Source organism: Corvus cornix, chromosome 11 (assembly GCF_000738735.6).
Source record: "Corvus cornix cornix isolate S_Up_H32 chromosome 11, ASM73873v5, whole genome shotgun sequence".
Lineage (NCBI taxonomy): Eukaryota > Metazoa > Chordata > Aves > Passeriformes > Corvidae > Corvus > Corvus cornix.
This window is the reverse complement of record NC_046341.1, coordinates 10,642,023-10,701,132: the sequence shown is the minus strand read 5'-3', so window position 1 is coordinate 10,701,132 and position 59,110 is coordinate 10,642,023. Positions and strand designations below refer to the sequence as shown.

At 44.1% G+C, this 59,110-nt stretch overlaps 1 protein-coding gene across 1 annotated transcript; it reads right to left on the bottom strand.

Moving 5' to 3' along the window:
• Nucleotides 1-46,639: 46,639 nt before the first annotated feature.
• Nucleotides 46,640-50,570, bottom strand: IRX3 (iroquois homeobox 3). Its single transcript, XM_039558571.1, is given in 9 exon segments — nucleotides 46,640-47,002; nucleotides 47,713-47,779; nucleotides 48,315-48,438; nucleotides 48,440-48,582; nucleotides 48,585-49,351; nucleotides 49,353-49,405; nucleotides 49,913-50,026; nucleotides 50,029-50,097; nucleotides 50,100-50,570. Coding segments are annotated over 9 exon segments (1,431 nt in total). The 5' UTR covers nucleotides 50,139-50,570; the 3' UTR covers nucleotides 46,640-46,947.
• Between the last annotated feature and the right edge of the window lie 8,540 nt (nucleotides 50,571-59,110).

Here is a 59,110-nt window from a genome sequence, read left to right as displayed (position 1 = left end):
GCTGTTACAGGGGGCAGATGTGCCGTGAAGTTTCAAAGGCTTGGAGAGGCATGTGGAAGCTGCCTCAGATAATGCACAGCTGACAAAATTAACAGTTTCTGGTATGAGGCTCTTTTTAAAGGCTTTTTTTTTATTAACACATGTGGAGAAAGTATAGCTAAAGAGCTGATAATTTGGGTTGTTGCAATAACAGTTCCCGTACCAGAGGCGAAAGGCCACCTCCCCTTTAAATGGCTTGAAATGCAATACATTTCATAAATACAGTGGAAAAGAAACAGCTCTCCTCACCCCTTCCTTTGCCTAGGTGAAATATTCCTTAGGGAAATTTGTCCAGTGAGACTATTTCCAGGCTGGTGCTACACAGCAGGTATGCCTGGTATATTCGCTTCTTTTCCGTTGTCTTTTCTACATTGATCATAAACCAAATGTGAGTCCCTTTGTATCCATCCCTCTTACAGACAGCTGCAGCTTTGGTGTGGTGTCTTGTTTAGGAAGAGCAGCAGCTGCCCAAGTCACAATTTGCCTATTCCTTCAAATCATACACACTCTACTTAGAAACCATTCCTTTTGTTGTTGTTGTTGTTGGTTTTTTTTCTTTTTTTTTTTTGACAGAGGATTTATTAAATAAAAATGAGGAGGGTAGTATTGTTATCTGAGAAGATCAGATGTGTCATGTAAGCTGTAGAGTCAGGCACCTGCATCCATCAAATATTTAAGAAAACATCTTAGGATAACATGTAGCACAATTCTTTAATTTTAAAATCTCTTCCCACAGTACAAAACCTATTCTCATAGATACTTAGTTTCTAAAGGAAATAAGACTTAAAACGATATTTGATAATCAAATCTCTCCACCTCTATCCTTGCTCTTTAAATCTATATTTTAAAATAAGTAAGAATACTTTTCCCCAAACTTCAGTCAGTTTTTTACCTTTATAAGATGTTTCTTTCAACACAACTCAACCGCTCTCTCTATTGCTTGAATTTTTTACAGCCAACAATTTTGTATGTGGATAAAGTACTAAACACTAAAGTGCTGTTCTAGTGTTACATATAGTTCTCCATGGAAACATAAATCCAGAATTAACATCACACTGAAGAGTAGCTGAAGACATTTTAAGAAATGTCCCAAATTACTTCAGTGTCTAGTAGCCAGACAGAAAAAAAAGCACACACATTGCAAGATGTTATGAACCTTTCTATCAAAAATAATAAATGAAGATGTTTGCTAAAGTTGTTGGGTTACAGTTTGACTCAAAACACTGCAAAAGAGATTAGACTGGGGGGAATATTTTCAATAGTCCTGTTCAATAACATCTATCTACTAATTGCAGCCAGTTAGGAAAAAGCAAAAGATCCAGCTTTGTTTCATCTGATTTTGTAAATGAACCAAAAGTGGTGGTGCATGATTTTGATATAGAAGGACATCTGTAAATGACGAGAGCTTTACTGAAGTATTTCATTTCAGTAGCAGTAAAAAGAGCCTACTGCTCAAATCATTAAGTGGCTAAAAATCTAGCATTCTTTTGGAAGACTTTGCAAGTTTGCATTAAGCATGCTTTCAGTTGTCAGGCTCCTGTTGTGACATATTGTTTGAGTCAGGCTTCATCAATCTACAAAGCATTACTTGAGGTCTGATGGCATGTGCTTACACCCAATATACTATGTACAAATGGAAGTGATACAGGATTCTGTAATTACTACATTTCTTTTTAGCCCATAAATATTTGGTGCACTAAATTTCTGCCCTGAATTTTTCAGAAAACAATTAGTTGGTTGCCTTATCTGCACAAAGTAGATAAAATATTGTGGTATTGATGATTTTTCGTGTGCAGATGTTTTGATTTTAGCACATCTGTATGCAATAAATCTATTTTCTGTGTAGAAATCGTATTTTATTATATGATTTAGTATGGAATGTTGAATAAATAATTTAAATTGAAATTCTTTCTTTGGGGCCACACCACAATTATTTGCAATAGCTGATCATACCACATATATCCTTTTTTGCACATAAATATATTAGCCAATTGCTTTTAAAAAAGCACCAGTTTTGCTAATATTATTTTACACACAGATGGATAAATGTCAAAAATTATCTTATGTGTATTCTGCCTGGATTTTTGGTTGTTTCTTATGTTTCTCTCATTATAGATGTTCTAGCCTAGCAGATTGAGTTTGCAGCTAGATTGTGGTGTTGGCTGTAAAGAATAAAAATAAGTGCATGGAGGGAAGAGTGGAAATGTTGGCTTCCTTCTGTCTGTCTTCTGTTAGTCATCTGTGAGCCAGGGCAGAGCTTTGCAAATGCAAAGTAAAGTCTCCTGTACTATAAACCCTATGTAAATTAGCCTCTGAGGACAAATTTTATACATGGGGAGTGGAGTGAGCCGTGTGTGCTCCCAGCCCTGGCAGAACACTTGGCTGTAACCCACAACCTGAGAGTTCAGCCATGAGTAACCAAGAGTGGGTTTTGATTAGTTTTTCACTGTAATCATAAGTACCAATACAGTGAGACTAAATCATTAGGCCAATGCAGGGGCTGCAGGATGTGGGAGCAGCACAGGAAGACACTGTGTCCCATTCCTCTGTAGGGTCTCACAGGGCAGAAGGTTTTGGAGAACAGATCTGCAACCTTTATACTTCTGCTCCCAGAGCCATTACCCAAAGGTGTTAAAGCAGCTGCATGAGGGGCCTCCCTCAGCTGTAAAATCACAGGGTCTGTTACCTACTTTTCCTCATTGAAAGGATAACTATCCTTTCTGGTGAGGAATTCGTTGTAACAACGGATCCATGTGAAAGAAGACACTTCTCATCTGACGGTTCTCGCAGTTGTGTCCATAGGAAAGCAGGGTAGGCAAACAGCAAGTATTTTTCTTTCTTCAGTGATTGGGTTTCCATGTTAAATAGCAAAATGGACAATATAGGGGTTTTTCTACATATATATATATATGGTCTGTGGACAATAAATTGCTTCCTGACCATATAACTGTCCTGCAGGTAATTACATTACTCTTGCACAGGAGTTATTTTGGTTTTGTTGTTTTTTCTGTCATCAGCTCCTAAATCTCAGCAGCCAGTAGTCTATTTTATTACCAAGCAGAACACTTTTAAATGACTATGGATAGTTCAGAGACTTTGTCACTTGTTTCTCCTACTAGTCCATCCAAACTTGAGGATTGTTGGGCAATAGTGCAAAGGTTTTCTATCTTTTGTTTTTCTGTGAGACGTCCTTGTTGGTTGTCTACATCTATAAATATATGCATGTATGTATGCATACATTCAGAGCTGAAGCAAATCTATTCAGAGTTGTTTGCTGGGAGTTTATTTCTGCTGATACCAGGGGTCAGGTGTTTTTAAAAATATTTTATACATAGTGCCTCTGTCCTGGTGCAGCCATGTTGAGCACATATATTGCAAATATCTATTTCTAGACAGCATTCCAATTTTTAAGTAATGCCCTAAATCCTTGTAAACTGATGTCTGATAACATATTCAGTAGTAACCCTAGGCATCAAATTATTTTCTTTAAATATCTCTGGTTTAAAGTAAAAACATGTGCTGCTTTCCAAGTGTATGGTGTTACCTAGTGCTCCCGATGCAACCACTCTGACTTTTATTCTGTATGCCATGAATCTGTGTATCTGTGTGTATATCCTGCCTAGCCTGAAATGTGCTCTCTGTGACCCTGACTACTTCCTCAGCTGAGCTACAGTGAAAAGCAAGTGGTATCTGTGGTCATGGCTGAGTGATGCTATGGCCAGTGCAGCAAGTTCCAGGGCCAGAGCACAGAAAGCTTTAGTACCAGTCATGCTTCCAGCACTGAAAGAGGGGGTTTTGTGGCATTTGGTTGTTTTGGAGTTGGGTTTTTTGTTTTTTGTTTAGGTTTTTTTTGTTCAGTTTTTGTTTCGTTCTATCTCCAGACTTTGACCCTATGACCAGTCTGGGACTGAGCAATAGAAACTGGGAACACGAGTTTAGGAACCTTCACATGCTACTCAGCAGGAGTGGCCTGGTACCAGGGAGGTCTTGGGATCCTAGACATAGAAGGAAACTTCACTGGGTTTGCAGAAGATTGCATTTGCCAATATCAAGCACAAGAGAAACTTTAAACTGTTTTAGGAGCGATATAATGGCGTAATAGGTAAGGAGCAAGGTAAGTCAGCATCCTTGGTTTCTATCCCTGGCTCTGCCAGCTGCTTGCTGTGTGACCTTGGGTGAAAGACTTATTCTCTCAGTGTCTCAATTTACACATTAGTGAAATGAGAGTAATGATACTTACCTATCTCATTGGGGCTTTTTGAGGCTTAATTAATTGATGTTTGTAAATCACTTTGTGATCCTCTAGTGAAAGTTGTTAGAGATCTGCCAAGTATTTATCCTCTCAGGTTTTTTTTCCTCCTGCTAGTCTGCACTCATCCATCTAATATCTAAAAGCATGCTCACAGCTAGCAACAGATAGTAGCCAAATTACTCTTAACAGGAGATGTATGGAAGCTTTCACAAAATTACTTTTGCAAAGTACCATGCTTTTTGAAGTACCATGAGCAGGGATGTAATGAAACAGTCTGTGACAAGTGTCTGTGCTACTTGATGAACTGACTGTGGTTGTGATTTCTCTTGTAATATCTTTCAATGGTCCCAAACATAGTTTTGAATTTCAGATGTGCCTTTCTTTTAACTAATTTGACTTTGGAAATTTCTTTGGCACTCCTAAAATTTTTTCCTATGTTTTTGATTTCATGTACACTTGTCAGTAATAGGGCTGTATGTCTTTTCCTCTGGGATGGCAAAAGAAACACAGGTTCATTGTTATTACCTATTTTGCAGTTTCTTCTCAACCTGAGAGAAGGTTACAGACTGTGTCCTGCCAGAGGTTTAAGGTGGGCAGACTCTTCAAGTGTTAGAAAGCCTTTTGGAAGTACAAGGCTACATCCTTAGCTGTACAATAGTGCCATAAATTCAAATCCTCATTTGCTTTGGAACTGTAAAGGAACTACATTCTGTCCTGGGGGGCACAGCTGAAAATGCAAAAGTGAGGAAGCACAACCCCTCCCCACTCAAAATTTCCTTTTCAGAAGGAGGAGAGTTTCTTCACTGCTGCTCTGAATGGGCTGTGCTGTGCCTGGAGACCTGGCAGAGTGCAGGTCTGAGCACATGGGCAGAAGGTTAACCCTGGATATGAGAAACTGCTGCTCAGAGTGGTGAAACTGGGCTTCAGAAAGTACACCTGAGGAGTGTTCGAGGAATTTGAATATGAGATGTTGCAATAAGATGGGAAGGGACCCAATTTAAACATAAACTAAACTTCTCAGACATCATATTTCTTGCAGACATCAGTGTCAGTGTTAAGGGAGGATATAATTCTAGAAATACTGTGCCTGTTTTACAAAAGAAATTGTGCGTGTCGCTGCATTATGTGGATGACTTACATTCCTGTATGGAAGTATAAGGACAGGCTCTGACAGGTCCCTCCATGTCAGTGAAGAACTCCCAACTCATTGGTTAGTCATTTCCTGAGAAGAATTTAAGGGATTGTCTCACCTCAGGAGATGCTCGTTTCCAGCACTGGACCTGGTCCTTTGTGAATCCAAGACAAATTTCAATCCTTCGTAAAGAGAAAAGCTTTGTGTGTCCATATGTGTTTGCACAAAAAGTCCTACTAAATACTCTGTAAAACTGCCCACAAAGATCTCAAAAAGGGTATCCCAAGGTATCCAGTGTTATGGCAATGTTCTGCATCAGATTTGATAGTCAGGAAAAGCCTGTGAAGGAAGAGCAAGGATAAGAGTATACAATGAATTAGGCTTAGATATAAATAGACCATGAACTATTACATAAATAAGAGACCCCTTCTCTTGAGACTTTTCTTCTCCCTGAGTATTTCTGCGTCTTGATACTCTGCTCACAGAAAAGTCATGGGGGCATCTGAGCTCAAGGACCTGACTGCAGGACTGACACCCAGCCTTGGCCAGGGCCAGTGAGGTACTCAGCAAAAACCTCTTGTAACCATATCCGGTCCAGTATCTGGTTAGAACATATTAAAAATAAACACTCTCTGAGAAATGAAACAGGATTTTTATCTGTTGAAATTTATGAAGCAAACAGCGAATGTGTGAGTGTGCCTCCTTCACCAAAGAGTGCTGCTTAAATGACTGCAAAGTTGGATAGCTATCGGGAATTCATTTGGAAGTAGGCTTAAAATAAAATTACCTTGCTGTGTAAAAGCCATCATAATACTTTTGACGCTTCCTTATTGACATAGATTGCAGGGGAAGCAGTGAAATTATAAAATAAATCTACAGGCCAACTTTGAGTGTTCATTTAAAAGAGGACATTCAGCTACAGTTCCAAAATCAGTTGCAGTATACACCACTGAAGTGCTTGAGCTATAATTAGTGAGGTCCTAAATGAGATAAGCATGGCAATTTAATTATCAGATAACTTTAAGATATGCTTAAAAGGATTCCAACTTGATAAGAATTGTGATAATGTTTTCTACTCAGGGAAAATATCAACATCTAAATATTTAATACAGTTGCAGGAAATTTAAATGAAGTAAATTTTCAGAGAAAAACGAGGCAAAATGCTTCCTACAGCAATATGGTTCAGACAGGGTTTCCTTTTAATTTTTGATGAGTATTTGTTCTTCTGAGGGTTACATAAGTGATATCACAAATTCTAAGCCCTCTTTTTCCCTTCCTCCTGTGGTACAACTAAAGGCACATTTAGCTTGCATGTTAATTCAGAAATGTGCCTGATAGGTCTCCTTAACAAAACTGTGCTTCAACTTTGTGATGGGAACTAATCTGTGAGCTGAGCATCCTCTCTTCGTTTTGCTCATGAAATCCAGCCATACTTTATATAAGAATGCAGAGAAGAAAGACAAATAGTTTATCCTCTAAGCCATCCAGCATCCTGTTCTTGATATTTCAGGAACATATGCTAACATATGCTTTCCTCAAGAACTTCAAAAACATGCTTTTAGCAGCAATGAAAATAGTATCATACATCGAATTCAACTTTAAACCTCATAGTTTACCTCTAATACCATTACCTCATGTATAGAAGAAAATGTAAATCTAAAATATGCTGGTGATTATAACCTTTCTTCCTGACAGACACTGCAATATAAATGCACATAAATTGAATTTCTTCTTTAAAGAAATTTGAATACCTTTGGAGCATTTTAGCAAATCATCTCCAGCCCTTATGGCACAACTTCAATGGAGTGTGGAAAAGTGCTCTCCCTATGGCATGACTCCTGCAATAGAAGGACACAGCAAGGCAGAGAAATGCCAAGAAAAATAGAATGTATTCCATTGATATTCAAAATTTATTTTATTAAACTTGCACAAAAGACCAAAAAAATGGAAGCTGGTTTTATGAGAAAAGGCATTCAAATATTAACTCTGTGAGTGCCATTTGCATTGCTTGTCTGGAAAAAGTAGGAATTGAAGATACATAGTTTGACTTTGCTCCCTAGAAGAGCTTTTTGATTCTGCATGTTAACCATTAAATCAGAAACTGTGAGAATGAGTAAGTCATGAGTAGGAGATTCTGATGCATCAGATGAGAGTTCTTCAGAGGGATTCTCCCTTGGGGGAGAAATTAGTGTATTTGAGCAATTTTGTACTAATTAGTAAATATGCCAATTGGTGGATAACAGCCATATTTCAGAATTCTATTTCTAGGGGAACATATGGCAATGTTCCTGAATACCGTCAGCTGTCAGTGTTTATCTTAGAATACGGATGGGATATGAAGATGCCAAAAAAAGTATTTTTCAGAGCAGCAAATACTAATATTTCCATAATATGTTGGAAGGATAAACTAACTGAAGGTTCGTAAGTGTTTGGTTGAGTGGAGAATGGCCAAGTTTGCTCTAAATTGGTTGGAGCACTTTCCTGTTAATCCAAACAAGGCAAGTGTTTACTTTAGCAAGGTGAGATGCTTCAGCAGATTACAGATTTTTACCTCTGCATAGTGCAGTGTGAATAATTTACGGTAATCTTGGGGATTGAAAGAACTGCTCATTGATGTAGCCTCACCACATGGTATATCTTAAGATGATCTACTGCCAGGTAAATTCATGGGTTATTTCACCTCAGTGGTGAAATATTGCCCTTAGCCTTTGGCTCCACATGTGGTACAGACTTTCCAACTTCAGAAAATTAGAAATTGGTAAACACTGTAACTTGTCAATAAATATGAAATGTGTGTGTATGTGTCAACATTGTCCCAGTCTGCCATTACAGGTAATGGTCTGGATTGTTTTCATTCCTTCTATAACCACTTATTTTCAGAACTTTATAATTTATGCATAAACACTTCCTTGTGACAAAGATCTAGGATGTAACATAAGCCAAAAATTTGAGGTTTTTTTTAAACCAAACCTGTTTTTACACAAGGTTTATTAGTAGAAAGATATTCTTTGAATTCTGAAGAAATAACTTTTTATAGAAAAATTATGAATAAGGGTTTTGTTTAGTCATTTTTCTGGGTGAGAGTGTGTAGGCATCTGAGATCTATGTGAAGTGAACTGTGGTGCTGGACAACCCTAGTGTTCCTTTACAACCTTTTTGCATTTAAGCAGAATCTAATTTTTCTTTATAAAATATGTCACCTCTTCATTTTTCCATTCTAGTTAGAAAACAGGGCGGGTAAAAATTTCAAAGCTCCTCCATGGCTTAGGGCCAGATGAGAGTTAAGACTCTAAATGTCATTTAAAACCTGGCCATTAGTATCTTCTCAATAAAGCAACAAAGGCGCTGAAGAGCCTGAGTCTCTCAGAGAGTCACTGGGATTTAGAACACTATAGACTAGAATTAAAGATTAAAATAGTCAATTAAACTGCTTTTTGAATGCATGTAGACATTCTCCTGCTCTTCCAGACACCTGGCTGCTTTTGGGAATCTGGCCCTGAGTCATGTCTGCATGTCCTGTGCTCAAAATTTGAGCTGCCAAGTCATCTGGAGCAAGGCATTGTCTATGCTAGCAATTTAAAGTAAAGCTTGCCGGAATTTTTGATGTGGCTATTTAAAATTTACATTAAATCCCCATCAGAGCTATAGCAAGGATGGGAGGAGGTCTAATGCAAACACTTCAAGCCAATGCTCTGCTTCAGTTGCTGCAAGGAAATTGCTGGTGGAGACTCAGCGGTAGAGCTGCTCTAACAGTGGGCCTTCAATGCAGGCAGGGAAATGCACTGCAGGGGATGCAGTCATGGAGTCATTGTGCTATCCTGCAGTGGCCAGGGGAGCAGGGATCAGGGATGCTCAGGGCTCTGAGTCGCCTGTGATGCCAGGACCATGGAAGAGACTAGCACAGAACCTGGCTGGGCAAAATCTGCCTGGAAGGTTTTCTTGGTTTCCTTGCCCTTCTGCATCAGTCTGTGGTAGAAACTAAATGCATCCAACTGATGAAATTCTGTAGTCTAGGACCCAGTGATGGTTTTATTCTGATAAAGTGCACCAGCTGTTGCAGGGCCAGGGGGACAAGAAGCTTTCAGAGCTCCAAGGCTGCACTGCTGCCTCACAAGTCATACTGGCCCAAAAGAAAGCCTAGCCCAGCCAACCAGGAGTGCTTCTGGAAAGAAATTCATAATGTTTGGAAATACAGACTAGAACATGTTCAAAATGGCTACTCTTTTTCTTCTGACAGGTATAAAAAAAACATAGAATAGAAAACTAGAATGTAGTGTAATACAGGGCTGGAAAATTTCTTGCCTTTATCATGACTCTTACGTAGGTCTGTCTCCTGAATTCAAAGGATGGAGAATTCTTTAGCTAGGAAATGTATAGCCTATACAGTGCCAAGAAAAGCTAGATAATGTTGAAGTTGATAGCTTCAAAAAATGCAAGGAATATAAAATGATCTCTAAGTTTGTAATTTTTAGGTTCTGTAATTTTTAAGGAAAGCTTCTAATTTTGGGACCCAGGTTATCATATGTGAATGTTTGGGGTTGATGGTAATGTACAGAATAATAAAGTCATTTGAGCATCTGTCAGTTCTCACGTTTGAAAGATCTGTTCCTCTTGGAAGAATACTTGTTCCCTGCCAGTACTGATATATTGATTAGACTGCTGTATCTTTGGCAGCTTGTTGTTTCTTTTGGAAATCTGAAATATGTTTTAAAAATAAATACAAAATCTCCCCTCTCCCTGACCCATGTAAAGACGGTCATCTGGACATAATCTCTAATCACAACTACAGGCTGTGAAACTGGGGGTTGCAATAGAAATGCCAACAAAATTTTAACTGTGCCATAACACAGTAGTTACGTAAATAAAGTATATAATGCACTTAATATGCTAATCTCTGAATATCAGGAAGCAAAATCTCTCTGGACCAGAACTCAGCTATGACACTGCAGCCTTTTGCTTACAGAAAAAAAGAGAATCAATTGCAGAGCCTGTAAGGGCGAGCTGGTTCTTCTGGTTAGCCCTAGCATTTCTGGGAGAATGAACAGCACTTCTTAATTTTCACTTCAACCACTAGCTGCTTTTTTTAATGGTATGTCTTGCCAGTTAGGCTTGAATCTGCCATGTTTTTGATGATTTATTTTTGTTTGACAATAATGTAAAATACAAACCATCTGATGCTAGGTTTTAGCTCCATTAGCTAGGAACCACAAACCTATGCCATGTCACTTTTTCTTTTTATAGTGCTGTTTCAAACTTACTGGCATAATTGGTCGATCTTTTTCTTTGTCTGGATTAAATGATGGTTTTGGCTAGAGTTTCAAACCATGATGCCAAATTTTCTTACTCTTATGACTCCCATCTCCATGTTGCACAGGACTAACTATATAATATTCAAATGGCTCATTTGTAAACACACAATTATGTACACAAAGAGTGCTTCTTAATGTTTCCCCAATTTGGCTCTGCTGTTACACTAGTGATGGCTGCTGGCATGCAGACCAGCTAATTTGTGCCATGCCAGCACTCCGAAAGCTGAATTAAATTCAGCCTGGATAATGTACAAATACTGCAACCTAATGCTTTTTAAAAGTCAGTCCCTGAAGATCATACATACAGATGGGTTTCTGTTCAATACGTGTATCTGTGCGTGCACCTCTCATGCCAATATAAGGATTTTAGTGAGGATCCAGTTAACAGACGTATGTTGGCACATTATTCCTGAAGCAGTTCTTCCATTACGTAATGGGGCTGCCTAGACATAACCAAAACAGCCCTCCTCAGACTTGTTGGACAAAGGGATCACAGCCAGCCCTTACCCTCTGCTGGAGGTGCTGCAGAGAGACAAAAGAACAGCCTGATGTGTGCAGCGGATCCATGTACCACCCACAGAGCCACAGCAAGATGGAGCCATGGAAAGATGCTTTGCTGGAGCCCAGGAGTCAGGGCGGGCCGGGGGAGCCAGGGGATGTGCACAGGACTGGAACTGCTCTACAAACACAGGTTTGCAAACATGCACCTTTTGGCTGCAGTAGTCAATTTGCTTATCCTTTAAGGTAGAGAGACAATTTCAATTTGTGAAAATTTCTTACAAAGGTATTTCTTACCTTGACATAGGAAGCACTCCTGGTTGGCTGGGCTGGGCTTTCTTTTGGGCCAGTATGACTTGTGAGGCAGCAGTGCAGCCTTGGAGCTCTGAAAGCTTCTTGTCCCCCTGGTCCTGCAACAGCTGGTGCACTTTATCAGAATAAAACCATCACTGGGTCCTAGACTATGGAATTTCATCAGTGGGATGCATAAGTGATAGGAACTTTTTGGAAGGACAGTAACAGATTTTACCCTATGTGAACCTCAATATACAAGTCTCATCAGCCACAAGCCAGTTCACACCCCAGAGTGTGAAGCACTAATGAGTCACAGTGGCTCAGCAAGGTGTGTAATCAAAGTGTCCTGAGCCCACCAGAGTATGTTATGCAACAGAAACACTTTCAGCCTTTTTGGAAGTAATGTTGTCAGTAAGTTTGTGATGTTTAATGCTCCCAGGTGTTTCAGTCTGTCTCTCTTCAAAATACAGGAGATACCAGAGGTGTGGCTCTGTCCAAATGTCTTAGTCCAGGTAGTGTTTATTCACATTTTTTGAATCTATGCACTGGAATACCTTCTGTAGCAGTGAAAGAAAGTAGGAAATAAAAGATATGAGTGTGCAGCAGAAACAGAATGAAATTGCACTGTGGAAAACCTTTTTCATGTTTTAAACCTTTTCTGCACATCTGTAGGCTGTTGGGATGTGCTAATCACCAACTAATAGCTGCTGCTTTGGAAAATAATAGGATGAATATAAGATATGGAGGGGATGCAGAATGAAGATTTGATTATTTTAGACTTGACAGGTTTCTGAAGAGAGTTTTTAGTGGAGGAGGTATTGGAGGTGGTTGTTGTCACCATGTATTTGGGGGAGGAAGGCCACTGCTGGTGCTTTGTGAAGAACCTGGAGAGCTGGTTCAGTTTGTGCAGGGCTGCAGATTTTGGCTAATTCACAAAGCAAAAAGTAAAATCAAAAGGAAAAATCATTTCCTCAACTACAAGGTATTAATATCCTGTTCAATTTAATTTCTACCTTTTGTTATTGTGAAGCCTTTAATATGTAGTGTCAGCTTGGCAAGGATTTTCCAGCAGTATCAAAAGAGAATTTACCCCTGATATATTGTCACAGGAATTGCTGCAGCTCTCAATAACAGAATGTCTCAAGAAGCAGCCATGGAGTTGACTGCTGCAAGGAGAATAAATCCCCCCTGAGCAAAGTACTGCCCAAAGTCCCCAGGAGTCTAATAATAATTTCTGAGACAAATTAATATAATCAGGATGCTGCAAGTTCCTCACTGTGTGGATATAGCTCAAGTGTAAGGCTGACCAACAGGCTTACAGTGAGGGGGAAGAGCTGGGCTGGGCACTGGTGGTTTCGGGCTGCAAAACCCTCCTGCACCACGTGTGCTGAGATAACTTGGCCTGGGACAAGGAGGCACAACTGCTGTGCAAGGAGGCTGCTCATGCAATGCATAAATACATTCCTTTGTGCTGGGAGGTGAGGCAGCTCTGTGCTAGAGAGCCAGAAGTGCTCTGTACAAATCTCTCATGCTATTATCTCAAAGATAAATATTCTCCTTGTTCCACATATATTGATTTTTCTGATTAAAGAAAAAGGGCATTTTCACAAATATACTTCCTGCCTTTAAAATATCATAGAACTCAAGTTAAATTGCCCAGCACTTTTTTCATGATATATTACTGTTACTGTGTGTTTGCTCCTACTCAGATGAACCACAGATGGAATTTGCCTACTTTCAGTCTTACATTAGTCATAAAACCACCAAAAAGATTTATTAAACTGAGACTTGAAAACAGAGCTGAATTCTCCTTTTCTGTAGTTTTCATATTCTGAGTTTTGGATCATTGCTGGTTTATTTGCAGGTCTAGAAAGCCTGCAGGAATTGCTGCCTTCTCAGCAATTACCCATCAAGACAAATGATAAAGCAAAGCATCTCAGTGCTTACTAATATTAATTTAATGAACACTTTCTAAATTGTTCTCCCAGTGTTGAAAAAATAGGACAAAAATAGAAGTAATTTAGAATAGATGATGTTGATAATTCTTATCTAGTTCACACATCCATTTAATTTGGGTATGAAATGTATCTTTCCATTTAAATCCTGGAAAATTAACTAAATCAGTGTTCCATGAAAGCCTCTCTTCCTCCTGCTTTATTAAGATATTGGCCCACAGTGGACCTTTTTCCTTATATCATTAAAATGCTTCCTTTGGAATTATCTCAATTCCATATATGACCTGTGGCCTCAAGTCACCAATTAAATGACTTCAGCAATACCCTATTTCCACTGAACAGCAGCTGAAATATGATGTACCTTTATTCTTTACCGAGATGCACAACTTGGGTATTTAGGGTTGACTGAACAGCAGGACTGATTTCCCGTCCATTCACCCTTCACCCCTTTATTGGAAGAAAAAAAAAAAATTATCTGGGCTCTATCATCACAGTGGCCAAACCATTTTAGTATCTGTTATTGTTTCCCTGCAATGAGTTTACAGGATGTTGCAAAATATGAAGATGTGGTTTACAGCGCTCCAGTTTCATGCTGTATGTGAATAGTGTTATACAAGTCATGTGGCAGCTCAAACATGTGTTTTGAGGTTTTTGGTGTGTCACTCAAGGCCCTTGGCCCCGTGTCCTTTGTATGGCTGGATGATGAATTTTATACTGGCAGAATATGATGTTTGTGGAAAATAGATTTTTGTGTGGAGGAGCTGCCAACATATTTCCTTAGACTGACATCAAAGTACAACAAACGCTGTCAGGGAAGCCTTGTTCTAAAATGCATGGATTTGTGCATTAGTGTCTGTGGGAATCTGTGTATGTATTCAGGGCTTTTCTCATATTTAATAATAATAAACTACCAGACATATGTATCTGTAACTTGGCACACTCTCTCTGCCCCATCTACAGCCATCACCTTAAGATCTTTTATCTCAAGCTAAGGACAGTTCTGCCTTCAATAGTCAACAGTCCCTGACAAAATCCTGGAGTTGGCCAAGAAGACACAAACCAGAATTCCTAGAAATATCTAATATTCTTCTTACTTTTGGCATTATCACAGAAATTGTTCGTTTTAAATTCTGTTTGGCATATCTGAGACCTTAAGATCATCTGACAGGATCAGGTTCAGTGTGAGTGTTCTCTTAATTCCAAAACCATCCAGCTTTCAGTCAGTTTCACACTTTAAACCTCAAAACAAATATATAACCTTATTGATTCTCACTTGTCATATGACTGTGCAGAAGCTTGTTTAATTGCTTTGTGCAACTAGATATAGTTACATATAAACACCGTAGATAAAAAAGAGTGAAATTTGCGTAAGAGGCACTCCGTGCTGAAAAATCTCAACTACATTGCTTCAATATTTTATCATTTGAAAATATAAATTGTAGGGGTCTTCTTACACTAATGACTTTGGAAAATATAAAATCAATGCCTTCTCTATTTCTGAATTTTATTAGCCTAAGAGTGAGAAAGTAAAACATTTAAAAATACGTACAACCTATTTTTGTCTTTGGGCTGTTTGCTTTGCTTTTGCCCAGAGACATGGGAAACAGTGATGGATAGTCAGAGTGGGCAACCCATCTCTTTTATTCCCACTGTGCTCTATAATTTTTAATCTTTATTGTGTCTAAAGCTAAATCTGAGGCATTCCAGAGCCTCGATGCTGTGTTCAGCAAGGTCCAGTCAACAGCACTCTGAGCTGGAAGGCAAAAGTCCTGGTGCCAGAGGTCAGGGACTGAATGGGGAGCCGGAGCCCAGAGATCAGTCCTCTGCGGTCTGGAGCTTGTGCAGAGCTCTGCACCAAAAGAAATGGAGTATAAAATGCTGCCAAGGCAAACAAAAGCCTCTTACTTTCCTTTTGCACTGGTAAGAAGTGCTGCACAGGCAGCAGTCAAACTCTTCTCACTGAGACCATGCAGTCATTCCACTGCACTGTTTTCCCAGCAGCCAGGTATTTATAATGATGCTTTTCTATACTTGAGATCTGTGGCTGAAAATTTAAGTGACTTGTTAGTGATGTTTCTCAGCTTTTGGATCCTGCATAAATAATATATTGATAATGGTTTGTTATTTTGCTTTGGTTTCCTTTCAAGCATTGTCAAACTGTAGTTCTAAAACACATTAAAAAGGAGAAGGATTATTTTGCAGTCAGGTACGGCTCTGTTAGAGAGAGGTAATAGGGAGAAACAAGCTTCAACAGATAGGCAGGCAGTTGTCTTGATCGTACATATGTTTTAACTTGTGAAAAGACAAAAAATAGTCTTCGTGGCAGAGATGTCTAAAGTCTCACTGAGTTGTCATCTCAATAAACTATCAGTCAGGACCTTTGTCATTTTGTTACTGTCTGTTGTGTGGCTTTATTCACCTCTCCCTGCACTTTATTGCAGGGAAAGTCAAAAAAGTCCTCGGTGTCTTTTTTTTTTTATTATTTTATTTTATTTCCACAGAGCCTTAATCTCTTTTACATCTGTATGTGACTGCAGAAAGGCAAGAAAGGGTGAAAATTGATCAATCCACAGTAAAGCAGTGGGAGAGCTACTTAGTACTGTTGAAATAACTCCTGTCCTATCCTGACAGATCTCAGCGCTGCAGCTTCAAAACCGCTAGCAATCCTACGGAGTGTTTTTTAAGTGAAGTGCTAGTATTCCCTTTCGGTACATTTCTGAAACTATACATATTTAGGTTTGCTAGAAATATTTAGGAGAAACAGCTGGACGTTACAAGAAAGCTGTCTTTTATACTTAATCTTTTTTATACGACCAAGTTCATATTTATAGCATATTTTCCTTCAGCTTTCCTGCTTCTAGCCCCTGTCTCCTTAATCTTCTGTGTCTTACATTTGTGTCTGAGCATACTTTCAAATGAGAGGTCAGAGAAGATTGAGCACAGTTTTGTCAGTGCTAAGGGCCTGATTCTGCACTCCTGATTGATGTCAGGAGTGTAATAATCAAAACGATCAGGAGGCCCCCGCTGTTGCCTGGATGAAGAATCAGTCTGGCATCACTGCTCTGGGAGAAACCCCCTGTTCTCCTGCCCTGCCATTTTATACTTGCTTTTACAGAGATAAGATATGAAAACCTGTGGCTCCCTCATTTGTATCCACAAATGTGTTTGCAACCATCTTCAAATTACCACTTCTGCAGCATTCCTGAATGCCTGCTATGAATAGCCTCCTTCAGGATAAAGTTACAAGCACAACATGGTCCAACAGAACATCAGTGAAATGCCACGTTACCTCTGAGTCACTTAATTGGGCTCAGAGCAGATAAAAAAATATCCCCAAAGTCACTGCTGTTATTAGATCATTGTCTGGCCAATGCGTGGAGAACATGGAGAGCCCTAGGAGGGCTTTTTTCCCTTATTCTGTATTTAAATCTATGGGGCTGAACAGTTGATTCTAGACTTGGACTGAACTGAACCTTTCAATAACTTGTATTTTAATCAAAATCAGATGTATATGTGCGTGTATCTTCCTGCAACCAGCCCAGAAGATTTTTCTTCAGGGTATTTCGAAATCATAACACTTAATGGGTGATGTGGTGCATTTTGACATTCTGAGACAATATTTATCTTCATTAGAACAAAATTATGTCATCATTGCTGTGCTCTAAATGTTATAAACTAATCAAGTAATAGTTTGCTATGGGAAAGCTGCTAGAAGTATCAAGACTATAAGGATAATAATGTCCATTTAAAAAAAAAAAAATGTGTACAATAAAAAAAATCTCTTATCTCACCTACATTTGTAAGAATTCACTGCTTCTGTCAGTCCCTGAATTTATGGTTTTCTTCTGAAGAATGGACTGAAGAAAGTTGTTCAGCCAAGCCTGAGCACTTAAATTTTCATATTTGTTTGAATATGAAAATTACATCACTACCTTTTGTGATGATAGTAGCCATACACGTGTGACATGATGAGATAAAATTAATTACCTTTTCCCAAAGCAGCCTTTTCACATGGGGCTGACCTAACCCCATCAAGCCAAGGGGTCAGCCTCCGTAGTTACTGTTACCCTTTCACTATGATGCAGAAAGTCTTGGGCTTTCTGAGGGGAAGGGACCCAGCCCAGCTGGCTGGGACTCACCAGTCACAAGCCTGCAGCTTAATTAGCCAGTTTCTAGTCCAAAGGAGTCTGAAGAGCAGATCAGTATGATATGCTCTCTTTTGCTACTCTGAGTTAGAAGATGAAAGTGTATTTTCCTGGAGAATGTGTTACATAGCTCAGTTTATGACAATCCAACCTGACAATACTGAAGATATGAATGTGGGGATGTTATCCCATCAGGAGAATCAGGAGTGCAGAGATTGCTTCTGCTCTAGTCCTCAGTACCAAAGATAGATTCAGGAGGAGCCAAGAGCAGCATAATATTTTAACAGTGGTGGAGAAGGAGCCCTGCATATGAAGGGTAGCCCATGTGCTGCTTCTTCATTTCGGTGTTTTCTCCTTTCAGCCAGTATTGGCTTGTCAGGGTGTGTTTTAAGCCAACTGTTCTTCATCCAGATTCCAGCCTCCCTCATGCACCCAGAGGTCTGGAAGACAGTGCTGGCTGTGCAGGATGAAAAGGATATGTCTTGGCATATTGCTGGGCTATTAGTCCGTATCACTGCATGGTGGTCCCTGGAGATGGCTCTGGAAAGGGACAAATGAACTGGACAGTATTTAGCAAGTTAGAACAAACTAGGACTGGCCAGTAGCTAGGCAGGTACTTGGCATGGGTTGCAGGTTTCCTGATGGTGAATCAAGCTATCTTGGTCACAGAGCTCGTGTGCTTGCCTTCACAACCTGCTGTTTCAAGTCAAATAGATTTTTTTCCCCTTCTTTTCTGGCATAAATAAGTCATACAATTAGAAGAAAAATCAAGCCGCACACAAATTCCATGAGCCAACCGAGTGAAAAAATCTGACAGAGAAAACACATCTGTCTGCTTTTCATTTTTAAGTGTAGCAGAACTTTCCCCTCACAACTACAGTTAATCCACTGGCCTTTGTCTTTTCAACACAGAAAACTGGTGATGTAACTGTCTTAAGATGAGAAAAAATTTCTTTAGTTACTTTTGCCTGCTGATGTCATATCCCACCATAGCAGGCTTTGTGTGCCTGTGCAGAAGTTTCCCAAGAGAATTCCTCTGCCACAAACCCACCCTGCAGCTGTACAGCATACAGGAGTGGGATGGAGACACGTATTCCTGCTCTTTCTAAGAGAAGAATGTCTCTGCATCACAGGTTGTGAATGCAAAGGTGAGATTTGGAAGGACTGGAGCTAGAATAGTCTGTTCATTGACATCTCTAACTGGCCTAGGACAAGAGAAGGCCAGCCTGGCCACTTTGAAGCTCTCTGTCATGGGAATGCCTTCTGGAACTCTCTGCTTGACACTTATCCTCCTAGACTAGGTGGTGGCACGAGTGCCACAAGTTAGCTCTTGGATAACATATAGCTCGTGTCTAAGATGCTATTAGATTTAGAAAACAGAATCATTTGCCAAAGCCCAGAGGGAGCAGAAGGGGAAGCAAAAGGGAATGGTTCTTAAAAAGTCTTATGTTTCTCTTTGGAAGAAAATTACCATCATCTATCTTTCCTTTCTTGCAAGCTCCTGGAACCTACTAGTAGTGCCCTGCTGCTGGGTTTTCAGACTTCTATTTTGCTGAAGAATATCCCTCTGATGCAGGTGCCAGTGTCATTTATCAGAGGATGATGTCAACATTCCTGTGTCATATATGACAAATGGCAGCAGAAAGGAGTGCCCCTTGAATTCTCTAACTTTCACTAGGCTCTTTCCTTTTTCCAGTTAAATGACATTTTATTTCCTACAGTGTTTCAGTTTAGACTTCTGCTGCCTCTAGAGAGTGTACGTTCAAATTCATTCAGAATGAGTGATTAGTACTAGGCACTGAGCTCCAAATTCAGTATTTAGTGTAATACAGCTGCACGGCATGGACGTAAACTTTGCTTTCATGCTTTTGGGGCAAATTCTGCCTTGTCTTACACCTCAGAAAACGCCAGAGACCTTTCTGTATATTTCCCAGTGGCAGAGCTGGCTGGATGTGGGAGCATCTGCCTCATCCTCTGTTTCTAATGCTTTTAAGGAGATGAAAGATTTTGAGTTGGTGAAAACTACCGTATTCAAAAGAGTTTGCTTTGCAAAACATTTACCTGCTCTTGTACCAGTGGGCACTTGGCTCCAGAAATCCATGCCTTGACCATGTTCTGTAGGTGGGTTTGGTTTGAAAGGTCATAGAGAAATTAATTAGGTTGGCATCCAGTGGCACACTCGGTAAATGGAGCAAAGCAAAATAAAATCTTGGTAAGTAAACAGGCAGGACAGAGCACATATGCTGCTTCTAATCCTCTTTTTCTGCTGCTTCTTTCTATTCTTCTTGCTGGAAGAAGGGATTTGGACTCTTCTCTCTTAAGCCATGCATGTACAAAAAGGACTTTATTTTTAACTCATGTTAAAATCCTTTCTTGGACTAGGCAGCAACAGTTTTAACATGCTAGCTGACTGTGCCAACCCAGAGGGGGGAGCCTAGGGTTCATCTTGACCAGTAAATGCCTGTTAGAACTGCTACTGCTTTGACTAACGCTTGTTAAAATATCAGTATGGACAACATGTGTTTTTAAAACCACACACCTGTACTCCTAATGACAGCAAGGCCTTGGGGGAGGAAGTGATTCACAGGACTGCTGCTCCCTGCACTTTCCACCCACTCAACATTTCTTTATAGTGTACTTTCCTCTGTTCAAGCATGCACAGGTCTGCCAACCCTCTGATTTTTCTGGTACCAGTCTTTTAAGCTAACCAGTAGCATGGCTTCCCTTTGTTCAGCACCCAAGGAAAGGGCTGGATTTTCATAAGAGCTCAGTATTCGGCAGCAGCCAGTGCATGGTTTGACATGTGCTTAAATAGCGTCCCAAAAAATAAACTTTCTCCCATCCTGCTGTTTTCTCCCACTGCACTAGTCCAAACACTAACACAGATAAACAAGGAATTATTTAGAGAAACTAATCCAGCTGAAGAGGACCATAAATAACTTGATTTTTCACTAGTACTGCCATTTAGTTGTTGTATTTCACACCTTCTATCTAGAATCAATAGAATCAGCAAAGCCGCTTGTGGACTTTGAGATGTTTCTGGATCTTTTCTTGGAACAGAACAGATTTTTTTTTTTTAATTCACTTATCTTACAGACATTTCAAACAATCTCTCCCTGAAAGGACAGGCTTGTTCCCAAGATCAGAGGGAGCTAGGATAGTGACAGCAGCAATTTAGATGAACCCCGTTCATTATATGCTGGATTTAAAATTTTTGCACAAGTTTGCATTAGAAAAAATACGCCTATAGCGACTTTAACAGGAGAATGATATCTGCATGGTGACTTGCACTGCCTAACTAAGCAGAGCATAATTCCTGGCAGAAACTGGGAGTAGAGCAGCCCTTCCTGGTATTACTGGTGAGAGTAGAGGGAATCACTCACTCATGGATGCAGAAGTGACTCAGATGTTTTCATATATTTATATTTTCAAAGGTTACTTCAGAAGGAATAGATTTAGCAACATACCTCTCCTTTCTTTTTAATATGAGAACAGAACTTTTTTACTTCTGTACACTTCTAGTGTTTCCCCAAAGCAGGGGTCTGTTAGCTCCAGGCTCCAACAGTCCCAAGGGCTGTGATCTTATCTTAGGCTGCCAAAGATCATTATACACATCACTGTCAGGTTGCTATGTTGTTGGTGGAGCTTTTTTCTTTCCTTCTGTTTCATTTTATTTGTTTTCTACAGAGGTAAAAAAAAAGGTAGTAGGGTTTTTCTAGCCCTTAGACATGTAACCCAGGACAAAAGACCTCAATTTCTCACACTCTTCCCTTCCAGCTCTACCAGCTGAAGTACCATTTTTCACAGGATGAATTGCTGATATTCCTACTTACACAAACTAAGGGCAACAACTGAGTCTTCCAGTCTGTAACTGTCTTAACTCAGACAGTACCAACATTAATATTCCTAATTGTAAAGCTTTCATTTTGGTTTCTATTCCATGGTCTAATATATATTTCTCATTCTCTAGTTACTGAAATATTTCTGATGTGCCCAGTAGGTAACTTCTAGGAGTCACAGTAGGTCAAGCTTACTTTAAAAAAAGGAGGAAGGGTAAAAGCTGGAAAGGATAAAAACTATGAGTTTCTTATATCCTGCAGTCTTGACTTTATTCTGTATTTCTGAGCGGTTTTTTTGGGCCCACAGTATTAAAGCCTGTTTATCAAAACTGCTACTAGTTTTCTTTGCTATTTTCAGAAGTGACGCAGAAGTTTTATAATTAATCTGTCCTAGTGATTTAGGGTATATATCCTCTATCTAGATTCCTTTTGGTAGCTTTCACAGCTCTGCTGAAGTTTCCAGGACACCGAAACTCTTGTGCTGAAGGAGGCACACGGTACTGCTGGTGGAGACAGAGGTGATAGTGAGGATGTGGCCAATCCTCCTCCAGTTTACAGACTGTATACCAAAATTTTCCAACACCTGAGAGGCACTGGGCAGGTACCTGCCTTAGACACAGAGGCAGAACCTTGCAGGTGTGAGGTGGTAGAATTGCCATGGGGAATCTCAGTTTTGCACAGGGGCTGGAATGGGCACACAATCACATCCCAGTGTAGCCTGGAATATTGTTTTTCGGAGTTCTTGAAGACTTACAACATCCCATAGCTGAAGATCTGAATCACACAGAGGGTTTTCCAGCAACACAGTCCTGGTGCCAGACATGATGTGTTTTAGCACAGGAGCTGTATGCAATCTTCTCATCAATGTCATGAAGCTCAAGTGTCACAGGTTGGCCATTCCTATGGAGGTTGGGATTGGCTTTCTTACCTTGTTCCTTGTATAACACCTCTGCTGAGGCCGTGCCTGAGCTTGTCTTCCTGGTAAGACAAGGGTGTAAGAGGGATTCAGCCAAGTCAGCTGTCTGAGGCAATTGGGAGTAGGAGTCACAGAAGCCAGCACACTAAGGAGAATTTAGGAGGTTCTAGAGACAGCCCTGCTGGAGTTGTGCCCTTCTTGAGTGACTGTGTGCCTAATGGAGATCCTAAACCGGACCATGATTTAAATCTTCCAAGCTTGAGGCCCAAAGTAGCAGAGAAGTAGCAGAGCAGGGTCAATCCTCCAGTCTTGGATAAGATACACCGATAATTCAAGTGCTCTTCGGAGGTGGATGAGGTGTGAATTTGAATTCTTTCAGCCAAGCAGATGCCACATCTTGAGACTTCCTTAACTAGGAGCTATGTCTTATTCTAGTCTGAATACACTTTGTTGTCTTCAGCACAGTGCTGAGGGAAAGGAGTGAAAGACAAAGAATGGCTCACCTTAATTTAGCCTAGATTGCTGATACAATTTGCTTTGGCTCTCCAGTTTAGAGTTTGTGGTCTTCATCTGATGCTCTTAATATGGAAAAATAACTCTATTATTTAACGTAAATTAGACTTCCAGCAGTGAGCAGGAAAGACTAAAGAGGTCTATTTTCTCACCTATAGCCCCACTAAGGCATGACTGCTTCTCTAACCCCTAACCTATAGCTAAAATCCACGATGATGTATTGTAGGTGTGGTTGTGCTGATGCTGGTGTATCTCCTGGGATGGAGTGAGGGCTGGGAATGTCAGCACCATCTGCTTCTCACCACTATTTTTATTATTTTCAAAAGTTCCTAGAGGTTTCATCTGAGATCAGGGCCTCAACATGTCAGACAAGAAGGTAACTAGAGGCTGGCTTCTTGTATGAAGAACTTGTGCTCTAAAAAAGCAAGACAGGCAAAAGTAAGAAGAGAAACAGAACAGTGGAATGATTTATCCGGGGTCATGGGGCGGGTCAGTGGCAGAGCTAAGATCAGAGTCTGTGTCTCTTGGTTTCTGCCAAGACATCACGTAGAACATGTCCACACAAAGGAATGTTTCAGATGAACATGTGGAAATTGCAGGAGTTCACTAGTATTGGAAATATTTCCATTTAGAACAGGAGTGTTAAAGATTAACTTCCTTTTCTGCTGTCATTCAATTCCTGCCTCAGTATGTTTGAAAACCTTGTACAATCCACCAGCTCTTCATGTTGGGGCTTTCCTCTGCTTGTTAATGATACTGGGGCTTCCACAGGGTAGCAACCTCTTATGATAGCAACCTTGTATTTGCCCACATCTTCAGTGAGATGACAGACAATGGGAGGAAGTCAGATACGTTTAAAATATACTTAGTTTTAACAGCACTGAGACACTTAGCTTGTCAGCAATCCAATTATTAATCAGATTAATGGACTTTAATAAATCCACTGCATCCTTAGGACAATTGCCTGGTTAATATTTCATGCATACAAAATAGGGCTTCTCCTGAGCTATGAGAATTTCAATATAAAACTAAAACTGAGAAGTAATCCTTAGCTTACTGTGCTACCACACCTTGCATGCAAGAATGCTGATCATTGCCTGTGTAGGAGCATCATGTAATTATATTTTCTCACTTCTGAGCTTAACGCAATTGAAGGAAATCTACCAGCATTTAATTAAAGACTAAATACAGTCAGTCTTTCTATCTGGTTTGGTACTCACTTAGAAATACATTTGATACCTAGACAGTCAAAAAGGATACTGGAGGTAACGGCATTAGACAAGGTTTTGTAAGAGAATGGGAATCTAATTTGTATCTGGAAATTAAATTTATATTTGAGATTTTAGGAAACCATTTAAGAGGTATTGAACCCTCATCTGGGTTAGAAAGTAATGGAAATAAGTCATCCAGTTAGGTCTTTAGCTTTCTAAGGGAAAGAATTTTTTTTAAAATAATTTTTAAAGTTTTAGATTTAGATTTTAGATTTAGATTTTAGTCCAGGGTGCTTCCAGCCCCTAAAACATATTTCAATGAACAAAAACAACTCATGCTGCAGCATTTTCCTGTTGGCCTCATATACAACTTGACATTTCTGGTTGAGCAGTGCTGTGTTCTGTGTACAGAATTTAATACTGATATTCTACTTTATAAACTGAATTTTTTAAAATTTAAATTTTCAAAAGGAAGCTGAGAAAAAAATAACATGAGTTCTGACTCCTAAAAAGAAGGCAGGTCCAATGCAAATCATATGAAAGTAAGTAAAAACTTAATTCATTTCAGTTAATTTTAGATCAGGTCTGGAGATCAGTGTGTTCAGAATAGAACACCACAGAAGTCACTAATGTCAATATCATGATGGCATTTTCCCCTTGAGTGAGGATCACAAACAAATGAAATTAACAGAGGCTTTAATATTGATTTAAGAAGGTGCAGGCAGGGGCTCTAAGGACTGATAATGTTAAGCACAGGCATAAGCTCTCTCCAGAAGAATTTATTATTTTTTTACTTCAGACACTAAGTCAAAGGGAAAAGCATATTTGTATCTGTGTGGGAAAGAACTTTTTCAGTTATAAAAACAAAGAGCTGTGAAATGCCTAGTTGATGAGAGACCCCTGAAGGGAAGCAAATAACAGGGGTTATATATGTAACCTTTTTAGTGGTTAAATTAAACTTAATTATAACCTGTTTTTTACTTCAGCATTGTAGTACTGAAAGCTGCTTATACACTTATGCATTTGTCTTGTTCTGTAATTCGTATGGTTGGTTTGTTACCTGGAGTGTAGGCTTGCTTTCCTGCTGAGGGAAGGCTCATGGGGGCTTTTAGAGCAGAAATAATAAATAACTGACTTCTCTCAAGGAGCCATTAAACTTTTTCCATGTTACATGAAGTAAACAGGTATTGTACCCAGAAATGCAAAGTCTCTGTCAAGATTGTATGTGTGTGTGTCTTTAATTATGGTATATATTTCCTCTGGCATGATTTATTAGTTTCCTTTGTAGTTTTGTCACAGAGTTTACTTGCCATTTCACTCTGAAGTAGGCATTACTTGTTTTTTTTTTTCTTCTCTTGGCAAGAAGTAAATCTGTACTATTTGCTGATTTGTTTATTACTGTCTGGAAATTTAAGCCTGCTCAAAGTCAAAGATTTTAAATATGTCAGATCATCTTAAAGCTACTCTACTATAGTTATATGGGTGATGCTATATGTGTGCAGAGAAATTAATTTCAACTACTACAAATGAGTCCTTTAGTAATACTCAGGAGTCATAATGTGTGTGACATAATGAGCCCTCCTAAATTACAGCCTACACTAATTAGATCAGTTATTGCTACATTCCAATCCCTGAAACAACTTGCTTAAAGCAGTAGTTACCTGTAATGAAAAGACAGAGAGCTGACTGGCAGCAGCCCTTTCTCTGTCACTCTGCACACAGACTGTCTGTGCTCCAGTGCCAGCAGCCTCCTTCCTGCTGTGTCTCCAGCAAGACCAACCACCACCAGAGAGGTAGTTTATATCACCTAAAAAGTACAGTGGTCCCCTTGGGAAAGGACAGTGGCCCTGTGGAATGAAACATTTAGAAAGTTTTCCTGGTTTTAGTGCCGTTTACATGCTTATTCTGCAGCTACTCCTCCATGTAGTACCTTTTGTCTCTTCATTATGTCTTTAATTACTTTTTAAGAGTTCAGAAATTTTTTTCTTAGTAGTATTTCTTTATTTTAATTCACATAAGGGAAGATATTTGCTCTTGCTCCCTAGTCTTTGTACTCTCTCCTGCTTGTGCAGAAAAGAAAAAAAATAACCAAGCTGGGACAATGTTTCAGACCAAAAAGCACATTAATCTTGCTGGGGAGAAGCTGTTCTGGACTCTGTGCCTAAGCAAACTTCTATCAGTAATCTTGCTGAGGATATATGTTAACCGTTTATTTATTTAGATGTGGGTTGGTTAACCTGCTTTTTCACTGTGGGGATTGGTACAAATTTATAAACAGTACAAACGGTTTTGTTAATTAGTTGATATTGCTGAATTGGAAAGGGAAGCAGAGAAATGTAAATGTTTTTTCAAAAGTAGACTCTGCCAAGAAAAGATTTTTTTAAAAATCACAGTGCAAATTATGAGAAATGCTACGTGCATGTTTTGAAATACAGCTAAAACACCAGCAATGAAAATTGTGGCCACACGTTACAGTCGGTTTGTTCCTTTGCTTGTTTTTATGAGACATTTTTCTAAATGTCAGGTCCTGTGTTCTGTGCTGAAACTGTTTGATTTTGACTTCCCTCTCACTGTAGGTGCAGAGAATCAACATCAAGCAGAAGCAGCATGGTTTCAGCACTTGGGGAAGGGGCATTAGGAATGCCGGTCCATGGAGCTGGCTGCTCCAGAGGCACTGCCCGGGCCCGCTGCCACGGGACGGACACTGCCGTACCCTCCTGAAACCACCTGGGCTGGGAACTGCCTTGGTATGTTCTGGGGCACCTCTCTGCCTTCCACCGAGCTGTGGTCCTGACTCCCGCTACTCTGCTGGGTGCCTGGGGCTCAAACCAGCTGCAGGGGGAGCAGACAAATCAGCCAGAAACATCTGGTCGTGGAGGGGCTCAACTGCTTACCATGCACTCCATGGGGAAGAAACCCTGACAGAAATCCTTGGCTGCTGCCACGGCTGTGACCAGTGTCGTTCAAAATTGAAACATTCCTCAGAAATGGTCCCACTTTCTGGAAACAGCCAGACAGGATTGATTCTTGGTTTGGGGTCTTTTGCTCTTGCCTCACATACATGTATCTGTGTAATGAAGGTGCTGTAATTCAAGCTCCATATCGCTTTGTCATGACACAGGAGCTTGGCTGCGAGCTGCTTACATCTGCCCGGCAAAACTACTCAGACTCTGCTGGCTGCTCCCCCAAAGCCTGAACCACAAAATTATCTGGAATTCCCCTCTGCATCCACCCATCTCCCAACTAATGACTTCTGTGTCTGCCTTCTTGCCTGCAGCTGGGAATATAAGGTGCTCGTTTTGCTTTGGGAATATATTTTGCAGAGAGGACACATCTTTTTCTCCCCTCTCTTGTCACAACATCCCTTTCACTCATCTTTAGGCATTTCTCTTTTTTTTTTTTTTTTTAAATTTAATGACACTTCTTTGTCACTCTTTGCTCAGGACATTGAGTGCATCTGGACAGGAAGGGGTAGTAGGCACAATAATTTTTTTTTTTTTTTTTTTTTTTTACTTTATTTACCTCCTGAAACTCCTGCTAATTTTTGCAGACCATTCCATGGCCAACCTCTAAACATTTTGTTGAAGAGAAAGTTCCTTGCTTTTAAACATTTGACTACAAGGAGGTGTGCTCTTGTTTCCAGAAGAGGTCAGGAATCCCCCTGGACAATTTAATCATGATCTTATGATTTTGTGCAAGCAACTGTGGCTTCACTTTTGTCTTTTTGATTTGTAGGGGAAAAAACTTTACCTGTTACTACTTGACACAGAAACAGTTTTGCTGGGCAAACACTGCTGAGTGTTATGTTCAAGCAGCCAAAGCAAGACCATTGCACAGGTTTGTTTCATTTTTCCAATAGCGGTTGTAAAATAACTAGCAAAGAACCTGCAATACTTAGTGAGCCTGACAGACAGGGAAAGGTCAAAAACAATCAGGAGACCTGTTCTGACTCATTCCTCCTGGTCTTATAACTTGTTTCTTAGACCAAACAGTACTTTTCTTTTATTAAACACACACAAAAAAAAAAAAAAAAGGAGGAAAAAAAAGAATTAAGAGATGACAGGCTGAAACTGCCTACTTTCCTTTCAGTGTCAGAAGGCTTAAATAGTTTAAGTCTGCAGTGGTTTCTGATTGAATATCCTTTTGAAGTAATGATAGCTATAATTTAAAGCAACAGTTACCATATTTTCTTCTCTTTGTGACATTCTTTGATGCCCTAAGTATAAATCTGCTTAAAATAGCTATAGCCATGCCTGGGTATACTACCAGGGTTTTCGGAGGTTCTGCCTCTAATTGCCATCATATGTACCTAATATCACAAACATAACTGCCTAATGACAATGTTGCTGCAAATACTTTCTTGACATAAGAAGAAAGGTAAATTCTGTGGTGCACATTAAGTTTAAATTGTTTGCTAAGACTAAAACTTTTGCAAAGAAATTAGTTTTAATTAGCATAAATACTGTTCCAGGGCTGCTTGGCCCCAGACATGTATTCAGCTGTTAAGGGGTATTATACTATGATCTAATACAGCACCAGAAAATTGCTGACTTTCAGGGGCAATTACAAAAATATTTTGGTATAAAATAATTCCAAACTTTGTTGTTGCCTCACACAAGTATATATATATATATTCAACCAAGTAGATCTGTTTTTCCCAAAAGATTAGATGCAACTTTAAAAAAATCTATGGAATTTGGGGATAAATGGAGGTTCATTGGCATCTTTCTCTATCTGTTAATTTTGTTAAATCTTTCTCTGTCTGCTAGTCTCTTAAACAGTTCCTAGTTTCCATTCTTCTGCAGTTAGAAGTGGATAATAGTGGATTTCTATAGAAATAGAAAACCACAGTGCATTAAAAATTAAATATTTTAATTAATTTATTTAGTATTTTCTGTTTTAATAATGAGCCTTTAATTATTTGAATGAATTGCCATGTTTATGTTTTGGCATCAGGGAATAGAAATTATTTAAATAAAATTTTAAAAAGAAAACAACAAAAAATAAACCAAAACAAAAACCCCCAAAAGAAAAATGAAAAAAATCAAACAGAAAAGCAACCTACAGAGGCACCTCTTTGGGGTCCAAGCAAGGATTACCAGCTCAGAGAGTATTTGCATGGTTGGGAAGGAAGATGGACAGATAGTAAAAGGGAACAGGACAGATGAGACAAATTATGATAATGTTGTAAGGCCCATCAAGATGGGCGTCACAGCCAACTGCAGTTTCTGCAGTTTATTGTTGGATGTACTTTCTCTGGTTCTGTGTTCTTCCTTCCAGTCAAGACCCCCAAACCCTGCTTGCCTCACTTGCTAGGACTTACTTTGCATTTTTATCACCTGATGCACCCTCCTAATTACATGGAGTTCAGATCTGTGATAGTTCTGCTGACTTCCAAAGTAAATGTATAACTTTATAAACAAGGTAGGCTGGAAACACAAGCGATCTTGCTGCAGCAGCAGGATACTTCTTGGCAAGGGCCAATTCCTTTGACTTCCATGATAACTAAAATACAAGACAATTCGCAGTGGTGTCACTGTAATTCTCACGATTGCTCCAGATCTCCAGTGCCTCTCAGCCTCATTTATAACAGAGGAACAGCAGAATGACACTCGAGGTTGATTTGGTAGTGTAATGAGTAATTGTCATGCATGGCAGTGGAGGAGTTGGGCTTGTACTTCTAGAGTATAAAATTACTGATAAACCATTTTCCCTTTTCCCAGCTCTCAGATGGAACTGAGATATGGAAGGATGAGGTTTCAGCTTTGTGTCTCTGTTCCTGGACTCTGGCCTTTCACAGTATGCAAACTCATGATCTTGCCACTCAGGGAGCTGATTTCTTCAGAAATTCTTCAGAGATTCAAAGTGCAGATAGGACAGTGCACCAAGTCCTGTGCCTGAGCTGATTGCAGGCACATTCAGATCAGTGGATGGGAAAGTTTCCAATGTCTTTGTTTGTTTCCAAAAGCCATTTTCCTCAATCTGGTGTGATGAGTCAAGGACTGCTTTTAGTGTTTGGACAAGAAATCCTTCATCCAGCTCTTAAAACCCTATTTGAAGACACTCAATCATCATTCCTGCCCAACAGCAATGTAAGGTAAGCGTCACCTTTGAGATTACAGGCATCAATGGGCAGGTTTTGGTGTCTCCTGGCACCTTCTGGATCTATCTTGAGAAAGAAATGGAGAGAACTGTGATAGCCAAGACCTCATGTTAAAGACAATCTGGCAGTCTAGCTGTGATCTGCGGTTCACTGATGACCCTGCCCCTCTGGGAGGTGAAAGGATTGCTGAACCAGGGAGTGCCTTCCATGGTACCAGTAAATAATTTAGGCTGCCCATCTGTGAAGGAGAGAACTGAGGACTTCAAGAAACAACAAGGTGTGTGATGCAGACTCTTATGCTAATAGGAAAGCCTTTCTGCATGGGAAAACAGAGGAGTTAAGCAGACCATTTTATTAATATCTTGTATAAATTACATCTTACAGCACACATTTCTAATATATGAGAATGAGATTCTGAAATGGCAAAATTACACTGATAAATTTACAGTTTATCAGTATCAGTCCAAATCCAATACAGTGTGTCCTAAAGGAGTACATCGAAAACCAGTTATGTGACTGTGGTAAAATTGAATACTTTGATGCCAGAAACTCTGAAACTTCTGGGAGTCACTGAGACTGTGTGTACTCTCTCCCTCTAAACAGATATTTAATTCTTCTTTGAGTAGATAAGTAGATAGAATAGATTAAGTAGATAGAATAGATTGAGAAACTTGTACGGTTTTGGGGAGGCAGTTTTTGTGCCTGTGCAGGTGCAGTGCTCTCTACCATGTTTGCTACAGTGGCCATTCCCTGAAGTTACACACTGCAGCTGTCATGCTGGCAGAAATTTGTTTATCTCTTTATGATCACAACTGGAAACAAACGTTCTCAAATTCTACATGCTAAAGAAAAAACACTGGTGATATTCATGGTTAAAAACTGTGGGCAATAATAGAGAGGAGCAGAAAGAAAAGCACTGTGAGAGCCTAGCAGAAGCCTGTGCCTGGGTTAACTGCTAATCCATGCCCAGGAGCCCCCAGTCCAGTGAGACACGGCCCTGCCCTTTTTTGTTCAGGAAACGTGTTTCTCAGCTGTTATTGCAGAGGCTGGATGGTGGTTTTGTTGAAGGCAAAGGGAAGAGTATCTTCAATGGATCAGAATCCGGCCTTATTTCTGCTGCAGGCTAAATGGGAAATTATCCTTTTTTTTTTTTTTTCATATTCCTGAAAGTACTCAAACCAGCATTGTATGGGCTTCCTCCTTATTTCCTTTTGTTCCTATTCAAACATCTGTCTTAAGTAGTGCATTACATACTAATTTGGTTGGAGCTTTTTTTTTTTCATGCTTGGGTGTGATTACAGTCTTATACTTCATTTTCATTAGTTTGCTTCATTTATTTGCTTTTGATCTTTTATTGAGCCTTATAGTGTATGTGTGTGAGAGTGAACATGTGTGCGTGCATGCAAACAGGGAAAATTTCTGCATTTATTTGTCTTTGGACAAAAACCCTCTCTCAATGGAGCTGGCAACAGGGCTCTTGGGTTACATCTGATGCTTGTACATGGCCTTGACTCTCCTCGCTGCGTGTTCTGAGCCAGCAGCATCCACAGGGTGCTCTCACCATGCCCCTGCTCCCGCTGGGCACCCACCTGCCTTTGCCCTGTGAGCAGTAGGATGAGAGTGAGGCCGTGCATCACCCACATATCCCAGGGGGGACACCAAACCCCTCCTTGGAGCAGTGCTGCTGTGTGCCACTCACTGGTGCTCTGGCTTGCAGGTGCACAGAGTGGGATGTTCTGGGAAGAGGCTGTTGGCTGACTTTCGACACTGGCACTTGTTCTGTGTTTCTGTAGGGGCAACTGCAGCTCAAACACTTCCTGTAATGCTCTCTTACTAGTCTCCAGCCTACAGGAAGGACTGTAAATATATGTATCACTAACTGAAATAAATACGCACATTGCGGGATCATCGCTGGCAGCATCCAGCACTGATCTGTGATTCTTGCAGGCTCCTGGTGTGTGAGAGGAAGGCTAGGCCTCCCAGAAGCAGCCATAAGCAGTATCCAGGACACAGGAACTGCCCAGCCACCACACATTCAGCTCAGAAGTGCCCTGCTTGTCTTCTGCAGAGGGACACATCTCTTTGCTTCTCTTGCTTTGGGTTGTCCTCACTCCTGATAGCATAAGCATGGTGATAGGGCTGTTGCAGAGGATACCTTTCACCTTTCCTTTCTTTCCCTATTCCTCCTATCACAGAGTGTGTTGATACATGTGTTTTGCCTAGATCATTTCCCATAAAGTTGGAGGGTAAAGCTCTCCATCACATGTCATCGTTGTCTATAATTACTGTTCTGTCATTGTCCTGGAGAGGAGCTGCTTCTGTCACCCCATCATCAGCTTTCTTCTCATCTTTTTGAAGCTTCACTTTCTCTCCTAGGTACCCAGGAACAGACTGATGATAGACTCTGTGATGTTTTTTGATCTTTCCCCTCATACCCTTGGATCTTACTCACCAATCTTCCTTGCCTTTCTGTCATTGCTAATAAATTTTCTTTCCGTTAATGTTATCTGTATGTTAATATCCCTACAGGAAAAGATACCAAAGCAGGAAATACTAATTCCAGCGACAAGAGACATTACTTTGGTTTGGCCAAAGTGTGCATATTTTTAGCAGTGGCAGTCCATGCAAGTCTTCTAGGTATACATCCTCCCACAAAAGCCACATTTAATGGGCAGTTACATGGAATGGCACAGGAAATGTTGTTCTTAATTAGTAAAACCTTGTGTTTCTAAAATAATGTTTATTGTCCTCTGCTACGTATTCATACATTTTTTGCTCTATTGTCAATAGGGTCTGGCCCTGCCATTGTTCTTGTTTCTAAGTCAATGTTTTATAATAGTCCCTGTTATTCCTTTTTCTTGACATATTTTATATAAATATTATAATAATATGTTTGATTTGTACCATCACATCTAGAACCTTTTAAAATTCCTTCTCAAACTAAAAGCATACCAATGCTTGAAGAAAAATAAGCACAGTACCCTTATCACTCTGGTACTGTTTTCTTCTAAAATATCTCCCATTTGGAAGTCTTTACTGTAATAACTGGGATATGGAACAAAGGCTGGAATTTTCCCAAATAAGAAAGCTTTAAGCCATAATTTCTTAGCACAAAAGCTTCTTTTTTGTTAAATTATATATAAGTATTTTCGGCAGGACCTCCTATGCACAACTATGCAGGGAGCACTCCCTTTTGCAGTATCTGCTGAAAAGTATATCTTCTATACCATTTATATCAATGTCACTGTTAGAAACAAATCTTGCTTGACTTTAGAGGGTGACCCAGAGGTATATAATCAGAGATACATGCACAAAATATGTGGCTGCTTTTTAGTTTCAGGATCATTGCCCTCTGATCTCACTCACCTCTTTTAATGCTGTGCAGGAACACAAGCCCTGGATTACAGTCTGAGCAAAAACACAGGTTGGGTGTGAATGAATCAATAGATTCTCCCCACAAATGAGAACATACAGATTCTTTCAACCCATGATACTGCCAACTGCAGATTCAGAGTATTTCCTTTCTTTTGCCCCTTTCTGCACATTTACACCCATATTAAGAAGAGTGAATCCATCTTGTTCTTCCAAAGAAAAGGCTTCTCCTATAACATGTCACTAACTGCTACAGCTGATATTTTTCAGAGGAAATTTCAGTGGGATTTGGATGCCTAACTGCTCTAAATTCCTTTGAAAATCCCAGTCTAATAGTCCTGTATGGTAGTGTAAAAACTGCCTTCTGTAAAGAAATTTTTATTTTGCGTCTCTCTCCTAGGCCGGCTGGGACACAGCATCTCAAGCAAAAAAGAAATGGCCTTTCCAGCCTCCCCTGCTCCCAAAAGAATATGTTTCATCCCCCGCAGCAGCACTGGTGCCTGCAGGGTCTGGGAGAAGGAACCTGATGATCACGCCACTGCTGGGGTCAGTAGTATGTTACACTGCCTACATTTTCTTTTGAACTCTCAAAAATGTGTTTTGCCTTCCCATTGGCAGTATTCCTAAAACACTGACGAGACTGCAAATACTAACCACTTCATGGCTCCAGTCTATATGAGTTAGATGGGTTTTTCTGTGAGTTTCCCATGAAATTTTTGTAAAGGGTGTGTAAGAAATGCCTGATCCAATGAAGAAAATAGCAACTGATACATTTGTTTTCCAGCGTATACATACAGAGTTTAATTTAGCATAGAGAAGCAACTAAGAATCAAGCATTGTTATGGTAAAACACTTCCTTTCATCTAGAGTTATATGTGATCCTGTAATAAATTCAAATGTGCATGATTGTGTTTTTAGAAAGTGAAAATTTAACAGTGGGGCTAGTACTGAGCTCCACTCTGCCATTCTCTCAGTAAATTTGAGTTTGTGTAACATGGGTATTCAGAAGTAAAACCTGCATGAAATCTTCCAATTGTGAATGCCTTTTCCTTGTAAGAATTTGCAGTGAATCTCTGGAAACTTGCTAAGTCCCCAGGGGGATAAGAATTCACAGATCTAACTAACCCTGAGGGTCATGTTATCACACAGATTAACTATTCTCAACCAATTTCTGAAATGCATTAAGCAGTTAAGGCTTTCTATCAACATTAGTAATGTGTACTTTCTTTTTCTACCTATTTGTCCTTAAATATATTTATTAGGTCCCTGATACTCAGGGGCCCTCCTTCCTCTTATTAATCAGCTTCTCACATGTCCCTGAAGAAGCACCTCTATTTCACATGTTCAGCTAATTATTCTTCTAATTATTCCTTTTAAAGTAGTCAGTACACTGTACTACAAGTATTAATACATAGTGTTACTCCATGACATTGTATTTGGAAAAATAGTATCAATAAGTATATTTTTTCCAATCCAAACAAAGTTCTAAATTTTGTTGAATAAAACAAGGGGTGTAACATTTCCCAGAAGCTATGTTATAGATTTGATAAATAAAGCCAGGGTTCTGTAGGAAGTCACTGAGAGTCAGATTCATCAGAATGAGGAATTTTATAATATCTCTGTCTCGGATAAGGCCTCTCCTGCTTAAACTGATATATACCATGGACAATGGTTATATATGAAGGTGGCCAGGACACTTGGGGCCAAACCCATTATCTACATATTTTTGTGAGAGTAAAGCCTCACAAAAGGATTGTCCATGAACAGAACACTGGAGGAGGCTCCCTCAGTCATTGAGTCCCATCTCCTGTTCATACAGGACCATATCATGAAATGTCCAAATTATCTGTCAAACTGATCTGATGAAAGCAAATAAGGGCTTGTTTTGAGGTTGGGCTGGGTGTTTTTGGTTGGATGGTCTGGGTATTTGTTCTGTCCCAAAGCCTCCCTATTCTGATGGTTCAGGACTTTAATTCCCAGGTATTCCTGGTTCACTTACATCCACTTCTTCTTATGCCAACACTGTCCTATAATTTCTAGCCTGTAAAGGGAAATACCAGCTGCAGGACAAACTGAACTTGCTGGCTCTTTAGGGAGGAACAGGTTGAAATGCCTCTGGGTACAAAGAGTTTGAAGGTGCCTGTGAGGATAGCTCAGGTGACCCTCACCCTTATATTGAGGGAAACATCTCTGAAGAGAAGTGTTATTTCCTTCCCAGGCAGCTAGGGCATAAATATTTTTCCATTCCAGAAAGCTTCTGCAAGACGATAGCCTGCTCTTACACCAAATCATTTAATAAGTTTAATTAAATGGAAGCTTATGATAATTAAACCAAAAGCCTAAGGGCCCTGTTCTGTGAGGACTTACTCCTAGCATAGGACCAATTTCCATATAATTTAGACAACAAAATAGCGGAACAGTACTCTCCCATCTAATTTATATGAAATCGGTAATCTCCAAACCTGATTTATATTACACTGTAAACATACTTCTTGTTTCTTAGCAGAAGTACAATACTTCCAGTACAAGTATTGAAGCAGAAGAGAAAAAAAAAGCTTTTTAAAAGGGAACCCCCCCTTAAAAAAAGCAAAACAAAACAAAAAATAACCAACCAAGAAACCCTGAATGTGCACATTAAACCATAATCTGATAAACTCTGCATGAGGATCAAATATCCTTAAACAAATTCTCTAACGTAGCGGGTACTTGTAGGTTCTTCTTTCATAACAAATTTGCATATTTACTACTTCTGGGTGTTTTCTGGAACTAGTGTTTGTGATCAATGCTAGAAAAAAACCCACACTCCTTACTTTGGAATTCCTTACCGTGTCCCCGCGTGTCCCAAAGGAACGGTACCGTGCATTATCTCCTCCACCACCTGTATTTTTATTGCACTTCAAAACAAAGCTCCAGTACTACAAAGAATCAATGGGGCCTGATTCTTCACTACCTTACTCCAACTTTGCACAAGCCCACTGCAGACAAAGCCATTCCTCTTGCTTACAACAGAAACAGTGGGAAAGTCCCCAGCCCTCCCTGCCAGTGTGACAGGATGGCAGATTTTGGTCCTCTCTCCTCTCCCCATCTCCTCCTGTAGACACAGGAGCAAGAAACACAGCATACATGGAGGGAGGATGACGACCCTTCCCTTCCTGATCTCCTCTGCTCCCCTGTGCAGCACAGCTGATAACTGAGATTGGTGTTGAGTGACTTAACTGCACAAGCTTCTCTGTTCTGGGGGAGGCTTTATGTTTTTTGCTGAGGTTTTCTTAAAGTGACTGAAATTGGTGGGTTCTGGCTCAGAAAAGTTGATTTTGCGCCAGTTCTTGTCCAAAAGAAAGCAGTGGTCCCATGTTGAGGAAAGCTCTGACAGTTGTAGAAAAGGTAAAGGCATTATTGTGAAGAGGCTGGACACCAAATGCTGCTGTGCACAGCTACTCCCTCTTAGATGCTGGTGATTAATTGCTCGGGGTTAGCAGATAACCAGGTCAGAGCCTTATGAGATATACACTTCCCACTGACAGTCAAATAGTAGACACCCATATCTAAAGTCTATTTGTAGAATTAGTGGGGAGGCACTGTCCCTTGTACCCTAAATGAGTTTATCATTACAGTTTATAATGCTCATCCCTCGATTTCTACCCCTTTGAGACACTGACAGTCACAATTCTGACCTCCTGTTTTGCTTGTACTGCAGAGCAAATACAAGGCCCAGGGGTTAAAATTGAGCCCAGATGAGCCAGAATTGTTCCCTGTTAGACAAGGCACCTGGAAGATCTCACCCTGTTGCTGACTGCCCTACCTATTTGTGGGCTTTGACTCAAGCACAAAGAGAAACGTTGCATCCTGAGGGTCATTTTTGACAGCACTGAACATGGAAACCCATTTTCTTTACAATCTTCAGAAGTGGCTTACAAAATATCTAAAGTATTCAAAATCTGTGACCTTTTCCTCCAGGCAGAGACTTCGTCATGGTGATCTATGTCTCTGTGGCCTCAAGGCCAGATTAATACAAGGCGTCCCCCAAACCACCTGCAGGCTGGAGCTGCCAGGAAGGAGAAGTCTGACTGCTCAAGGGCCCTCACCTGGGGAAGCTGGCCAACCCTGCGCTCAGCAACTGCATTTGCAAGTATGATTCAAATTCTTTTTAATTACTGGAGTTTAAAGCCTAAAATAGTAGAAAGCCAGACACTGTGACAAGTTTGAGGCTCAAAACTTAAGTGTGTTTTTTGTTTTTCATGTAGATTTAAAAATAAATAAATAAATAGGGATTGTCAAAGGCAGAAATGGAAGGATTGCAACAATTTCCCTAGATTATTTGCCTAGCAAGATATCATCGCTTGCCCCATTGCATGTTTCCCAGGGTTGTGCCAGATGGCACAAATACTATTGTTTTTTAGAGTAGTCAACTCCCTATCCTGTATGGGAGAGCTTCTCAATATTGTTAGCAAGTTTGCCTTTTCTTAACCTGAGTTTTAAGCTTTTAAGATTAGAACTGTTCTTGGAGTAGACCAGCACATTAGAACCTAAACCTATTTTTTACCCAAACCTCAACCTAGGTCTGTACCCCACAAGTCCTCCTCTCTTTATTACAAAATGGAGTACACCAGATCCAGGTGTACATTGAAATGAATCAGACACCCCAAAGCTCCTGGAGGGCTTTTAAACAATGGATCCAGTTTGGACAGACTACTGGATCCCAATAATATGATGAGTTCAAGAATAGTTGAGATGATCCCAGACTGGGGGAAGGTACACACGAATAGGGAGGGTATTGGAAGCGCTCGTGTGAGACTGGGGAAGAAATTTGGATATGTGCAAGGGAACTAGGGGAGGAGGATGGGAAGAAGATTGGGGATATGATGGTCTCCAATGGTACCTTCTGCAACTCCACTGAGCCCAGGTCACGTGAAAATTGTTACACTTTTTTGTGCAGTGCTGCATGTTACAGATGTGACACTAAACCTTCTGCACCCATCATGAGAAATATTTGTATTACTTTATTGTAAGCACACTTCTGCAGAGGTCTGAGCTGGATTTTCGTTCTCTTAAACACATTCACATTTAAGAGGAATTTTCTGCTCCAAAATTTGCAAGCCCTAACATCCAGAAAACACAAATCTGTTATGTTCCATGTGGCTGAGTTTGTGGTCCAAAGATCACTCATAAACCCTACAGAGAGCAAAAAATGTATTCGTATCTCAGTTACAAAACTCAGACAAGAAACCTTAATATTTCTACCATGTTTTGGTGATGATGGAAAGTCCACATTTTATGCCAGGCCCTGTGTAAGTGTATGTAACTTCCAGGGACATCAAAAGTATCTCCTCCCTCTTATACCAAGTCTGAATTGGCCCATAACATTTGTTAAATAGCTCAGAAAAACACCAATTTATCTTAAAAGAGCAAAGTAGTCTACTACAAATAAGGAAAGGGAGTAGAGATTGAAAAAAAACTTTTTTGCAGAACCGAGTTTCTGGGCAAAAAGCAGTCCTGGTCACAACCTGCCTAGCTCCAGGTCTCACCATCTGGTTTCAGACATATTTACTTAGCGTTAGTGTAGCAAGTAAGGTAAAAAATATGTCACCTTAGTTCACATGCAGCATTGAGATTCCAAACTCCAATGATAAATAATGTACAAAGGTGAGAAAGTACAATGCTGTTTGTCCTGGGCCTCCTGTCAGGTCCGTGTGAGGGATGAGGGGCACGGCACTGCTGCGGAGCTGCCAACTGTACCAGCGTGGCACGGCAGGAGCACCCAGGTGGTCACCTGGCAAACACCCCCCATGCCACTGGCCAGCCCCAGTCCCAGCACACTGAGCCTCTTTTCATGGGCGGCATCTCGTGTTCCGGCACCTGGCACACAGAGAGCCTATTTTCTGGGACGCCATTACCTTGCTACTATTTTACACTTCCTTCCCAAAAAGCTTCAAAGTCTATTTTTTAACACATATTTATTAAAACTTTCTCGCACTATTCAAAAGAATATTTGAATGGCTGCTCAAAACCCCACTGCCTAATGACTGCCAACTTGTTGAAGAATGGAGGCAAGGGAGGCTTTGCTTTGGGCAGGGGGAGAGAAAATAAAGAGAAATCGGCCCAGCTTCAAAGGGCACATTTCCATAATTGCCCTGTAACTTTGGCAAAATAAATCTGAAGGGCTGAGAAAAGCACAATCTCTCAGATGAGTGCACTACAAAAGCCCCAGAGATCCCTAGTCCCACTTGTTACTATTCTAATTCGGTGAGAGAATTCGGTCCCTAACCTCAGCAACAAAAGCCATGAAATCACCGTCCTCCCATTCGGATAGCCCATTCCCAAAGAATAAGACCTTATCCAGCCTTTGTCTCCATCCTACCCACAGACACTCGGTACAAGTTAGGATAGCATTAGGTGGAAGAACAACGGGTAGAGGTTTTTCAGACTGACAATTTAAACCCTTGGTCTCCGGTTCTGGGTTGCAAATGTGTGCACTCTTACATAGCAGGGGGAGATGGGGTCTGTTTCTTGCTTGTTTTGTTATCACAAGAAGCCTTTCTTGTAGTTTATATGTAGCTGATTTTCCACACAATCTGTCTGTCTAAACTTCCCAGATGAATGATACATTAGAGTTATACACTAGTTTTTCTTTGAAAAGGCAGAAATACCCTCCAAAATTGCCCTTAGGCTTTAATGTTTGTCCTCACTATTACATGAGCTATTAAAAAGAAAAAAAACCTTAATCATAAAAGTAATTATAAATAAAAATTTAAAAGAAAGTGTCTAAAATGGCTTTGCTGGCACGGTCGCAGTCCCAACTTTGCAATTCCTTGATGAAAAAATGACTGTTGAATGTGAATAGTAGGTCTTTTACAGCAAAGGCCCAATCTCCCGTCATTTGGCCCCTCTCTGACTATTTTATTTTCTCAATAAGATGAGCTTTTGTGGTGATGTTCAGTATGGACAATCAGGACAGCCTTATAAAGGGATTGAGAAGGGCATACAAAGGGCTGCGGCAGCATCAAAGCAAGCCCAGCAGCACAATAGAGATGACATTTTTACATCCCAGGGCTGGGGCGGGCAGGGACTGAATGCTGTGTCCACAGCAGTGTCAGTAAACAATGAGCAAAGTGGGAAAGGGGTGAAAACACAAGTCAAAATCTTTTTATTGAAGCCCCTACACATTCATTGGGCATTTTTCAGCCCTGCATTTGAAAGCTCTTCCATTTACTTACTCTCTGGATTCCCCTATTTAACTAACTGACTGATGATGGCTCCATTTTGATATCTGAAGAAAAGAATGGGAATTCTTCCTGAAGTGAATATATTAATTCATGAGATTTAATTGCATTTTACTGGCAGTAAAGAAAATATTAGCTGCATGGTGCTGCTCTTAAAGGAACACGGCCATCTTTAACACCACATTTAAGCCCCCTGTTTAAGAAGCCCCAGCCTTACCCGAGGTACTAGTCTTGCCTGTGGTTCTTGGAAGCAAGGTTTTTCTTTTAGATTACCAGTTCCTGGCATTTAGATTTGGTTGCTTGGGGTTTTTGCATAACAAAACCAGGCTGGACTCCTGTTTAGCTGGTTTCTCATTCCATTTCTTGTACCCAAACCCAAGGTCTTGGTGTGGTTCAAGGTACCAGCATGGAAAGTTAAAAACCAGAGGATTTAACCCCGGTCATTTAGCTAATTCAGGTAATCTCAGCAAATACACTAGGTGCAGGAGGGCAGGAATGAGAACTGAAATTTTCTTTTCTGGGCTTTTTTTTCCCCCTGTTATTGCACAGAAACATTTGTGTTAGTATCAGGGTATGATTTAGCACACCAGAGGAAATCTGTCTATCAAGCAAACATTTCTGGCACTGTCTTCTATAGGAATCACTTGCAAAAGTTTCCATCTGAGAAGAGCAGCACTGGTGCTGCTGTTCAATAGCCATCTCAAGTGTCCTTTATCATTAAATTATTTTGGAATGGGGCTGGTCTGATCTCCTAGTGAAGCTTTATCTTTCTTGGAAGCAAGTAAGACTGTAACAGAGAAAATCAATGTTTTACTCCTTGTATCTAATTTCACATTACATCTATGTTTTTAGGCACTTAAATTTTACGGCTAAGGTATCTTGAGTATTGCAAAGTCCAGTGTGAATTGTACCAATGATCGCTGAGAAATCCAATAGAGTGAGTCATATATTTGAGAGAGAGATATTTTCTTTTCCCTGTTTTGCTTGAAAATAAGTATAATACTAATGTATTAAAACCTCAGGTTTATGCATACCCAGAAAGTAATTTTATTCTAGCCTGGCTAGCTGGCCTACTGACATGCATTTTCACCACTGCTAAAAATAATGAGGAATCCGAGTGACACACATTCATGGCTAGGAGTGCCATCAGATCCCTTGACCTAATTGAGCATGCCTACACACCTTAGAGTGTTTTGCATAACCAACTTAGACAGCAGGAACATTTCCAACCAGATTGATTGACATATTATATTTCTAACTTAAGCTTAATCAGGACCAAGAATGATTCATTTATACCTTTCAAATTTTAGGAATTGACATGGGAGACAACCAAGCTGCAGACTCCAGTGTAAACAATCATGCAAAGGAAAAAATATAGATTAATATATTTTATTAGTCTACTTAGCTGCTTCGGTTGATGTAATAAAATTAATTAGTTGCTGGTAGGGGAGTTACTTTATTTTATAAAATAAATGTCAAACTAGATTTTTTGCAGGAAAGGTTTTGTCCGAAATCCCTCCTACACTAAGGATTTATCTGAAGTCATGTGCAGAATCTACAGCTATCATAAGGTGCAGTTGGATTTTTTCAGAAACCAGCTGGATGAGAGCTCATCTCCCGGCAATTATCACATTGACTCTCAAATTGAAAGAGTTTCCGGCTTTTAAGGTGTAAAGTATCTTCAAATAAATATCAGCAGTTTCCACGTGCCGTCCCTTAAACAGGAACAAAGCCTCATAGAATAGACTGTAATAAAAGTGCTATTTCCAGCACATGTGTATATGGCTGCTCTATGCTGCAAATGTCCTTTAGCACTTTTTAACCATATTCTCTAGTGTGTCAGCAAAGAGACTCCATCAGAGTATTTAACATTGCTGGGAGCAAAGGAATAAAGTGGAGTCACTGTTGATTATTACTCATTAGCCACAAGGACATCCACTTAACATGTGAATAAATGAATGACACCATGTCCTAATGGAAATGGCCTCGGTGTACCTTTAAGCAAAATGTTGTTTAATATCTTCCATTTGCTGAATAGTAAAGAGGCCTGTTGGACATGCACAGCTAGCAAGCGGCCATTGTTGCTTTGTTCCAATTTCAGCATTTAATAAAAAAAGATGTTGTCTTGACTGCAGCAAAGCTGGGCCTCAAAACCCTGGGTGGCAGCACAGGCTTATCCTCATTCTGCAAATTCAGAATTTCACTGGCATCCTGAAGGGTTAATGCCCATAAAGCAAATGAAGCCTTAGAAGGTACATGTTCTTCATTATTCTGCTTTACATTCAAACATATAAAATAAAGAACATCTGATATCTTTATTGGTTTTCTTAGATAAAACACAAGCAAGCTATAAGCCTTAATTTTCTTATTACCATTTGTTAACAAGGAAGATAACACTCAAAAGTACTTGATTAGGGCTCCCTTTGATTTGTATCTTGTTATGATTACCAGGGCATATATTTTTGTATTATTACTTTAGTACACTGATAGTTCTGATCAAAGTGATAAAAAGAGGTATTTTAAAAGTGTAAACATTAACCATACAGGTAAACCACATAATCTGAACAGCATCTTGAACAGTGCCATATTGAAGTACATACTGGGAAACCAGTCACAGCTGAGGTTTACGTTCCTGTCTGGAAAGCTGGTAGTCCGGGCTGGAGGAGCCCTTCTGCTCCCACATCCTTTCAACAGCAACTAACGCAGTTCACAAGTTTGTTTTTTTAATACAGTACAACTACTGAGGATATAATACTGAAGATATTTGCTATATCGCATATCTAAATACTCATGATCAGAATCCAGACCACATATATCTGTTCTTACAGGAATAAACCAGTTTTAACTATCTAAGGAAAACAACAGCAAGTGCATCAGCTAACGTGAAAAATTTGGGAGGGTATTTTAATGCATGGTCTGATGTCTGATTGTGAAAATTGTGCTGGATCTTTTCCTTACTCTTGTGACTTTGCCTGCATAACAGCTCGCTGTGCTGGAGGCGGCTCACTGCTGTTTCCCAGCTCTCAGGGCTTTCTCCTGTCTTATCCCGGGCCGTGATGGGCACTTTGGCTGTGGTGAATGGGGAGCCTGACATAGCCCGCTACGCCCGGCCGGCTGCTCCCACCAGAACTGGGTCTGACAAGTTGGAAGTCTCTTTCTCCTGCCTCCTGCCTCATCCTCCTCGCCAATGCTTCCTCTGGCTGGCCCCGCACAGACAGGGAGCGTGCGGGAGATGATTACATCAATCAGTGTCAGGTCTGGGAGCTGTGATTTATGAATATGCATAATGAGCTCTCACCTTTGAGAAGGACTAGCTAGGGAGATAATTGATTAGACAGGAAAAGAGAAGCCAACAGAGAGGGAGAAGGGAGAGGGAGGCCTCTCTGTGCCGTCTCAGGCAGGCCTGGCTGGGGCTCCAGCGAGGCTGTCAAACTGAGAGAGGGATTTCTGAAAAAAAAAATACATGTAGGATTTTCAATGTTTTGTTGAAACACACATAACAAAATGTTTCCTCACAAAATTAATGGGAATTTTCTCCACATTAGGGAAGCCAGGCAGGCACAAAGGCTGCTTTCCCCCCACAGCGAAACCAAGTTCTCACTTCCAGAAGCCAAAGGGGCAGCTTTCCCATGGCTTCCACACCGCTGCTGCAGGAGCATCCCCATGGTCAGAGTGAAGGGAAAGGGTTCTGTGGGCACAGGGAGCTGAGGGCCTCTGTGCAAAGGCAAAGGAGCCTTTAATGGAGGTAGAAAGCTGGGGATGCAATTGTTTTCCCATCATGGTTGCATTATTTTCTTCCATCCCGTTTAAGCCACTGTGTGAAAGTTTCTATGGAAAACGCACCAGGACACCCAGAGGAAGGGGATGTGGAAATTTGCCTCTAGGTTTCTCTCCCCCCACCCCTCCCATTTTAGATGCCATTAATCTTTTTTTTTTTTTCCTCAGCAAGAATTGGCTAAGGAAAAAGAGGGATACAAAGTGCAGAGAGACTGGATAAAATTTACATGAGAAACGATCTGTTTTCTAACCCCCCACCCACAGAGATTCCCCCATTTCAGGAGCCTGTCGGAGTGAAAGAGTGGGAACAGTTCCTGGCAGAAAGACAGAGAGCTGCATGGGGCTGCAAAGAGGCAAAAGCTGTTTCTAGGGTGAGCTGTGGCCAGAAAGGACATATGGGGAAAGGAAGAAGACACGGGGGGGAAAAAGCAGAGATCACAACACTGCCGCAAACTCTGTGGGTCCCTTCCCCGGCCTCCTCTGCTCCCAGCCATTGCTAACAGCAGCCAGGGAGGCTGCAGGCGCACACCAGGAGAGGGGTCTCCCCCATCGTAATGCCAGTCAGGAAGAATATTAATTGTGAAACATTAAAACACTATATAAAATGTGTATATACAGGCACACATATAGTCTAAGCATATATATAAATCTTATCACTTCCAAATGCCTAGGATTTAAGATGTAGTTTATCGGCCTAGTGCAACCCAATCCTATAAATAATACATTCCTATCACTATGACCTCAAAATGTCAATACAGCACAGCCCTGCGCATTTGCATATCTTGTACTGTCTAAACTTGAAGCATGTCAGCTATGTGCTTCTGTTTGTACTTTAACTTCATTTTAACTCTTGCTTCCTAGCTCTGAGCACCCTCCCCCTCTGCGGGGTCTGTCACCAAAATGAGAAAAGCACCAGCTATTTAATCACCACCACTATAATTATGCCGTTTCCAGGACTGTAAGGAGAGGACAGGTAGGGGACACATCTCCCCGGAAGAGAAGGAAAAGCCTGGGAAGAAAAGCAGGAGGGAGCCGCCCCACAAGCTCTACCTGCCCGAGCTGCCCCGTCAGCCGGGGGGATGAGCACAGCCATCCGCGGGCACCGGCTGCTGGGAAGGGGAAGGGAGAAGGGACCAGCCCTCGCCCTCCTACCAACACTCCCTTTGAGATGGTTTCCTAGCGAGAAGGGACCTTTCCCAGATTGGGCCGACTTCCAGCACCTTGCCGGGGAAGCGAAGCTACAAGTTTTGGAGGCGGCGGCTCCCGGGGCGAGGCGTTCGGAGGCGCAGCCGGCACCTCCCGGGGCCGGGAGAGCGCGGACCGGCCCGGGGGCGGCGGAGCGCACGGCCCGCCCGTCCGAAGCGGAGCGGGGCTCCCCGCTGGGGCTCGCCGCTGTGTCTTGCTGCTCGGTGCCCCCGTTCCGGCCGGTATCTCCCGCCCGAATGCCAACTCCCGGGAGCGGAGGGATGCCCCGGCCCCCCGCCGTGGGCAGCCCCGGGCCCGCTCAGCGGCACAGAGAGCCTGTGGCGAGCACCCCAAAACTGACCCTTGGATGCGCGAAAACAGGAGGGGAGGAGGCGGCAGAACTAACGCAGCTGCGCTGCCGACCCGCGGCGGCACCACCGACCCCGAAGGTTCCTTTCAATTAACCGCCCCGCGGCTCCGCGCTGCCCTGCGCTGCGCGGGGGCGGGGCAGGGAGGGGGTTAATAGCGGCCCCCGGTAATACGGTCCGCGGGGCGGTGGGTCATCGGCCGGCCGCCCGCGGGCTGCCCCCGGACCCGCGCACGGACCCGCGCACCCTCCGCCACCGGGGCACGGTGGCGCCTGCAGGGGGCGCTGCGGCTCCAGCGATGCGGCCGCCGCCGCCGCAGGAAGGGCGGCCCGGCACCGCACGGCCCCGCCGCTGACCCGGCCCGGCCGCCGCGGCCCCGCCGCCCGCGCTCCGCCCGACCGTGAGCCGCTCCCGGCAGCCGCGGAAAAACAGTAACCGACCGGGAGGGGGGTGGAGGAGGAGGGGGGCGGGACTGCGGGAGGAAAACAACTCCAGAGGGGGGAAACGAGAATGTAGTCAAAGTGGCAACAGTTTATTTATTAGCCAAAAATATATACTTTCTTGTACAATTTGGTTCACACATATGTACATTTTTACGGTATGTACAAAAACAAACAACAACAACAACAAAAGAAAAAAAAAAGGGAAACACCTAATTCTCACTTGGACTTCCGAAAAAACCTCACAGCTCAGCTAACCCAGGTGATAGTACAGAAGCGGGTATTTTTTTTCCTTTTGAGTTTTAATATACGGACATGCTTACAAGTTGTAACTATACAGAGATTTTTTACAATCATTACAACAACAATAAAAAATTAACTATGATGATGAGAGCGCCGATAGAACCATAGCGGCGTCAAGTTGGTTCTGGGGCCTGGAAAAAATGACACAGAAAAAAAAAAATATTTAATAGGATTTCTAGTGAGCTTGGGTTGGCACAATATTTGTAACTCTAGGTAGCTCTGGTTTTGTTGTTGTTGTTATTATTTTAATAGATTTATAAATATAAAAAGCTGTCAGAGTGACTTATAGTAAATGTATTTAGCTACGAAAACACGGCGGGCCCGATCCCCGTGTATTCAATCAATCAAAAGGGTAATTGGTTTCTCATTGAAATTGAGTGACTGCTATGCCAAATTCGGGGTGGAAGGGCTCAGTCTCTTCAGCTTTCATACTCTGGGTGGGTTTTTTTGTTTCGCTGTCATTATTATTATTATTATTATTTTATTTTACTATTTTCTGCTGCCTCGGTGCCTCTCTCCCCGGCTAAGCGACAGCGGTGGGTGGTGATCCACGCTGCGGGGGCTCAGGGGTGCGCTCCCGGCCAGGGGCGACCCGCGCCCGGGCTCCGCAGCCGCGCAGCCCCACCGCCCCGAGCGCGGCTCGGCCTGCCCGCGGGAATCGCTCCCGGGGGCCACAACGGAGAACAGCAGAGAAAATATATAATCAGGATAACCCACCACGCACGCAGAGGAAGAACAAGAAACCGCCCTGGAAAGGGGACCTAAAGAAGCGGAGAAAATAAGCTAACCATTTACAACTGCCTCCATACATCCCGAGGAGACGGAGGGAGCCATCTCTTACCGCCTCTGCACTGGCTGGAAAGCTGTCTTTAGTAACTTTTTCTCTACTTCCAAGGCACTAGATCGATCTAAAAAGAGAAGGGGAAAAAAAAAAGTGTTCCTTTATAGCCCCCGTTTTGTTCCTCCCATCCCTGAATTAAGCCTCGAGATTTAAGCTCTTTTCTCAGCGAGTTGCAAATAAGACACAACAACTGCTCTGCTGCAGAGGTGACCGTCAGAGGAAACACACTGACCCCGGAGCGAGCCTGACCTGGCGGCCGGGTCCTTTCCGCAAAAGCGACAACAACAGCAACAAAAATTATCTCCGTTGGAGGAAGGTAATTCTCGGGGACCGAGGCTGCCCTGGCCAGGAGACCCCCGCCACAGCCCCCAGGGTCCCCGCGGCCGCCCGCCGCCGCCACCTGCGCCCCGACGGCTGCTCCGCGCCGAGCCGGACCGCGCCGGGCCCGGGGCACCGTCAGAAACGCGCGGGGCCAGAGGCCCCACCGCGGCCCTACGCACACGGCCCCGCGGGGCCTTCCGCGCCGCTCCGCTCCGCACCGCACCACCGACCCGCGGCTGCTGCCGGCCCGGCCCGTCCCCGCCGCGTCCCTCAGCGGTCACCTGCTCCGACGGGCTCCGCGCTCTGCGCCTGGTCCGCGGCCGCGGGAAGGCGGCGAGCGGCGGAGGCGGCCCCCAGCCCCAGCAGGTGGGGAGTGTTCAGTAAGGCCAGCGGGTGCGGGGGTGTGGTGGTGATGGGCCGGGAAGGCGCGGTTGGTCCAGTTGGGGAACTTGCCCAGGGGCAGGAGGAGACGAGTCTGTGGGCGGCGGGGTGGGCAGCGGCAGCGGCTGGGGGCGGCCGCCGGCGGAGAGCCGCCGCCAGGAGACTTGCGGGGTTGTCCGGGCTGGTGGCCGTCTCGGCCAGCGACCAGATCTTGGGTTTCGGCAAGGTGCCGGCCAAAGCGCCGTCCGTCGGGGAGGAGGCAGCGGAGGAAGAGGCAGAGGAGGGGGGCGAGAGGTGGGGAGGCGGCGGCGGGAGCGGCGGTTTGAGGGGCTCCGGGCCGACGGGCGCGGCCGTGGAGGGCAGCTCGCACTTGTGGTGGTGGTGGTGATGGTGATGGTGGTGCAGGTGGTGGTGGCGGAGGTGGTGTGGCTCCCCCTCGGAGGCCTTGTCGTAGCGCTCCTCGGAGCCGGGCAGGTCCTCAAAGCCCTCGGATCCCTCCGAGTCCGTCTTGGAGTCAGAGTGCAGGAGGTCAGCATCCTGCAGATCGTCCTCAAGCTCGTCCTTGTTGCTTTCGATATTCTCGGTGTCGATGTTCTCGAGGTCGATCTCCTCCTCGTCTTCCCTCTTGTCCTCTTCCCCCTCGTGGTCGCTCCCATAGGAGTTGCCCTCCTCGTCCGTTCTGCTGCGGGGGGCCCAGGTCATTTTGTTCTCCTTCTTGAGCCGCCGCCGTGCGTTGGCGAACCAGGTGGAGACCTGGGTGAGGGTCATTTTGGTGATGATGGCCAGCATGATCTTCTCGCCCTTGGTGGGGTAGGGATTTTTCCGGTGCTCGTTGAGCCAGGCCTTGAGGGTGCTGGTGCTTTCCCGAGTGGCGTTCTTGGGCCGCGACGGGTCCCCGAACTGGTACTGCCCGTAGGGATAGAAGGCAGGGTGGTGGGGGGAAAGGCGGCGTGCTGCACCCCGGGCTCTCCTTCAGCTCGTACTGGGCGCCCTGCAGCGAGAGGGAAGGGACGGCCCAGCTGAGATAGTGCGCGGGGCCCGGGTCCGCTCTGTCCCGCCACCGTTACCGGGAACGGAGCCCGTCGGCACCGGCGCGGCGGCCGGGCCGCGCTGCCTCCCCACCGCGGAGCGCCCCAGCGCCGATCCCGGGCGCGCTGCGGCCCGGCAGCTCGGGCCCCGCCGGCGGCCACCCGGCCGAGGCGGCAGCCGGTCGGGGTGCCTCGGGGGCAGGACCGGCTCCCCACTTGCGTGTGCCCGGCGGGGCCGGCGGCTGCTGGGGCCGGTCCCCGCGGCCGTCAAACCCCCGGGCGGAGCGGGGGGAAGCTGCGGGGCCGCCGTTCCAGCCCTGCCCCTCTCCGGCGGCTCTCCGGGGCAGGGCGGCGATAGCGCCCGTCTCTCCCCAGACAGCCTTCCCGGAGTCTCCCCGACTCCCCCGGGCCGATCCCCAGCGCGAACCGAGCGCCCCGGGGAGCGAGCGGCGAGCCCCGGGGCCTCTTACCAGCTGGGGGAAGATGGGCAGCTCTGCGGCGTAGGGCAGGAAGGCTCCGTAACCCTGGGCGGCGGCGGCGGCGGCGTAGGCGCGCCGTACAATGGAGGAGAGCACGTTGGAGGAGGGTTCCCGGACGGGGCCAGCTCGGCGCCGCCGCGGGAGCCGCCGCTCCCCGGGCGCTCCGCCGGGTTAAAGCGGCCCTGATGTACTGGTAGCCCAGCTGGGGGAAAGACATGGTGGGGGAGCGGGCAGGGGAGGGGGGAGGAGGAAGAGGAGGGGGGGGAGACGAGAGGAAGAAGGGAGAGAAAGGGTAGAAAGTAGCAGGGCCGGAGCGGAGGAGGAGCCGGGGTCGCTCGCCCTCGCCGGCCGTCCGCACTTTCAGCGCCTCCCGCAAACTCCGGCAGACATGGGGGGGGAGCCAGGGGGTGCGCGGAGGCCGCGGGCTCCCTCCTGTCTCGGCCGCCGCGGTAAACGATCCGATCGCTTCTTTCTTCTCTCACTTTTCCTATTGATCTGAGTGGACCCAGGTCAGGTCCTAACAGATTGCCTGAGATTATTGGGACTCTGGGCTCTGATTGACATTTCTAGTCTCTCACAAGCCCCTCCTATTTCTTTTAAGTCTCTCTCTCCCTCTGCCTCCCTCTCTCTCTCATGCCCAGAGCTCGCTCTCGCCGGGTTTGTCACTAGCTGCTTTTTTTTTTCCCCTTTTTTTTTTTTTTTCTAAATCTGTTTACTGACGTCGCGATCTTTTATTTGAGTTGCTTTCAAATCTCGTTTTAGCGATCGCCAATCAGTTGTGTGTTTTACAAAGGTTTAACCCTGCCTCATGGTATTCTAATTATATAGAGATAGATTTAGATATAATTTCTTTCTTAGCCCACTCTCACTCAGAGCATAGGAAGCCGGGGTGTCATTTGTGAACGGTACACGAGAGGGACAGGGAAAAGTTGTGACATTTAAAAAATAAAGGCTCACACCAACACCATCCCCCAGTTCCCCTTTTCAGGTTTTAAGATTTACAACCTTTCCTTGCCCGGAATAATTTTGTTTTCTTTATTAAGATATTCCCTCCTTCCCTTCCCCCTCTTCGGCCCTTTGAGGGTTACATCTCCTAATATAGATTTAAAAGTCTATTGCATTTTTTAAAATTTGCATTTCCAGAACTACCTTGAAAAATTTCCTAATGTACTGGATCTTTAAGGAGTTCTCTACATTTTGTCTGGGCTAACAGTGCGCAGATACAGTGGAAAAGCTAAGTTAATTTTCCTCCTAATAAGGGACTTCAAAGAGTTGTAGGTCACAATTTTACATCAAAGGCAGAAAAGAAGGCAAATTAAAATCTTAACAAAGGAGAGACGGGAGCAGCCCTCTGGGCCATTAGTAAATAAGTGGTGTGAAAAAAGGGACAATGACAGGCACTGGAATTAAACTCATTAACACCTTTTTGTCTTGGTGCGAAATCTCTAATTAGGAAATTTATGATCATTTTGCTTATTCCCTCTGTTCTGAATCACTACAAGGCTAAGAAGGAAGTACCTGGTACGTGCAACATTTGCAAAGGGAGCAGTGGCACGGGTTTGTAAGGAACTGTTGGGAAGAAGTCAAGATACGGTTTAATTACAGAATAGGGTTTGGGTTTTTTTATGATCCACACATTTTAAATTACGATTTGTATTTTTTTATTGATGTTGTTGTTGTTGCGCCCCCCTCCTCCCCTTTTCCTTCTCTGAAACCAGCGTGAGTTGCAATTTAGCCTTTTAAGAGTAGTTAAAATACAGTTCAATCACGGCGCGTCTTTGGCAAGCGCCGGTGTGCCCTGCTCCGCTGATGTGGGCACAGGAAGAGCCTGGGCTGGAACCTAAAAAGTTCACACAACATGTGGGGAGAGGAGACCTGAACCTGCCACCGTTATCTGCTTTTTAAAATACTCGGTGTTTAACTAAAATAAAAAGTTTGAAAGGTCTTTTGAGGAGTTGCGGCTGAAGGAGAGCCGTTTAACCGTATTCCCCTCTCTTCCTAAATACTCTCTGGATTTATTGCCTTTAAAATATGATTTAGGTACAATATAACCACTGTGCCCACAGTATGGATTTTTATAACTACATTTCTTTAAAAATGAAATTCATGTCAGATTATGCAGTTAAAGGAATCGACCTTGATAGCTTGCTATAATAAAACTGTATCAGCTTGTAATAAATGCGGATTATAGCAAAGCAAGCTCCAGAATTAAAATTCCCTGAATCAATATATGAAAATCTGTAGGAAACATCTCTAATCGTATTAAGTTCATCTTTATAGCATTTCATATCTGCTAATCTACTGCAAAAACAACTCTGGGTTAGAAGAATTTATTTTCTTCTATTCAACGTTGGTGCTTTTGACAGTACAATGCAGGGGAGATAATATTAAATTCAGTTATAAGTTTATTTCTTTTTTACTCAGAAGGAAAACAGGCAGTGAACGCCGCGTCCTGATGTGCTTTAAACTTTTCTGTAGAGGCAGCGCTTGCTGGGGCGACGCGATGTCGAGGGGGTCGGCGGAGAGTTTGGGTGCAGACCACAACTTTTAAAAATATCTACTCCGGAGAGAAAAGGGGCGGATATGACAATTGGGATAAATCCGTTGCCGTCTGATGCGGTCGTGCTCGCCACTCCGGCGTTACAGTCGGGCTGTGTCCCCCACGCGCGGGCACGGGAGTACACACGTGTCCCACAAAACTGGACCCATCTTTTTGTGGCTGCACGTCTGGTGCGGAGTGTCAAAGATGGCGGGATTATTTTCTGATTTTTAATCAACAGCACAATCAATATGAGTTCGTCCCCGTGGGAGCCGCCGGCAGTGGCGGGCGGTGCTGCGATGGGGACTGCCGGGGGGTCCCCGGAGCAGGGGGGTGGGGCTGCTGCGGGTAAGTGGTGGTGGACAGCCGAGAGGGAGACATGGGAGGAGAGAAATTTATGGGTGCAAATGGATCCAGGTCAGGGTGAGGGTGAGGGATGGTTTATTAACGGGAAAGAAACGGAGAGGAAGCATAGCCGTACCGAGTGGACGGGAGGAGAAATCTGTAGGGATGTTCTTGGCTGAGAGGGAGGGAAAAGAAAGCGGAGAAGAGAGCAAACGGTGGGGAAGAGCGGGAGGAAAAGAGACGTCTTCCCGGGGTGCGGGAGCGATGCCCACGGCAAGAAGCGCCGCACGCCTCTGGCAGCGGGAGGGCCGCAGAGGGATGGGACGAGCGCGGCACTGGGGCCGGCTGGTGCCGGGCGAGGAGAGGAGCTTTGCAGGGCAAGGCGAGCGGGGAAGCGGCGATGGGAGCCGAGCAGGGAACGGAGAGAAGCCCGTTCCCCACGGACGAGGAAATAGCAGGGAAAGAGTGAAGCCGACCGGGAGTCGCTTTGCCTGGCTGAAGCCGGAGGGAGATGAGGAGAGGCTGGAGCCGGCCCGTCCAGCAGGGCGGCGAGGGGAGCAGCGGCGCCGGGCCCGACGGCCGCCGCCCCCGGGGAGCTGTGGCGGCGGAGCCCTCTTCGGCCGGCCAGACACGTGTCTCCTGGCCGGGACCTGTCAGAGCAGGGAGACCGGGTCCTGATTTATCACCCGAAACACACACACACACACCCCCGCCCGCCCTCCCCCCGGCCTCGCCTCCCGCCTCTCCCGGCGGCTCACAGCGTCGCCGAGCTAAAATCGAACCTCCCTCCGGCGGCCGCGGGGCGTCCCCGATCCCGCAGCCGGCTCTGGGCTGAGGAACGGGGCACTCTCCGTGGGCAGCATCGCGCCCGCCCCGATGCCCCTGGGACCCTCCTCTCGGTTCTTGTCGCTCAAGCCCCGCCGCGCCCCTCTCCTCCAGGTCACGGGGGACCGCGGGGACGGAGGTGGCCCTGGCCCCGGGGTGTCTCTCTGCCGCAGTGCCCCTCTGAGGAGCCGAAGGCTGCGTGCTGGAAGTTGCGGGAGAGCTGAAGGCAGGGTTGAGGGTTCAGGCTGACTCCCGCGGGGTGCCGGGGTGTGTGCAGGGTGGGAGCTGCGCCATGCCACAGGACACGAGGGACGGGGCGCAGCCACCGGGGAAAGGGGGGTAAACAAACAAGTAGGATTAGGAGAAGGGCCGCAGTAAAACAAGAGTTAAAAAATAGAGGGAAAGATCAAAGCGCTGTGTAAAAGACTCTTCAAATTACACGTTTGAAGCTTTTCCATAATTCCAAGGCGACAGATAGATAACAAGCTGCACATTCCTTATCACATATGGAATCAATCTGAAAGGAGTCTCTTGATCAGAATCTGTTAATTGCAGTGACATATGATTTGGAAAGAAAACACAATTAATGACCCTTCATGTTAAGACTTTGGGACGAGGCCACTGGCAATCCTCACTCTGCAGCCAATGTCAACTCAACTATTATTGGTAGTAGTAGTACTACTAGTAGTAAACTATTAAATAGAGACATTCTTCGAGCCTCGGCGACCGTTTTGTCTCTGTTCCCGTTGCATGTTTCTTCAGAAGGGGGAGGAGAAGAGAAAGGGACAGGAGCGTGTGCGCGCCTTTCCTTCAAGGTTTGGGGAGCTAAAATGATTTAGTACCTTGTCTGTAAATCTAATGACCTAAGGTGAGAAAAAATACTTCATCTTTTATTATTACCATTTGTGGTGAGCGTTACCAGGAAACAGCAGAATCCTTTTGAAATGGTAAGTGTATGTATCCATTTAAAATCCATTATTGCTGAGATTTTCCCAAAGAGAAATAAGGCAAATCTGCCCAATCTCATTTTCTAGCGCCCTCTGTCCACAGCTGCCCTTAGCTCGGCCGGCCCCTCCAGGGCGCTGGGACCGTCGAGGCTCGGAGGAGCCTCCCCGGGTGCTTCGGGTCCTGTGGCTGCGGGGAGGGCCCGCAGCCAGAGTGGGTGCTCCGCGGCTGTTAATGCACCACGCGTTCTGTAATGTTGGGAGAGGAGGTAGCAACCTTTTCAAAAGCTTTACTCTGTCATTAAAAGGTATTGGCTTTGTTTTAGAAGGGGGAGGGAGAGGTTCATTTGAAGGTTAGAAAGCATACACTTTAATAGGATCGAAGTGAAATTAGTTAATAAGAAAATGCTGGCCAGAAGCTCTCCGGGCTTTTAAGTGCTCTCCAGGCCATTTAGGGAAATTGAATAAGAACAGACTCCGTTACCTGCAGCCCCAAGTATTATCTCCAGTTCTGCACAGAGGCGAGAAGGGAAAAATAGTGCCTGAGAGACCTGAAGTCCCGTACACCTCCTGCCAACCTATTTCCTCGAGAAATAATGCCCCCTTTCTGCTCGCAGGCGTGTTCTCCTCCTGCTTCTTCCGCTTTTAAGCAGCTCAGGCTACAGTGTGTACCACAAGGGGGTAAGCAAAGGTAAGGGGCTATCAGCAGATGCCGAAGGCTGCGGGGGCAGCTCTGAGCACAGCCTGGTTACCGCCGGGGCAAAGCTGGCCTCTTGGTTTTTTTTCCCCCTTCCATTTATCTGATTTTTTTCCCCCCACCGTTGTGGCGCTTTGTTGATTTGCGTTCGGACCGTTGTCAGTAGGTCAGTATACTGTGTTACCCAACTTCCGATCCGCTCCCTTTCTCCCTGCCTTTGAACTTTATAGTTTCTAGACGTGTTAATAAAGCCTTTCCTTTGGTAAATCGTTCATTAGAAACCCCACCGAAACCTGGAAAGACTTCAGAAAAAAAAAAGCAATGCTCAGGAATGATAGGTTGGGAAAAGCCTTTTGTCCAAAAACTGCATAATTGTCGTGAATCTTAGGAAACATTAATCTTTATAGGAATTTGTGATTCATATCTGTGGTTTGACCGTTTAGGTGATTTACAATCTGTTAGTGCAATTCACTAATTTTATGCCAATATATTTTATGCGCCCAGTTAGATTTTCCATCGCCTATCGAAATGAGTGGCCGGTGTGTCTTGCCGGTGTCAGTGTGGCTCTGTGAGTCCGGCGGGGCCGGTCCCGGCGCTGCGCGGGGGCGGAGGAGTGGGCGCGAAGTGCGCATAGCTGCAGGAAACTTCCCCTCCACGTTTTCCTCGTCTGCAACCCCGGCTCTTATCGTTCGGGCCGGGACCGTCCCCACCTTCCTCCGCTGGTGAGAGGATGTCTGCGGCTCCGGTACCGGCTGCGTCTGGAAGGCTGTAGCCTTTTTTAAACCGCACCCGAGGGTGTCCTGGGTTTCTCGAGTTTTAGCAGCGGGTTTAAACCCAGATTATTGCTCCCTGCTGGTCCGTTCCCTGGCACGCACCTCGGCACGGTGCAGCGGGGAGCCGGTCCCGCGCGGCACTGCGGGGGCTCACCGCTCCCCATGCCCTGACCGGCCCCCCCGGGCTGCCACCGTGGGAGGGTGCCTCTTCGGCTTTCCCGGAGGATACCCCCTTCCCTCGTCCCCAGCCCACCGGGAGGTGTCTCCCCCCGGGCTGGGGCCGGTGCATCCGGTGTGGAGCGAGGAGAGGGGCGGCTGGAGGTGCTGTGCGTGGAAAATGCAGCTCAAACGACACCTCTGGAGGTTTTCCGTGTGGCAGCGAAATGGGGCATTCCTCGCGTGGGTTGTTTCAGCACTCCCCGGCCGCCGCATGGGAGAGCTGGGGATGGGGATGGCTCCGTGTAATTTGTAACTGGGTTTATTAGCTGGAGAGGAAAACACAAGCAAAGAAAAAGAGCAGCAGCTGCGCTGAAGATAGCACTGCGTGGAGTCTAATCTTGTGACACAATCATTAATTACTATTGTATTAATTACTATTTTTCCAAAACAGTCCCTTCCCGGAAGAGCTTACAGCCCACATCTGCTGTGTAATGATACTCTGGATAGAGAAACGATTCCCGCATTAGGTCCCAGGTAGCGTTTACAAATGGCAACACCTACAGTATCAAAGCCCGTCATCTTGCAGCCTCAGATTTTCTGTCCCATCGGCCTGGCCAGGACGATTTTGATGCCGATAAAATATATTTAAATATCAAAGTCTTTATTCACGTACATATTCCGTCCAAACTTTCAGATTGCAGTGGTGTAACTGCTTTATTTGCTCTTCATCCCACAGATACTGCCTTATATCAGTAACAAACAAGCATTGATTTTATGGTAAAGTCACTTTGGGATGGGAATGAGTAACTCCAGGCAGTGCTATCACTGTATTACATGGAAATGGCCCAGGTAACAAGATGAACATTGATTCAGCATTATGTTTGATCAATAATGAAATAAGTAACTTCAGGGCCAAATTAAAATGCAAGCTGGCTTAACGCTGCCAGCTTCTGGGCTAAGTGACAAGGCTAATTCAGCAGGGAAATGGCAATATTTGCATTAGAGGCTGCATCTGTTGTTTGGTGGAAGAGGCTGGATCTGCAATAACGCCGGATGGAAGTGCAGGGAGCAGGTTTTGGGAGAGCCCCACCGGTGCCGGGCCGGTATGTCCGGGCCCCACCAGGGCAGCGCCATTTCCCTCGGGGTCCCCTCGCCTCCCGGCCACGACGTTGTAAAAAAACCCCAAACACTTCAGGGAGGTTACCAGCACGCTACGGTTGGCAGATAACCGGGTGGTGTTAGCACTTAGAGAAGTAAATAAGCTGTTGTAACCTCCTCGGCGGGCGGGAGCTGGGCTTTGCCTGCCCCGGGCCCGGGCAGGCTCCGTGGAGTGTCCTGGACATAAGCAGGCAAAGGGAAGTGACTGAGGAGATGGGTGGGAGCATGTCCAGAGCATCCTGCATCGGCGGCCTATGGCCCAGGTTTATCCACTCTTCTCTCCATGGCCAATTTCCACATCTCTGCCAGCGTTACCGGGACGGTGCCATGTTTTGATTCCCAGCAGCGACTGTCGCCTTCAGCTGGAAGTGGGACACAGGGCAAGTCACCGAGGACTAAAACTCGACTGGGGTGGAAAGCCTGTCAGGTGTAACCCCATGCCCCAAACCAGAGCTAGGGCCGTGGGAGAGTGAAGCCTGCAGAGATTCCCAGGCAGCTCCGCCGTTCCATACCCAGGAGAATTTTACCACCCGGGACAGCAATTTGAGGCAACTGGGCATGCAGGTGTGTGCAGTGAGGAGCGTGTGGACAGGCATGGAAATACAGGACAGGGAGCCGGCGTGTGACATAAACTGGGGACACCTAGTACTGGGGTATTTTTCTAAGTTGTATTTTTTTAGATAATTTTTAAACATTTCCTCCAATGTAGGGGAAAAAAATAAAAGGAAGGGCTCTCTCCACAAGAAAAGGAGACACCTCTCAGTGCAGCCCTACTAAGATGAGTGTGCCAGAGACGTGTGTGCTTCTACCCCATGGCTGGAAACTTCCTCAAGGCAGAAAGAGCTGCTTCTGTCACCGGGAAGGGGACCAAGCTTGGCAGGAGCAGGGGAGACCTCAATGCGGCCCCGGCCGTGGGCATTTTTCCCACCCACCCGGCCTCGGCGCTGCTGCCAGCTCGGTGCAGCCAGGAGAACTGAGCCCTAAATCGGGCCCAGAGTGGCGAGGTGCGGCTGGAAACGGGTAATGCGGTGGGTGAGGGACGGTCCGGGGGTGTGCGGCAGCGCCGGGGGAGAGAACCGGTCTCCACCTACCCCAGCCGGCGGGAGCTCGGCGCCCGGGCCGGGTGAGGGGATGGGAGAGGCGCAGAGTGCATGGCATGGCACGGCACCGCAGGCTCCCCCGCTTCCCAGGCGGAGGGATTGAGCCCCCCTGGGGGTGTCGGTGCAAGCCCGGAGGGGGTGCAGGCCTGGGGATGGATTTAGGCCAGGCGGAGCTGGAGCCCGGGCAGCCCCGCGTTGCTCTTGCGGGCGGTGGGATCCCTGCCAATGTGGAGCGGTGCCGGGACAGCCCCCAGACCCGGCGCAGGGAGGGAGAGGGAGGGAGAGAGGGAGGGAGCCGCCGTAGCCCCGCCACACACCAGGAGTCTTCGGGAAGTGGGGGGCGAGCTGGGCCGGAGCGGGGTTTCAGGCTCCTCGCCGCAGCCCCGGGGGCCCCAGTCGGTGGGACGCGGGGAGGAAAAAAAGGGGAGCCGGCGCCGGTGTTATTGCTCTTCCCTCTCTTTAAGGAGGTCAAACGCGATCGTTCAGAGCTATTGATTGCTCCTCGGGCTTGTAGTGATTTGTTAAAAGTAAGTAAGGGCGAGCAGGAGGTGCGGGAACCGCTCCGGGAGCAGCCGTGGAGGGAAAGTGCGAGCGCAGCGGGGCGAGATGGGAATGGGGATGGGAATGGGGTTGGGGATGGAATGGGGCG